The following is a 72,089-nucleotide window of genomic DNA, read 5'->3' on the forward strand; positions in this document are numbered from 1 at the left end:
TATTGCAATAATGGTGTTCATATTGTGTCTTTCTTCCCCTTTTTCCTCCCTCTTTCCATGTATAAATACAATATATTCCCAATATTTTTCTTTTTTGCCTATCAAAATTATGGGACCGAGGAGTATATATATTAATTATTAATTTGTTAAAGTAAATTTATATAATAAGTTACCTATCATACATTATATCATTTCGAATGATAGTTTTAATGTGAATAATGGGCAGTGATTGCATTTTGATTATCTAAACACTAACGACATTAACGGTGAATTTTTTGATTTTTAAGCAACTAAATAGCTTAATTAATAATATAGTATTTTTTATGCTTGAAATATTTCTTGAAATTTTCAAATTATGACCAATTGGATTACATAATTATCTAATTATGATTTATAAAAAATTATTAGATTATGAATGTGAGGTCAATTTTCCTCAGTATTCATACTATGATTTTTATACTTATCAGCAATTGGATTCAACTGAAATAACTTTTACAAGTGAGCAATAAACTGTAATTATACAAATCAAGCGAAGCGCCAAATACGGCACAAGAATTGAGCTCACACACGCACTAAAATGTCCCTCTTTTTTGCTTTACTCTCGCATCGCCTCACTTTTCTCTCTTTCCCACTTCCACTCACTCACTATCCTAAAGCGTCTTTGAAGTTTCTGTGATGATGACTCTCAAATCTCAATGGTTTAGCTTTATATATACTCTTCTACGTTTTATAAAACTCGCCCTTCTACGGCTTCTTGTATCATTGGAATTCTCCATTATGGGTTCTTCTTTATCTTTTTTTGCTTCAACCTCTTCCCAGCGAGACCCTTCTTTTATCATTAATGCCAATGCTGCTTCTTCTCCTTCCTCAACCTCTTCCCAGCAAACCCCTTCCGAGCTAAATAACTATGATGTTTTTATTAATTTCAGAGGCAAAGACATCCGCGACCGTTTTCTCCCATTTCTCTTTGAATCTTTGAAGGAAAAAGGAATCCATACCTTCAAGGATGAAAACCTTCAAAAAGGAACTGAAATAACACCAGCCCTCAAGAAAACAATTCAAGAATCATGTATTTCAATTGTCATATTCTCCAAAAACTATGCAGATTCTCCATGGTGCTTGGACGAGCTTGTTGTGATAAATGAATGCAGAGAAAAGTCGGGGCAAAGAGTTTTGCCGGTTTTTTACCGTGTGGATCCAACTGATGTTCAAGAGCTGAGAGGCCCTTTCGCAAGGGCACTTGCTAGGCTTTTAAAAGATCACAGCGATAGTTCACACAACCTGGGTGGATGGTGCCATGCTTTGAAGACAATCAGCAACGACTTAAGTGCTTTTGTTTCGAATGAGATAAAGTAAAGTTATCATTTTCCCCTGTTTACTTTTCCATGTCTTTTTATTTTCTATTCATCAATAATAGATCAATATTGCGCACACGATAGATGGCTTTTAGTCACGATATCCACTCCTTTGAACTCTCACTTATTTTTATTTTCTTGTTAAAATTCTGTTTCGTTTTCTCCTATTCCTTCAATCATGGGTTTTACCCTCCCAGTTTTTTCCAAACACTTAAATTGATTCTATTCTAGAATATATAAGTTTTGGCTTACTTTTTATTTTTCATATGTGATCAGCAATGACCAAATGCTAGTTCAAAGAATCGTCAATCGTGTTTCAGAGATATTAAGTCATATGCCATCAAATGCTAGTTACCATCATGACAAGTTAGTTGGAATTGATTCGCGTGTCGAGCAAGTAATATCGTTATTGGATGTTGATGTAAATGACAGAAATTGGATAATAGGAATTTGGGGAATGGCTGGTATTGGAAAGACAACTCTTGCTGGTATAGTGTTTTCCCAAATCAATGCTAAATTTGATGCCTACTGCTTTGTTTCAAATGTCAAGGAAGAGATGAGAAAGGAAAAGCCAATTGTCTTGCGAAATAAAATCGTTGGTTCACTATTGGGGGACGAAAATTTGAAAATAGGCACACCTCTTTTAGTTTTAGATGACTGGATTTTGAGGAGGCTGCAACGTAAGAAAGTTCTTATTGTTTTTGATGACGTTGATGATTCACACGATTTAGATCTTCTAGCTGGAAACTGTAGTTTGTACCGTAAGGGAAGTAGAATAATTATTACTAGTACAGATAGACAAGTACTTAAAAATGTTTGTCACGAAGAACATATTTATCAGGTTGAGGGATTAATTTATAAGGAAGCTCTTCAACTCTTTAGCTTGCACGCTTTCCATCAAAATGAACCGAAAGAAGAATATATGCAGCTATCCCGGCAGGTGATAAGTTATGCTGAAGGCAATCCGTTAGCACTACAAGTTTTAGGCTCTAGCCTTTATGGCAAGGAGAAAGAGTGCTGGGAGAGCCAGTTGCTCAAATTGAAAAGCATCCCGAACAAGAGAATTCAAGATGTTCTAAAAATAAGTTATGATGGGTTAGATAGAAATGAGCAGAGCATATTTCTGGATATTGCATGTATCTTTGCGGAAGGACGCATATTTGTAATTGAACAAATAATAGAAAGTCTTGGTTTCTTTGCGAGTTGTGGAATAAGGAGTCTCGCTGATAAATCTCTCATAACCATTTCAGGAGCCCGAGTAGAAATGCATAACTTACTAGAACAAATGGGAAAGGAGATTGTCAATGAGGAATGCAAACAGCCTGGAGGACGTAGTAGGTTGTGGAATCCTGAGGACATTTCTCATGTATTCAAAACAAATACAGTAAGGAGCAAAATTTGCTACATTTTTCTTTTTTTTTTTCTTTTTATATTTGAACAATTGAAATTTGAACTTATTGCTCCACATAATTAGTGATGATTCCAATAGCTTTTATTTTTAAATATTTTATACTCAATTACCTATTTTTATTTGTTGTTCATTTATCAGGGAACTGATAAGATTGAGTGCATTTTGATTAATGAGTATGCTAGAGGGATAAGTTCCAAAACTTTCATGAAGATGCCTAATCTTAGATTACTCATAATCTGGAACAGCTGAGATATTTACGTTGGAGTTTTTACCCTTTGAAATCATTGCCGTTGAAGTTTTGCCCAAATAACCTTGTACAACTTCACTTGCCTCTCAGCCGGCTCAGACAACTGTGGGATGGAGATAATAAGGTATATTTCCTAAACTTCAATATTTGTATTTGGTGTAAATGAACTTATAATAAGATGTAGTTTGATAATAACTTGTATTTAGTTGAGTTAAAATTTATAAAAATGGTTTGATGAGGATAGCGAAAATATATACAGTGAGATTACTAAGGAATATCATAAAAAGAAATAATATGTTTTAATCATTAAACTAATGCTTATTCTTAAATGCATTTCTAAGGAAATAGAATTTTAAATTTTCTTAATGAATCATTTACAACTGTTTTATGTCCAATACATTTTTTACAAATTGGTCTTAATATAGTTAAAGGTCAAATCATTGAATTAAATGAGACTTTTTAATTTCGTCTTAAATTCTAAATATTAGTGACAAGTAATAAAAATTTTGATCAACCAATATATGATTAGTCCAAACTAAAGAAATTCAAATGTTAAGAATATACTTTGACTTATTTAAAGAACATATGATGTGTTAATTTTTACCCTTCTAGCAACAACAAATAGAAACTATCTAGACATAAGTTTATTAATCTTCATACTTTAAATTGGCTTATTTTAATTTTGGTATTTGTACAGATAATTATATTAAAATACAATTTTTAGAATTTATTTTTTGTATTATTTGATTAAATAAACAAATAAGTAAATAACTAATTTTGAATTATAAAATAATTATTTTGTGAGTATTTGGTTTTATGTTTTAGTTATTGTAAATTTAAAATAAATAATAAGAATATTAAAAATAAAAATAAAAATAAAAATAAAAATTATGCTTTTACTAAGATATCAGACTTGGTTACAAGGTACAACAATCAAGAGATTTTCCACCAAGCTATATTCCACATTGATCATTTTCTCAAAAAATATATATATAAGATAAAATTTTTGAGACATGGGAGCCATGGCCCCTGCTAGCCAGTAGCCACCATTGGATGAATAGTGATTTTTTTTTTTTTTTTGATAAATAGCAAATATATGTAAAACATGAAATTTTAATAATTCATATTCTTGCCATTTTTATTACAGCCTTTTAAAAGTTTGAAAATTATGGACCTCATCGGCTCTCAGTCTTTATTGAGAATTTCAGATCCATTTCAAGCCCCAAACCTTGAGGAATTATGTTTGTCAGTTTGTAGAAGTTTCATCGAGATTCCTTCATCTCTTAAATATTCAACCAAGCTTGCTCTCAACTTGTCAAGAAAGTATTCACAGTTAGAGGGCTACACTTAGAGGGCTGTGAAAGTATTCACAGTTTGCCAAGCTTCCTTCAGTTAGAAAATCTTGAGATTCTTTATCTTCAAGGTTGCAGTAAACTTGAAGAATGTCCAGAGCTTCCTTGCAATTTAAGGAATTTAAATTTAAGTGAAACTGCAATAAAACAATTGCCTTCATCAATTGGACATTGCTCTCAACTTGTTGCATTATCGTTAAGCGGGTGTACAAAGCTTCAAAATCTTCCAGAATGCATTGGCCAGTTACAATCTCTTAAACGCATTTATGTTAGAGGTTTGAAATTCAGCACATTGCCAAATAACTTCGGATATTTAAAATCTCTGAAGGAACTTGACGCAATAGGAAGTGGCATAAAAACATTACCATCCTCTTTCAATCAATTGAGCCGATTGGAATGTTTGAATTTTAAGGGATGTAAAGGTTTGACGGTATGGCCTTCTTCGTTGTCCGGTTTGAATAGCCTACAGAAGCTTAATCTGAGTAACTGTGGTATATCAGAAATTCCAGAGAGTATTGGATCATTAGTTTCCTTGAAAGAGTTATATTTAGATGGAAACGATTTCGAAAGCATTCCTGCAAGCATCAAACAACTTTCTCATTTGGAGACTTTTAGGTTGAATGATTGTAAGAGGCTTAGATATTTGCCAGAGCTTCCAGGCACAAGGTTATTTTCTGCATCAAATTGCACCTCTTTAGAATTTGTATCATTTTCGTCCTTTCCCAAAGCAGAAACAGCATATGGCATTCAACTTAATTTTGGTAACTGCACCAAATTGGGTGATAATGTACGTCTTCAAATTGCGGAAGCCCTGTTCTCAGCACCGCAAGGCTGGGAGGTATGTTTCCTTTCTCGAATATTAAATTAATAAAGAAGTCCTTATTTTAAAAAAAAATGTTAATAAAGATTTTCGATGATAAACATCAAAGGAATATTTTCCTAACTTGTGAATTTCATAATTAATTTATGCATTGACAAGGGAAGAGAAATAAACATAATAAAATTAAACTATATATCATCTTACCATAAAAAAAAAATATCACGAAAAGATTTCAATAGCTATTATGGGCGTTTTTTAAAATTTGTGTTTAAATTATCCATTTACTCATTTATCAGCTATTTAAATTCAGCTCTATCGTTAATTGATTATGATATTCTTTAATAAAATATATTTTCATGTAGCAGCACCATAGATTATGTATCCCTGGGGTAGAAGTGCCGCCAAGTATGAAATATCGAACAAGTGGATCTCATCTTTCATGTCAGTTGGAAAAGCCTGATCGTCTTTTGAGTTTTTTTTATGCCGCTGTTATTGATTTCCAAGATTTTGATTTTTATGGATATGGCATTAGAGGTGTTGTGAAATTCCAAGATAAAGCTGGAAAGATTTATAAGTATGAGTATGGCTGTAACTTTGATTTTCTATATTTTGGGCTTCGTAAGTTCCATTCAAAACATGTGTTCCTTGGGTATAAATCTTTTGATCATGAACGGAATTTCACTCGAGTCTCATTCCAGCTTGATCATTTCACAGAAAATAATGGTTTTGTCAGTAGTTGGAGGGTGATCAATTGTGGCATTCATCCTATATATCGGGAAGAATATAGGAAAGCCGAAGTAAGGAATGATTGAAACCAAGAAGGATGGTATCGAGGAGAACCAGACAAGGATACAGTACAGGCGGCGAACGCTGAATTATGGGATAAGAATTCAAGATAAAAACTCTGATTAAGGTCAATTAGTATGACAAATGGAAATTGACAATAGGTAAAGGAATTTCTAGTTTCGTGCGTTTACTTTGGGATTTTGGTTGACTTCAGTTTTCAATTCACAGCATCACAGTATTGGTGAGAATCAGCTTATTATTGGGTGTTACTTGGCTATCAGCACTCATAATAGCTAATCTATTTCTAAATTTCTGCAGTTGTGCGTTGGCATTGTATGTTAAGGGCTTGTTGCAGTTGGTGGAAGATCTTTAAAAGATGTTTGCTTCATTTCAATCGATCTTTAAAACAAATTTTGTAAATTGGTTCAATTATATCAGCAACTCACATAAATATTTTCTTTGGATTTTTGATGCTATATCAGCCTATCCCAAAAAAAAAAAAAAAGGGCCCATCAAGTCTATTGTTTTTCTTTCTTTTTATTTATTTATTTATTGCAAAGTTTCAATACATAGAATAACATTATGAACTATATAATATAATACCCTCTTTAATTCATTAAATTATAAAAAAATTTATAATCATTAACTTTTTATGAAATTAAATTAATTTTTAAAAATATTCTTACATTTAAAAATATTTCTTTGATAATATATAATCTAGATGTATAATTAACCAAAAATAAGAATCTCAATTCTTTATAATTAAACTAATACAATTAGATGCAATTTAAAAATCTTTTTATCATAAATGTATTGTATCCTATGCTCGTCAAGATGGGTAATTAAGGTTGGACGGTAGCAATTAATTTGACTTTCCTATAATATTTTTTTTTTTTTTTTTGAAATTCTATTTTTTATGGTAATATTTTTATGCCACTTGCTTTTGCTTCACGCTCCATCCGCAATTTTAAATCTCCAAAATTATCTGGCAGTCCGTTGAATTTCAGACAATCTGTAACATCAATTCCTTCAAAAGATTTAACTGACAAACACTTTGTGGGGTTGAACTAGACATCAAGTATTGGGATTAAGGATCAACATAAATATTTATTTGATGCAGAAAAAGAAAAAAAGATTGGAATCTCTGGCAGATATCTAAGCCTCATACAATCATCCAAGCTGCGGATAACCAAGTTAGAAAGTTGTTTGATGCTTGCAGGAATGCTTTCGTGTTGTGGTGTGCCCACTTAAATGGGACCCACATGTGTGAAAGTAAGAAAAAAAAATAGGAGTAGCCAGTTCAACAGTGATGGTTTTGAATTGCTGCACATGGGCGGTGCAACTTGAAAGAGTTGTACACGGCATTCCTACGCGTTAACCTGCCTATAAATAGAGGCAGAGGAAGAACGCACAACACACACCAGAAAAAAAAAAGAAAAAAATGTAGAGAGAGCGAGTGTTATCGTTTTAGGATGGGTTTCCTAAAACGAGGGAGAGAAAAATAGTGAGGATTATTTTGGGGTGTTTTTTGGGAAACACTTTGTGTGCCACTATTTTTGTATTACTCTCTTTGTACCTACTATTGTTTTAATAGTGGAAGAATGATTCAGAGTTTGTCCCGTGGACGTAGCCCTAAAAGAGTTGAGGGTGAACCACGTAAATTTCTGTGTGTCCCAAGTTTATTATTCCGCTGCCGTAATTATTTTCTCTTAATTGGTTAAAAGGGCCCAACGAGTGGTATCAGAGCTGATGCCCAACAACTGGTATCAGAGCTGATTCCTAACAAAGTGGTATCAGAGCCGAAGGTTTCGGCAGGTCCAGCCGGTCAGATAGCGGTACCGGATCCGTGAATATATTTTGAAAATAAATATATCACGATGAAGAGAAAATTACGACGAGTCCATTGGTGTTGTCCGCTCGGAAAGACGTTGCAGAATCGAATTAGTGATGAATAGTAAAATAGTAACTTGCGGTTGATGGTGAATAGTTACTATTGGCGTTACTGTTTCTGAGCCTGTCACTGTTAAGCCCAGCACTATTCACGCATAGTACTATTTACGTGTACAGTTACTATTTATGCATCCAGTTACTATTCGAGTATACTGTTACTATTCATGGTCACTATTCACGTATACTACTGTTCACGTATACGGTTTATGTTGGTGATGATATTCTGCGCAAGTCAAAATGGACAAGCAAAATGATCAGTGTAAATGGCAGGAATTACCATATATGGAGAAATGAGATATTTCCTTATGGTAATCAAAATGCATGTGCCCGTGTTTAGTTCAACTAAACCGGAAGACAAGACTGATGAGGAATGGGCTTTTGAGCATGCGTCCAAATCTCAGTTGGCAGATTTGATGATGAAGGTTTCTGTAGCACCTTCAGATATGGTCAGTTGAAGCTCACAAAAGGTTCATTTGTGGTAGCTAAAGACCGAAAGCTGTACGTGATGCATGCGAAACTCTCCCAAGACACTTTGAGTGTAGCGGAGAATGACAGTACAGTTGAATTGTGGCATAAACGACTACGCCACATGAGTTAGAAAACTCTGGCAAGAAGGAACGTACTACCTGGATTGGATGAAGTTCACCTAGACAAGTGTTCTGATTGTATGGCGGGAAAGCAAAACAGAGTAGCTTTCAAGATCACCCCTCCTTCTAGAATGAAGAATGTATTAAATCTGATTCATTCAGATTTGTGTGGACCATTGACGATGTCATATGGTGGAAATCGATATTTTGTGACATTTATCGATGACCATTCTAGGAAGACCTGGGTATACACATTGAAGTCTTCTAAACCTGATTGAGCGATAGACAGGCAAGAAGCTGAAGTGTATCAGGACAGATAATGGTGGAGAATACACTAGGCCATTTGATGCTTTCTGCAAAGAGCATGGCATTCGACATCAAATGACACATCCCAAGACGCCGCAACTGAACAGTTTTGCTGAGAGGATGAACAGAACTTTGATGGAGAGAGTCAGATGTTTACTCTCACATGCAAAGTTGTCTAAAAGATTTTGGGGTGAAGCGTTACTCACAGTAGTTCACCGTTCACTCTGTTTCCCTCTACAGTATGATACTCCAGAGTGAGTATGGTTAGGAAAGGATGTTTCCTATGATCATTTGCGGGTATTTGGTTGCAACGCCTTCGTGATGTCACGACTAGACGGTGTGTATTCATTGGCTATGGCCAAGACCAATGTGGCTATAGGTTTTATGACCTAATCCAGAAGACGATTATAAGAAATCGTGATGCTGTATTTGTTGAAGATCAGACTATTGAAGATATTGAAGCAGAGTGCCAATAGATCTGATGAAGACTCAACATACATACAGAGAGTACCTCCAATAGAACGCAGACAAATTGGAGATGAAGAAACTGTTCCACAAGAACAAGTGCTAGAGTTAGAAAATCCAGAAGTTCCTAATGAAAATGAACCAGATGAAGATTATGGTGTTCATGTTCAACCACCAGCATCGGAAGGTTCTCAAACATTAAGAAGATCTAGTACAGTCTGACAACCATCTACTAGATATCCAGTCAATGAGTATGTACTGACGACTGACGGGGGAGAACCTGAAAGCTTTGAAGAAGCTATGGAAATGAACACAAGAAGAACTGGATTGAAGCCGTGCAAGATGAAATGAAGTCCTTGCATGAGGATGAAACATTTGAGCTGGTGATGTTGCCCAAAGGCAAGAAAGCTTTGAAGAATAAGTGGGTGTTCAGGATCAAGCAGGAAGAACACAGCTCCCAACCACGAGTCAAAGCTAGACTGGTTGTGAAAATGACATCCATTCGGACAATGCTCGGAACGGCCGCCAGTTTTGATCTGGAAATTGAGCAAATGGATGGAAAGACTACCTTCCTAAATGGAGATTTGGAAGAAGAAATATACATGGAGCTGCCAGAGGATTTCGTAGAAAAAGAGGATTGTGTTTGCAAACTGAAGAAAAGTCTGTATGGCTTGAAGCAGGCACTGAGACAGTGGTACAAGAAGTTTGAGTCTGTTATGGGGGAGCAAGGCTACAGAAAGACTACTTCAGATCACTGTGTTTATATTCTCTGCTGATGACTACATTATTTTTGCTCTATGTGGTTGATATGGTGACTGTTGGTCAGAATTCTAGCTTGAAGATACAGCTAAGTAAGTCTTTTGCCATGAAAGACTCGGGACCAGCAAAGCAAATTCTTGGCATGAAGATCGAAGAGCCAAGAAATTATGGTTGTCACAGGAGAAGTACGTTGAGAAAGTACTTCAAAGGTTTAGAATGGAGAATGCTAAAGCGGTTAGTTGTCCTCTTACTAATCACTTTAAATTAAGTTCTAAACAGTGCCCTTCTACGAATGGAGAGAAGGAAGAAATGAAAAAGATCTGTAGGTTGTGCCTTGTGTCGAAAGTCTTCCCGACAAAAGGAGTTCGGGCGGCGTGTCCCGCAAAGTTGTAGCGGCGGTACAAGATGGTGGGCAGATCTAATAGATTATAGCTGCAGGGGGAGCCATGTCGTGACAGTCAAAGCTCAATTCACCTTGGAAAGAATTCCTCCTTCCATTCTATCACTAGATCAGGGATGTGTTGGAGATGAAGCTGTTACAGCTTGAGAAGATCCATACAGGAGAAAATGGATCAGTCATGTTGACGAAGATTCTTTCAAAGGAAAAGTTTGAATACTGTCGGATAGCTGCAGGGATGATGGAGAATATGGCTAATGTTCCCACTTAAGTGTGCAGGGGGAGAATTGTTGTGGTGTGCCCACTTAAATGGGACCCACATGTGTGAAAGTAAGAAAAAAAAATAGGAGTAGCCAGTTCAACAGTGATGGTTTTGAATTGCTGCACATGGGCGGTGCAACTTGAAAGAGTTGTACACGGCATTCCTACGCGTTAACCTGCCTATAAATAGAGGCAGAGGAAGAACGCACAACACACACCAGAAAAAAAAAAGAAAAAAATGTAGAGAGAGCGAGTGTTATCGTTTTAGGATGGGTTTCCTAAAACGAGGGAGAGAAAAATAGTGAGGATTATTTTGGGGTGTTTTTTGGGAAACACTTTGTGTGCCACTATTTTTGTATTACTCTCTTTGTACCTACTATTGTTTTAATAGTGGAAGAATGATTCGGAGTTTGTCCCGTGGACGTAGCCCTAAAAGAGTTGAGGGTGAACCACGTAAATTTCTGTGTGTCCCAAGTTTATTATTCCGCTGCCGTAATTATTTTCTCTTAATTGGTTAAAAGGGCCCAACGAGTGGTATCAGAGCTGATGCCCAACAACTGGTATCAGAGTCGATATCCTAACATTTCGAAACCGTTTCCATCCAAATATAACTCTTTTAATGAAACTAATGATCCAATGCTCTCTGAAATTTCTGATATACCACAATCAACTAGAATAAGTTCCTGCAACAGATTCAAACCAGACAAGGAAGATGGTAATGTTTGTATGCCACTTCTTGTTGCAATGAGTTCCCCCAGAGATTTTAAATCTCCTAAGTTATTTGGCAATCTGCTGAGTTTCAAACAACCACTAACATCAATGCTGTGAAGAGATTGTAACTGGCCAATGCAGTGTGGAAGATTTTCAAGCTCTGTACAACCACTTAATGACAATGTAACAATAACAAGATGAGACCAATCTCCAATTGATGAAGGCAATTGTTTTATTGCAGTTTCACTTAAATCTAATTTCGTTAAATTGCAAGGAATCTCTGGCCATTCTTCAAGTTTTATGCAGCCTTTAAGATTAAGATACTCAATATTTTCGAACTGAAGGAAGCTTCGCAAACTGCAAATATTTTCACAGCGCTGTAAGTCTAGATGATCTAAATAACTATGAAGTTTTTATTAATTTCAGAGGCAAAGACATCCACGGTTTGCTCTCCTTTCTATTTGAATCTTTGAAGGAAAAAGGAATCGATACCTTCAAGGATGAAAACCTTCAAAAAGGAACTGAAATAACACCAGCCCTCAAGCAAACAATTCAAGAATAATGTATTTCAATCGTCATATTCTCCAAAAACTATTCAGATTCTCCATGGTGCTTGGACGAACTTGTTGTGATAAATGAATGCAGAGAAAATTTAGGACAAACGGTTTTACCAGTTTTTTACCGTGTAGATCCAACTGATGTTCAAGAGTTGAGAGGGCCTTTTGCAAAGGCACTTTTTAGGCTTTTACAAGATCACAGCGATAGATCACACAACCTGGGTGGATGGTGCCATGCTCTGAAGATAATCAGCAACGACTTAAGTGCTTTTGTTTCTAATGAGATCAAGTAAAGTTATTATTTTCCCTTGTTTGCTTTTACATTGTCTTTTTGGTTTCTCTTCATCAATAATAGATTAAATGAGAATAGAAGGTACATACATATGGCTTGCGGAGAAAGTGAAATTGTTATTGGACACTGATGTAAATGGTAGAAATTGGACAATAGGAATTTGGGTAATGACTGGTATTGGAATGACAACTCTTGCTGGTATAGTATTTACCGAAATCAAGGCTAAATTTGATGCCCACTACTTTGTTTCAAATGTGAAGGAACAAATACGAAAGGGAACAAAAATTGTTTTACGGGATAAAATGATTAGTTCACTACTGGGAGACAAAAATTTAAAAATAGGCGCACCTCTTTTAGTTTTAGATGACTGGATTATGAGAAGGCTGCAACGGAAGAAAGTTCTTATTGTTCTCGATGACGTTGATGATTCAAACGGTTTAGATCTTTTAGCTGGAAACTGTAGTTTGTACCGTAAGGGAAGTAGAATCATTATAACTGGTACAGATAGACAAGTACTTCAAAATGTTTGCCATGAAGAACATATTTATCAGATTAAGGGATCAAGTAATCAGGAAGCTCTTCAACTCTTTAGCTTGCACGCTTTCCATCAAAATGAACCTAAAGACGGATATGTTGAGCTATCCCAGCAGGTGATAAGTTATGCTCAAGGTAATCCATTAGCACTAAAAGTTTTAGGCTCTAATCTTTATTGGAAGGAGACAGAATATTGGGAGAGCCAGTTGCTCAAATTGAAAAGCATCCCGAACATGAGAATTCAAGATATTCTAAAAGTGAGTTATGAAAGGTTAGATAGAGATGAGCAACGCATATTTCTTGATATTGCATGTTTGTTTCGAGGAAGACAAATCACTGAAGTTGAAAACTTATTAGAAAGTTTTGGTTTCTTTGCGACAAGTGGAATAAGGAGTCTTGTTGATAAATCTCTCACAGACATTTTAGACTTTACAGTATCTATGCATAACTTACTGCAACAAATGGGAAAGGAGATTGTCAATGAGGAAAGCAAACAGCCTGGAGGACGTAGTAGATTGTGGAATCCTAGGGACATCTCTCATGTATTCAAAACAAATTCGGTAAGGAGCAAAATTTGCTACTTTTTTTTTTTTGTTACCTTTTTATATTTGAATTTTGGAAGGAGTGTAACTCTCCTGATAGCTATAGTTAAATATTTTATTTATTTGAGTTTAATTAATTTTGAAATCACCACTCCACAAAATTAGAGTTAGAGATGATTCCAATAGCATTTATTTTTAATATTTTGTGCTGAATTGTCCCTTCTTTTTGATACATATGTATAGATATTCATTTCTGATTTGTCCCTTATTTATCAGGGAACTGAAAAGATTGAGTGCATTTCGTTTGTCATGTCTAAGGTTGAATCTATAAGTTCCACAGCATTCATGAGGATGGCTAATCTTAGATTCCTCTCTATGTATGATCATTACAGCTCAGAGAGAAATATCCTTTCCCATGGCCTTGATTTTCTTCCGGAACAGCTAAGATATTTATCTTGGTATTTTTGCCCTTTGAAATCTTTGCCATTGAAGTTTTGCCCAAATAATCTTGTAGAACTTACACTTGCCTAGCAGCCAGCTCAAAAAACTGTGGGATGGAGATAGTAAGGTACTGCGTTTTTAAAAGTTTAGCTATATTTCCTAAAGTTGAATACTTTTCTATCTGGTGTAAATGAACTTCAAGTATAACATAATAAGATGGGATTTAATTGAGTGAGATTTTATAAAATTGATTTAATGAGAGTGAAAATTATTATTTCTTTTCCATAACAAATATAAATTAAACATTAAATTTTAATCATTCATATTCTTGCTCTTTTTATTACAGCCTCTAGGAAATTTGAAAGTTGTGGACCTCAGCGGCTCTAAGTCCTTGATTAGAATTTCAGATTCATTTGAAGCCCCAAACCTTGAGGAATTATATTTGGGAGGATGTGAAAGTTTAGTTGAGATTCCTTCATCTCTTAAATATTCAAGGAATCTTGCTTGGCTAGAGTTAAATGGCTGTGTAAGCATTTCCAGTTTGCCAACCTGCATTCAGTTAGAAAATCTTGAGTCTCTTAATCTTGAAGTTGCTTAAAACTTGAAGAATGTCCAGAAATCCCTTGCAATATAAGATATTTATATTTTTATGGAACTGCAATAAAGCCTTCATCAATGGGAAATTGTCTGGTGGAGATCATATTCACTCTGGTACCGTAGTTTTAATTGCTTTCAACTTGTTGAATTGCACTTGTCGGACTGTAAAGAGCTTGAAAATCTTCCCAGCATTGGCCAGTTAAAAAGTCTCAAGCATCTTATTCTCATCAGATGCTCAAAATTGTCTTGTCTTCCATAAAGCATCTGTCAGTTTAAAATCTCTTGAAGGAATTGATGTTGCAGATTGTTTGAAACTCGAGTAATTGCCAAATAACTTTGGAGATTCAAAATCTCTGCGTAGGCTTAAGGCAAAAAGAAGTGGCATAAAAACATTACCACCTTCTATCAATCAATTAGGCAAATTGCAATATTTATGTTGCAAGGGATGTGAAGGTTTGACGAAATTGCCTCCTTTGTCCGGTTTGAATTGCCTATGGCAACTTCATCTGAATAAGTGTGGTCTATCAGAAATTCCAGAGAGTATTGGATCATTACTTTCATTGGAAGAGTTACATTTAGATGGAAACAGTTTTGAAACCATACCTGCAAGCATCAAACAACTTTCTGAGTTGAAAGTACTTGATTTGAGTGATTGCAAGAAGCTAAGAAATTTGCCAGAGCTTCCATGCTTAATGTCTCTTGTTGCATCCAATTGCACCTCCTTAGAATTTATATCATATCCTTTCCTTTCCCTAAAAGATCAAGATGAAGAAGCATTTGTAAAGTATATTTATGTGAAGCATGGTGAATATCTTGATTTTCGTAATTGCATCAAATTGGGGAAAGATGAATGTATCAAAATTATGGAAACTGCTCTGTCTGGATGTCTAAACAAGAAGGTATGTTTCTTTTCTCTAATGTTACAATTAATGGAAAGGTAGACATAATAAAATCGATGAACTATTTATTTTCATAATATTTATCAAATTTATTTTCATGGAGCAGAAGTTTAGATTATATATCCCTTGGGTGGAAGTGCTGCCAAGGATGAGATATTGGACAAGTGAATGTCATCTTTCATTCAAGCTGGAGAGGGATGATATTTTGGGTTTCTGTTTTTGTGCTGTTATTGATCCCCAACTTCTTAATTCTCATAGAAGTTCGATAACATGTCTTGCGAAATTGGAAGATAAATCTGGGAAGATCTATGACTTTCATTTCACAGAGATTGAGCTAATGAGTAAGGAGTTAGATTCAAAACATGTGTTCCTTTTGTACAAAACTCTCAACTGTGAGTGTTTCACTCAGGCTTCATTCCAGTTTGCTATTGAAGACTATGATTACAACACAGCCAAATATGTTCAAGTTAGCAAGGGGATGATTAAGTGTGGTGTTCATCCTATATCTTGGAAACAATATAGGACGCGGTTGATTTCGAAACTAGAAATGATTAAAACCAAGAAGAATGGTATCGGGATTCGTGAATAACCAGAGAAGGATGATTGTGGAACACTGAATTTTGGAAGAAGAAATCAAGGCCAAAATTATAATTAGTAACCCAAAATGGATGTGGCTATGAAACTGAAAATGACATTAGATAAAGAAATTTCTAACTTTGTGTTTTCTTTTTGGCATTTTGCTTGATAGCTTTCATAATTGTAATTTATTACCATTTTTTTGCAGTTGTTCATTAGCAATGGATCCTAATGGCTCGTTGCAGTTGGTGGAAGATCTTTAATCATGCTGTGTTGGTGCCTAAATGCTGGTGATTATTTACTCTCATCCTTATGTCTTTGTTTTGCTGTTTTGAACTTTTTGTGCATAATTCATATTAGACCCTCAAGAGGTGTTTGCTTCCTTTTGAAGTAGACTCTGAAAATTAGTTAAATTATACCGGGAAAATCAAATTCAGTTATGACAGAAAAAAAAAAAAAAAAAAGAATGAAGAACGGAAAACTAAGAAAGAACACCAACATATAACCAATAGAATCAATGTTAGAACAGCTATCAATGTATTATTAAAGGTTATATTATATTGACTTCCATTTTTTTTCCACTTCTCTGATTGTGATGTCATTGAACTGTAGAATTATTGACCTAGGAATCAACTTATATTAGACAATTTACATCTTTTGTTATTGCAAATGATATGAACATGCATGCTTTGATCATATTCTATTTTAATTGTATTTTTTCCCAAATCTAATAATAATTATTTTTTTCTCCCAAATTCTATAAGCTCTCTTTTATTTTTTCACACGCGGCCACCAGTGGCTGCCCATTTTCTTTTTTTTTTTTTTTTTTTAAATAATACTTAGATTATATTTTTTGATACAGATTTAAATTATTGTTGTCAAAATATTGAAATTTATTGTTGTCCATATTTTAGGATTTTGTTCTCAGATTTAATTCTGAGTTATTTTGTCACCGTTATGATGATTTTGTCTAGGACATTTTGTTATTTTGCGTAAAGAAGTGCAAATTATTTTAAAATGAGAAATGATGCCCTTAAGCTTTCTTTTCTACACCTTTGTTCGTGGTCTTCCTCCTCCCACCACCACAAATTAGCCCAATTTTACTCGATCCACTGCCAGAAGATGGTCCTGCCTTCTTGGGAACTGTGAATGTTTGGAGGCTTGAAATTATTCCAAGAAAAAATATTTATCAAAAGATAAAGATCTAACAAATGACTTGGTTTGTGCAGATTGTTCCTTCTCATTTTCCTTCACAACGCCAATCAACAAGGACCCATTTACTCCTCCTCAGTCTCTACTATTTGGGAAAGCTATAACTAGACTTCGCCGCCGTCATATAGTCCGCCCAGTAGCACGCCACAACTCAGGCTTTATAAAACAACAAAACCACTCTCAAATAGACTTCAAACATCTCATTCTATGCTGCTGCTTAGGAGGAAAAAGTGAAAAAATAAATGTAACCCACATACCTTTTGAATAGAAAGAAGCCACAGTGTGGACCTTCAAAAGTATGAAACTACAAGAGTCCAAGCCCAAGTTCTGACGGTGACTTTCCAGGTCTGTGAATGCTTAGCCACTTCGTCAAAGGTTTTGTTTTTTTTTTTTTTTAAATTTTTTGTATTTTTGTTTTTCATTTTTCGGTTTTGGATTGTAATGGTGGATTGTGGTTTCAAATCTTGAAACTTAGTTGAACGGTGGATTGTAATAGTGGCTTGGATTTGATTTACTAGAAGTAGGAGTTTTATGGAGTCTTTTACTTTTGATAGTTTAGATTTTTCAAATGTATTGATTATTATTATTTTTTAATCTGAATAGTTGTAGAATCAGAAATGGAGATTTGGAGAGACAGAGGAGAAAAGGGGGGATAGTGGTTTTAATTTTTATCTTACGAAAAAAGGTGTTTTGGTCCTTCGCTGGTAAATTAACAAGGCAAAAATCACTGTAATCAGACAGAAGGACTATTTGATGAGACGGAACTAAATTTTGGGGATAAAATATTTAATATACAAAAATATAAGAATGAAATAATTAATTTTTTAAAATTTCATGGACAAAATAATTATTTTTTCATCGTTTATTGTCGATTTAAAAATTCTAAAACAGTCGAGGGTAAGAGTTGTAAAAAATTTAGTAAATCATATATATATTGATTTGCTATTATTTTCTCGTTCTTTATGTTATAATAACTGCATAATAATACTCGGTCATCCGCCATGTACATAGTTCAGAGGAACTGTTCCAATGTGGTCTTCATTTAAAAATGGAGAAAAGGTCACGATATTGTATAAATAAATAAATAATTTGAGTTTAATATTTTTAAAAATAAAAAATTAATCAAGGATAAAATCTAATTTACACCATAACCCATCCCTTTTCTTTATTATTATATTCCTGTCTATCATATTAATTTATGGGAATTAATATTTCCTTTCTTTCTAAATTTAATTTGTAACAAAAGCAATTATGAGAATATTATTTATTTATTACTAGAATATCAAATGTGATCAAAGATAGGCTCAAAACTTTTCCTTCTAAAAAAAGACTTCTATCGAAAAAATTTCTCTCTGCAACATTGTTTTCTTTGTTGTCATTAAACAAAATGTATGTTTCCAATCAAATTAGAGCAATAATTTTCCAAAGCTTCAATATTTGATATAGTGAAATTAGAATACTATCTTGATGGAGACAGAAAATTGTCCGACTTACATAGGAAGGAGTTCTGGGAATATTAGTGTTAACAATGAATCCTCTACTTTCAGTGACTGTAAGACTGACAAATCTAGCAAGTTTCCGACAGCAACCTCTAAAAGCTAACGATTATTTATAGTCTGCGCATCAAAATAACCCTACTAATTTGATTTTCCAGCTCATACTGGATGTTGAGGCCTATTCAATTGATGAGTGAAAGCAACCGACTATAGAAATTTGGCTCCTAGCCAAGAACAAATCAAATAACCACCCTAAAATCATCAAAGCCTTTGATTTCACCAATATTATCATTGGATCTTCAGCTTTCCTCCCTCTTTCCATGTATAAATACCAAATATTCCCAATAATTTTCTTTTTTGCCAATTAAATTTTTTTTTTCAAAGATAATATTATTGCATTAATCAAGGAAATAAATCCAATAAACAAGAGGGATAGAATTCCTTTTTTATTTTTTTGCCCATTAAAATTATGGGACCGAGAAGTATACATATTAATTATTAATTAAAAGTAAATTTATATAAGAAGTTACCTATTATACAATATATAATTTCAAATGACAGTTTTAATGTGGATAATGGGCAGTGAGTATATTTTGATTATCTAAACATTAACAGTGGATTCTTTATTTTTTAGCAACTAAATAAATAAATTAATAATATAGTATTTTTTATGCTTGAAATATTTCTTGAAATTTTCAAATTATGACCAAGAGTTACATAATTATCTAACTATGATTTTTTTTTAAAAAAAATTATTAAATTATGACTGAGGTCAATTTTTCTCGGTATTTAGACTATGACTTTTACACTTGATAAGGAATATAATGGTCTAAGTAGTTACATGAATTTCTCTTAGTTATATTATATTAGATTATATATAAGGATTTGTTTGGCAAATTTTTTTTTAACTGTTGATTGTTTTACTTATTTTAATAGCGGTTAGTTGTTTGACTAGTTTTATTTGATTTAACTTTTGAGTAGCTTTTAATAAAATATTAAAAGTTAAACACGTTACATGAGTTAACTTTTTATAGAATATTATCTTCATATCTAAAATCTAATTCAAATGTTTTATTTTATTATTCAACATTGTAAAAAATAGCATTTAGTGTTGTTATTTAAAAAACTGTTATCCAACAACCTAAAAGAGAATTCCAATTGGTTGTTATTAAAAAAAAGCATATACTAAAATTAAATTCTAAGCATAAAGAGTTTTTTTTTTTTTTTTTTTTTTTTTTGAGAATAAGACAATCTCATTAAAAAATCAAACAAAGAGCGATGGAGTCAGATAAAACTAATTAAAAAAATCAATCACAATTCAGCTTCAATTCATATCTCCCACGCTAAAAGCCGTAGAAAGGGATAACATTGACAATGATTCTGAAAAACAGGAGCTTTAGAGGGAGGGAGAAAGGAATTTGGGTAGGAATCTGGGGTAATTAAGAGAGATTTAAGAGAAAAAAGAGAGAAAAGGAAAGGAAAACATGGAAAACCAAGCAAAAATCGAGCCAAATCATTGAATCAGACCAAACCGGTTCAAATCGAACGGAATGATCTAGAAACCTACTTATTTCCTTTTCTTCCCCTCTTCTTCTTCTTTCTTCGTTTAGTGGGGAGTAGCAGCACTGGCCCTCCTCCCTCAGCCGTTTCCGGCCACCATCCGACGCAAGGGAGGTGGCGATCGGCTTCCCTGGAGTCTTCGGTTCGTTTCCCAGCCTTCCCTCGCGGGCCTCGCCCCGATCGGACCTCTAGTGGCGCGATTGAAGCTGTCTCCACCAACCGCACCTGCTCTTTGATTTTCCGGCGAAGTCTACGAGAGACTTTAAGGAGAGTCTCAGACGACTCCAGTCCTCCACGCGATCACTTTCCTTCAAACAAATTCGGCGATGGAGCATGTAGGAAGAAACCGCAAGAGCGACGGTGAAAGGGGTGACTGTCGGGCTGATTTCGGCCACCTAGAAAATCGATCTTGCAAAACGAATGCCAAAAATGGACTCCTGGTGAAGAATCGAGCTAGATGGCGTGGAGAGCGTTCGGTTCTGAGCGGCCACGACTTTTCGGCCACCGTGCACGGCAACTGGTGGCGGTGGTTCGGTGATCGACCGGCGACACTCCGGTGAGGCCCCGAGAGACAGAATTCTCTTCTCTCCGCGCTGATCATGGAATCGTCGCCCATTTCTCAATTAGTACGCTCTAAGACTAAATTCTCAATTGTTGTATATAAGGAATTAATTAATTAATTGATGAATTTAATTGAGTAATAAAGTAAATTAAATAGAGTTTGAACGAATAATCAATCAAATATAATTTTGCTAAGAATCAGTCGGTATAATGTAAATGCAAATTAGTTCTGCATATTGTTATATATATTTGATGAACATTAGTTACAACTAGAAGGTTCGGTATTAAGATGAGAATTCCTAGCTAATATTTATGTAAGCTAATTTAGTAATTTTAATAAATATTGGTAGGGGAGAGTTATAATTTAAGGCTTAGACAAGTAAATAGTTTTAAAGCAATTAATAATATCATTGAATCATGCTTGGAGGTTAATATAGGTTGTTAATTAGTTAATTTCGAACTATTAAGTGTATATATGTGAGTTTGATGGATGATACATGTAGTTTGAAGCGGATGGGTTGGTTGAATTGATTGCCCGATGGATGGGCTGTGTGAATTGATTGATTGAATAATTGATTAATAAGGTTATGGCGGACGGGATGAGTTGATTTGAATTGCCCAACGGATGGGCTTTGATATTATATAGTTGAATTGTGGTTTAGTCAAATTTTAGGGAAGGTGCTGCCGAAATTTTAATAGAACCTAGACTAGTTTTAATTAATGACATAATTAATAAGTTTATTTAGATTAATTCTATAACTTAATACATAATAAATAGAGTGCTCTAATTATTTATTTATTATCTTTATTATTCATTTAATTATTTATTTATTTATTTATTTTCATTGTTATTGTTTATTATTATCATTTATTTTATCGTTGTTGTTTATTATTAATAGTATTTATTTAATTATTTAATTGCATTGAGAATAGATATCTAATTGTGCATTGCATTACGATGTTCAACTGATCAATATGCCTGCATTTGATTGCAATGTTTGATTAATTGTGTTGTGATAATGCTATGCTTTGTTTGTGTGGAATTGGGATGAAGTGGGTCACCATGGGTTTGTGAGACCGTTACCGTTATATGGATCCTGATTATGATTATCGTTACTGTTATATACCGTTACCGTTATATGGATCCTAATTACGTTAGTCGGGTAAATGGGAGATCGGCGCCCCCGTGTGCACCTACCGTTACCGTTAACCACAGGATGGCCGCTTGTTGTTGCGCACCTGAAAATCTAGATTTGATCGCAGCCCGCAGGATGGCCTCCTGTTATGTGCGCTGATGATCTAGATTGGATGGAGACCACCGAGTTGCCTCCTGTTGGTATATATATATATATATATATATATATATATATATATATATATATAAGAGAGAATGGAAAAACAATGAGAGGGCTGGTCAAGTGAAGATTAGACCGGTCGGCCAGAATGGGGGATTGGCTCCCTGGTGCACACCTAAGTGAATGAGCCATGTGGGAGGACGGCTCATCGGGGGTTTCGGTGACACCACTGACTAATTTCCACGTGATGTGATTATGTGAAGATGTTAATAATTGTGAGTGCTGGTGATATGCCATTTGCGTGACTGGCTGCGTGAGCATATAACTAGTCGGATGACTAGATTGATATATTTATACATTTGTGTGAATGCGTGTGTTGTGCAATAAGTATTACTTCTTAGAAGGCTCACATATCTTGTTTAATTTTTCAGGAAGTAAGTTTCTCTTTAATTCGGTTAAGTTATGTTCCTTTGCTGCAGGGCTAGAAGAAAATTTTCTCAGTTTCATAATTATTTTACTATGTAATTATATGTATAAAAAGCTATGTATACCAAATAGTTAGTGACTCCGTAGTTGTAGAATTTGCATACAATTAGTCGTGTATTAACATAGACGATATAATTATGTGAGCCCATATTAAAAATGTGATGTATTGTTATTTTTCTTACCAACAAAGAAAAAAATTGGGAGGAGGAATATTACAAACAAGATAATTAACTATGTCAGCGTACCAGGGGGTTTGAACATTTGCTACTAAAAGAAGTTGCTCATGAGGAAAGCTTTCATTGATTTGTAGCTCGCTTGTATCTTCTTCCCCCAATTCAAGCCTGGAAAGATGGTCAGCAACGAGGTTCTCGGTCCCCTTTTTGTCGCGAATTTCTAGGTCAAATTCTTGCAGTAAAAGTACCCAACGAATGAGTCTCGGCTTTGCATCTTTCTTTTCCAACAAGTATTTGATGGCAGAGTGATCTGTGTATACTATTGTTTTAGCTCCAATTAGATATGCCCTGAATTTGTCAAAAGCAAAAACAATAGCCAATAATTCTTTTTCCGTAGTTGCATAGTTTAATTGCGCATCATTTAATGTGCGACTTGCATAATAAATAACATGCAACTTCTTGTCTTTTCTTTGTCCAAGAACAGCTCCTACAGCGTGATCACTAGCATCACACATAAGCTCAAAAGGTAAAGTCCAATCTGGTGTAGTGATGATCGGGGCGGAGATTAATTCCTTCTTTAATCTGTTAAAAGCATCTAAACATTCTTTGTCAAAATCAAATGGAACATCTTTAACTAACAAATTGCAAAGAGGTTTAGTGATTTTTGAGAAATCCTTTATGAATCTCCTGTAAAACCCTGCATGCCCAAGAAAACTTCTTATACCTTTTACTGTGTTAGGAGGAGGTAGTTTTTCAATTACCTCAATTTTTGCCTTGTCCACTTCAATCCCTTTTTGAGAGATTTTATGCCCTAAGACAATACCTTCACTCACCATGAAGTGACATTTTTCCCAATTTAACACAAGGTTAGTATCTTCACATCGTTGCATTACTAAAGATAAGTTATGAAGACATGCATCGAAGGAAGAACCAAACACAGAAAAGTCATCCATGAATACCTCAATAAATTTTTCCACCATATCAGAAAAGATGGACATCATGCACCTTTGAAACGTTGCAGGGGCATTGCATAGCCCAAAAGGCATTCTCCTGTAGGCAAAAGTGCCATAAGGACAAGTGAATGTAGTTTTCTCTTGGTCCTCAGGAGCTATAAGTATTTGGAAGTTTGCCTAGAGTTGCCTTGGGCGTGCTATGCTTGACATGCCCTGGTACCCTTGTAGCACGGCCGTGCCTTTTGACACACTCAGACCGTGCTCTCTTCTGTCTCTCCATTGGATTCCTTGGCTTCTAGCACGGTTGTGCCTTTTAGCACGGGCTGGGCGTGCTTCCAGTTAAGTGCCTTGTGTTATAAAGTTCTTTTCTGTGCCAAACTCCTGAAATTTTCTCTTAGATTAAGCGGATTAAAGATTAAGGAAACTTTTGAACATAATTATACTAAAAGTGATTTAAAGTAATAAAAACTTACTCAAAATCTAATAAAAACTATATTAAAAACACTATAAAATTAACACCTATCAAAATTCCCCAAACTTAAACCATTGCTTGTCCTCAAGCAACAAAACTAAAAAATAATTTGATGACACTAGCTTACCATGGTTGGAGATGATCTCAATAAACTTTTCAAGATATCATGATTAGTAAATAAGTAGATAAACTCAATTGTTCTCCATGCTATTCATACTTAAGCTTGATTTTTATTTTTGAATAAAGCACATTCATTGAGTAAAATATAAGTTTAGAGAGATTGTCAACACTAATATTTATTCAATTTATGATAAATAAGACATGAATCATCTAAAGCATTTTAAAAAATGAGACAATTGATAGAGCAAAAGTGGCATTCCCATATGCAAAATTAGTCATCCTTTCTCCACGATTTAAATGCATACGATTAAAAGATCAGAAGGTCTTTATTTTGGGTTGTAATGGGGCTTTCTTGGTGTAAACTTTGCTTAATCAAAGAAAGGGATAAAATGTAGACAAAGAGTACAAAAGAATGTATAACATTCAAGATTCTATTTTAATTAAACTTTTTCTAATTCTAGGGAGTGTCTTGTTTTGAAACTTTCTTACTAGCTAGAGGCATCTTGGACAAGGTCTTTTCTTAATATTTTGGCACTTTTCTTCCTTGTCTTTTTCTATTTTTCTTGAATTCTTTTGATTGCTTTTCATGTGCCTCTTTCTTGATTCTTTCTTCTTTTCTTTATTTGCTAGTATTAATTGATGAATTCTCCCTCTTTCGTTGCTACATTCTAATTAAAAATCGAATCTTTCAATCATACAATCCTTTGTACTTAGGGTAGGAAATTTGAATTTGGCTTTAATGGCTTGGTTTATTGAGGGTGAAGAAGAAAATTTTACGGTTTTAAGGCTTCAAGGTTGGTTTCAAGAGTCATATTTTTAATTTAGGTGGTCTAGGCTAAATATAGGTTTCAACAAAAATTGCCTAAATCATCTCTTTCAAAATGTAAACATTTAAATTTTTCGCCTCGAAGGGATTTCTATGTTTTGTTCTAGGAATGCCAAGGTTTAAATAACTTAGAGTAAAACACACCTATACATCATAACTCTCATAAAAATCAGTGTTTAAAAATCTAGAAACAAGTAGTTTAGATCAATGAACATGTTTAAATCAAACTTTCAAATTCAAAACTTAAAATATGCTAGAATTGAGAATCAATTATGTTTAACACTTATTACTAGACACGAGAACCTTCAAGCTTGCTTGTAATCATTCCAACCATGTTAAGCAAAAACAAAAATTTTGATTTTTAGCTAAAATTCCCTTCCCCCAATTCAATCAATCACATTGTCCCCAATGTGTATAAATTCCCCAAACTTATTGCATTGCTTAGAAAGAAAGCATCAAGAGAGAAGTAGAAAACTTACCAACATTGTATTGAACAATACAATAGAAAGGTTGTGGAATGTGTCTTAGCTAAAGGAGCAACTAAACATTAAGAACAAAAATTACTAAGAAGTTATAAAAATCCACATAACAAACAAACAAGCAAACAAGTTAAAATGAAAGTAACTAAGACAATGTATTAGAACAAAAGAAACATAAACAAAACAAAAGAAAAATGAGAAATCCGTCAATTCTCTGGTAGTTGGGGTGGCTGCAGAAGCTGGAGGATGGTCTGGAGTTAGCCTTGCATGGTGTCCATCCTAGAATCAAGACTGCCATTCATGATTTCAATGGACTAGAAACGGTCTGCGATCATTGTTTCCATTCCGTTAAGGCGCGTGTCAAAGAGGTCCATTCGGGACATCATCCTTGCAAGGACTTCATCATTTGACATGTTGAATGTGCCTTGGGACGATGGACCAGCACCGGATGTACCTGCACCAAAAGAAGAGGTAAAAGGTGGAGGGATATCCTCCTCCATGTCAGCACCGCCTGCGGCCTCTGCTCCTTCATTATCAGAGTCATCCTCTGGAGCACCTACTACCCGATATGCATCTCCTACTTTTTCAATCAACTTCATATGTATCATAACGTCTACATCTAATCTGGTGCCACGCCCCCCTCCTACACTATCATAAATTGGCCTAGCCGGGTTCCAAACCTGCAGATATCTAGCAATTCGGGTCACAAAACACCCCATCATTATAGCTCCTTTGTCGGCTCGAGCCACCTTTGCAAATCTCTGGCAGAGCCAATACCCAACATTCAACAAGACTCCATTTTCAAATGCCCATAGAAAATATAGCTCATTCAAACTTAACACCCTATCACTTTCACTCCTTCCAAATATAGTATTCGACAAAAATTTATGAATGTACCGCAAGGAAGGTTTTTTCAATTTGGACGCCTTCGAATATCTAGGATTATAATTTACTTCACCTGTAAAATCTCGCCAAGTATTGCGTGCACTAAAATCACTAGATATTTGAATTTGACTATTTTCTGTGGGGAATCCGAAAATTTGGCTAATCTCATTCACAGACAGTTCAAAATCCTGACTAAGAAGCCTAAAACGAATTTTGCTTGGTGGAGATGTAGGCAAAAACTGGATAAAAGAAGAATAAGAACTTAAAAATTCCAGAGTTAATGGAGCATAAACTAAGTCCTTCATTTCAAGAAACTGTCCCCACCCTATTCGCCTAAGAGGTTCTAACACAATATCTCTAAGACCCACTTGTGCTAAAGCAGTCTCATCAATAAATCTATTTGGTAAAATAGGTCGAAGAGATAATTTTGTGTACCTTTCTTGTTGAGCGGATGAAGCGAAATCGAATGGAAGTGCAGGAGGTGAAGGAGGTTGAGGATCCGTGGTGGATCGCGCAGTTGGGCGTTTTCGAGCGGCAACTGAGGATGCGGGTCTGCTACGTTTGTATCTAGGAGGCATGGTTGGAGATGATTATTTGAAAATTTGGTGTGAAGGGTGTTTGATTTGAGAGAGAAAGGAGAAGAAGAGAGAAAATTTGAGAGAGGAGAGGTAACGGTTAGAGCGTGCGAGATGGGAAGTGGGGCGGTTAGAGGCGTGCTCTTTAAATAGGGGCGCCAATAAATGCGTGTGTCTGATCGTGGCACGGCCGTGCTTATAAGCACGGCCTGGGCGTGCTTCCCTCTGACCTGCAAAACAAACAGAAGGGACGTACCTGGCACGGGCGTGCTGATGGGCACGCCTTGGGCGTGCTCTTCCCTGCCTCTCGAATTGAAAATTGCCTGTGGATAGCACGGGCGTGCTATCTGGCACGCTTTGGGCGTGCTTGTCCCTGCCTCTCCAGTGATCTCTTTCCCTCTTCAGTAGCACGGGCGTGCCACTTTGCACGGCTAGGGCGTGCTCTTCTCTGACCTTCAAGTGTATTTGTCCCTTTTCTGTGACACGGGCGTGCTGATGGGCACGCCTTGGGCGTGCTCTTCTCTGACCTTCAAGTGTCAACACTCTGGAAAACGCACGGGCATGCTTCGGGGCACGCCTGGGCGGTCTGGCTTCTCTCCTTATGGCACGGGCGTGCCACTTAGCACGGCTAGGGCGTGCTTGATTCTGGATTTCCACTTTTTCTACAAAAAAATTCTAACTAAAATAAAAGAACACTTATGGAGAAAATTTAGGGAATTTGACAAATGAAATAGAGAATAAAAAACAAATAAATGGATGAAAATTAAGCAAGAAAAGTAGATGGGTTGTCTCCCACAAGCACTTTTGTTTAACGTCGTTAAGTTCGACGCACTTAGCCTATTTTAGGTTAAGCAAGACCGATTGCACTCTTGATGGGTTCAAAGTTGTCATTATGATAGCTTCTCAGACGTTGAGCATTTACCTTGAAACTTCGATTTGTCTTACTATCCACTATTTCAATTGCACCATGAGGAGAGATTTCCTTGATTGTGAATGGTCCAGACCATCTAGAGCGCAACTTACCAGGGAATAACTGGAGCCGAGAGTTGTAGAGCAACACCTGCTGTCCTACCTTCAGATCCCTCATGATAATGCGCTTATCGTGCCATTGTTTAGTGCGATCTTTGTATATTTTAGCACTTTCATAAGCATGGAGGCGCATTTCATCCATCATGTTCAGTTGTAACAAACGTTTTTGTCCCACTTCTTTGGCCTTAAAATTGAGAAATTGAATGGCCCAAAACGCCTTATGTTCTAACTCTACAGGAAGATGACAAGCCTTACCGTACACCATGCGATATGGAGACATACCTATAGGTGTTTTGAATGCCGTTCTGTAGGCCCATAGAGCATCGTCTGGCTTTTTGGACCAATCCTTTCGTGATTGTCCAACAGTGGTTTCGAGGATCTTTTTGATTTCTCTGTTAGTGACCTCTACTTGTCCACTTGTTTGAGGATGATATGGAGTACCTACACGATGAGTGACACCATATTTTGCAAGAAGGGAATCTAAATATTTATTACAAAAATGCTTACCTCCGTCCGTGATTATTGTCCTAGGAGTACCATGCCTTGTAAAAATGTTTTTCTTGATGAAGCTCATTACACTTTTGGCATCGTTAGTTGGAAGAGCAACAGCCTCTGCCCATTTTGACACATAATCCACCGCCACTAGAATGTATTGATTTGAATATGATGGCGGAAAAGGTCCCATGAAGTCCAGACCCCATACGTCGAAGATTTCGACTTCAAGGATGCTATTTAGGGGCATCTCATGTCTCTTCGAAATGTTACCTAACCTTTGACAACGATCACAAAGACGAACATAGTTATAAGCATCTTTAAAGAGATTAGGCCAATACAAACCACTTTCTAGTATACGCGCAGCTGTCTTGCTTGCTCCAAAGTGACCTCCACATTCCATTGAATGGCAGAACTTAAGGACACTTTCTATTTCAGTTTCCGGTATACATCTTCTGAAAAGCTGATCACTGCAATACTTGAACAAAAATGGCTCCTCCCAATAGTAGAATTTGATATCATGAAAAAATTTTTTTCTTTGTTGGTAAGAAAAATTGGGAGGAGGAATATTGCAAACAAGATAATTAATTATGTCAGCGTACCAGGGGGTTTGAACATTTGCTACTAAAAGAAGTTTCTCATGAGGAAAGCTTTCATTGATTTGTAGCTCGCTTGTATCTTCTTCCCCCAATTCAAGCCTGGAAAGATGGTCAGCAACGAGGTTCTCGGTCCCCTTTTTGTCGCGAATTTCTAGGTCAAATTCTTGCAGTAAAAGTACCCAACGAATGAGTCTCGGCTTTGCATCTTTCTTTTCCAGCAAGTATTTGATGGCGGAGTGATCTGTGTATACTATTGTTTTAGCTCCAATTATATGCCCTGAATTTGTCAAAAGCAAAAATAATAGCCAATAATTCTTTTTCCGTAGTTGCATAGTTTAATTGCGCATCATTTAATGTGCGACTTGCATAATAAATAACATGCAACTTCTTGTCTTTTCTTTGTCCAAGAACAGCTCCTACAGCATGATCACTAGCATCACACATAAGCTCAAAAGGTAAAGTCCAATCTGGTGTAGTGATGATCGGGGCGGAGATTAATTCCTTCTTTAATCTGTTAAAAGCATCTAAACATTCTTTGTCAAAATCAAATGGAACATCTTTAACTAACAAATTGCAAAGAGGTTTAGTGATTTTTGAGAAATCCTTTATGAATCTCCTGTAAAACCCTGCATGCCCAAGAAAACTTCTTATACCTTTTACTGTGTTAGGAGGAGGTAGTTTTTCAATTACCTCAATTTTTGCCTTGTCCACTTCAATCCCTTTTTGAGAGATTTTATGCCCTAAGACAATACCTTCACTCACCATGAAGTGACATTTTTCCCAATTTAACACAAGGTTAGTATCTTCACATCGTTGCATTACTAAAGATAAGTTATGAAGACATGCATCGAAGGAAGAACCAAACACAGAAAAGTCATCCATGAATACCTCAATAAATTTTTCCACCATATCAGAAAAGATGGACATCATGCACCTTTGAAACGTTGCAGGGGCATTGCATAGCCCAAAAGGCATTCTCCTGTAGGCAAAAGTGCCATAAGGACAAGTGAATGTAGTTTTCTCTTGGTCCTCAGGAGCTATAGGTATTTGGAAGTATCCTGAGTAGCCATCTAAGAAACAATAGAAAGGATAACCTGCAAGTCTCTCAAGCATTTGATCAATAAAGGGAAGGGGAAAATGGTCTTTGCGTGTTGCTTTATTTAGTTTTCTATAATCTATGCACACACGCCAACCTGTGACTGTTCTTGTGGGGATGAGTTCATTGTTTTCATTTGAGATAACAGTTATACCTCCCTTCTTTGGAACAACTTGGACAGGACTTACCCAATTACTGTCTGAAATCGGATAAATGGTACCGGCATCTAAGAGTTTGATGATTTCAGCCTTGACTACCTCCTTCATGTTTGGGTTTAATCGCCTTTGGTGCTCGATTGAAGGCTTGTAGTCTTCTTCCATCAAGATCTTATGCATGCACACACTTGGACTTATCCCTTGTAGATCTGAGATGGACCACCCTAATGCCTTCTTGTGTCTTCGTAGAACCTGCAACAACCTTTCCTCTTGATCAAGCGTTAAGTGAGAAGAAATAATAATAGGAAAAGAATGGTCCTCACCTAAGAATGCATGTTTTAAATGAGGTGGAAGTTGTTTCAGTTCATGCTTAGGAAGTTCCTTTCCTTTTTCATTCAGGGTGCTCGGTTCATTAATGTTATTTTCGACATGCAAAGTGTTCTCCACACATTCATCAACAACATCAATTCTAAAACAGTCTCCATAATCCATAGGAAGTTTACAAGATTTAAGTACATCAAAGACAATCTCTTCCTGTCCAACTCTTAAAGTCAACTTACCCTCATAAACATCAATTAATGCTCTTGCAGTTGCAAGAAAGGGCCTTCCCAGAATTAGAGATCCTTCCCTGTCCTCATCAATGTCAAGAATAACAAAATCAACAGGAAAGATGAATGTACCTACCTTTACAAGCACGTCTTCTACAATCCCTCTAGGATATTTAATTGAACGATCTGCTAGTTGCAAAGACATCCTTGTTGGTTTGAGCTCTCCCATACCTAGCATCTTAAAAACTTCATAGGACATAAGATTAATGCTAGCACCTAAATCTGCCAAAGCTTTTTCAAAGTCAAGATTACCAATGTTACAAGGGATAGAAAAACTTCCTGGGTCTTTTAACTTTGGAGGCAATTTGTTTTGGATAATTGCACTGCACTCCTCGGTTAACATTACCGTTTCTTGATCATCAATTTTTCGTTTCTTGCTCAAGATATCCTTTAGGAATTTAGCATAGCTAGGCATTTGAGCAAGAGCTTCAGCAAAAGGAATATTGATTTGGAGCTTCTTAAACACATCCAGAAATTTGAGGAAGCTCTTGTCATCTTGTGCTTTCTTTAATCTTTGTGGAAAGGGAACAGGGGGAACATAGGGTTTTACCTCTTCCTATTCTTCTAAGTCAATGATAGGCACCTTTGTTTGTTCTTTTTCTGCTTTTTCTTTCCTTGGCGGTTCATCTATTTGTTTGCCGCTCCTCAAAGTAATAGCCTGCACTTGTTCTTTTGGATTTTTTTCCGTATTGCTAGGTAACGTACCTTGAGGTCGAGCTGCCATCATGTTTGCAAATTGCCCCAATTGGATTTCCAAATTTCTTATTGCGGCCTGCTGGATTTTATGGTTCTCTCTAGTTTCATTCATGAACTCCATGTGTGATTTGGAAAGAGCAGTGAGGAGGTCATCATGAGATTTCTTTTCAGGAGGGTGGAAACCTGGTGGTGCATTCAAGGCATTGTTAGGATTACCATAAGATAGATTAGGATGATTCCTTAACCTGTTATCATAGGAATTTGAATAAGGGTAATTCTTTCTTCCTTGATTCATCACATAGTTCACTTGTTCCAAAGTTTGTGGATTTAAAGAGTCCATGATACATTCTCCAATTCCATGCTGTCCATTGCACCTATCACAAACTTGCATGACAGAATTCACAGGATTAGTAGTTAACATGTCCAATTTCCTTACCATGTTATCTACCTTGGCATTAAGTGCTGTAATGGCGTCTATTTCATAGACTCCTGCGGTTCTTCTTCTTTCGGTATTGTTTTGGTAGTGGCTGTTGCTTGCCATCTCCTCTATCAACTCATATGCTTCATCAATTCCTTTCTTTTCAAAGGATCCACCTGCTGCTGCATCTAAGGTAATTTTTATGTTAGGAGATAATGCATTATAGAAAGTTTGTACCTGTAACCACTTGGGCAAACTGTGATGTGGGCACTTTCTTAACAAGTCCTTGAATCTTTCCCAAGCTTCATACAAGCTCTCTTGATCATGATGAGCAAATGCCATTATCTCATTTCGCAACTTGGTAGTTTTTGAGGACGGAAAGAATTTAGCTAAGAATTTTTGAGCTAATTCATCCCATGTGGTGAAACTTCCAGCTGGACATGATTGTAACCAGGACCTTGCTTTATCCCTAAGAGTGAATGGAAAAAGTCTTAATTTGATTGCATCTTCAGAAACACCGTTTTGCTTGAATGTGTCACAAATTTCCAAAAAATTGGTGATGTGAGCATTAGGATCTTCACTAGGCAAACCCCCATATTGGATCGAGGTAGAGAGCATTTGGATAATTGCTGGTTTAATCTCAAAGTTGTTAGCTTCTACCCTGGGTCTAGTAATACTTGAGGTTGTCCCATTCAGATTAGGTGTTGTATAATCTCTCAAGGTACGGACCGGATGTTGAAGTGGTGGTCCAACTATGTTCTCATTTATGTTTTCGTTTTCGTTTTCGTTGGCCATGTCTGCTTCTTGTTCGGGTTTTATTTCCCGTGTTTTTCTTGCAGCGTTGTGCTTACGACAAGTTCGTTCAATTTCCGGATCAAAGATTAGAGGTTCAGTCCTCCTCGATCTTCTTTGCATAAAACACCTGGAATAATTCTTAGAAGAGAATTAAATAAAAATAAAAAGAGTGTCTAAATTAACAATAGGGTAATTCGTATTGATATTGATACGCCAATCCCCGGCAACGGCGCCAAAAACTTGACAGCGTTTTTCGCAAGTGTACGAAATCGCAACAAGTAATATAGAGTAAGAGAGTATCATATCCACAGGGATTGTTTATCAAGTACCAAAATTATGTTAACCTATTATTATTTAGACAACGATAAGAGAGATTCGCTGTAAGGTAAATAAAATCTTAAATTAAAAATAGAAGAGATCAAACACAAAATTCAAGTGAAAAGAAATCAGAGGATTAAGCTACTAGGGAATTTGATTTCACTTAATTCTATCCAGCTTATTCTATTAGTTCATTAATCAGCTTTAATTGTTCAAGCAGGAAAAACAACCCTAAGGTTACTAACAAGCTCTCCCAATTTATTGTTAGCTATTCTAATCCAGTTTAATTACCTATCTTTAATAGTGAAACTAAACATGAATCAGATTATTAGGTTTTATGGTTGTTCTGCGAGTTCACAACTTAATAATTTATTAACTTATGAAAACCTCCCTTGAGTCAAACCATATAGCTTCCGCATCAAGTTATTATTCTCAAGTAAATTATTATCTTTTTCATATCAATAACCCTTCTCCCGAATGTAGTTATTGAAATAACTCAATCCAGGGGAAATTTTCTGCATGGAAGCATTAAGCACAATAATAATTTATAACGAGAACAAAGAAAAACAAATCTAATATTATAAACTGGAATCGAATTAAGTTACATCAAATCCCTAGTATGAGAGTTTAGCTGGACATAGTAATTAAATTAAACTCAATCATGCTTGGAACATTCATCATATTTAAAGACAAAAATAAAAGAAAGAAACAAGATGAAGAGTTTAGAATAAAAACTGTATCACAACTATGTTGATGGCTTCCTTGAATCTTGGCACAATTATTTGATGCTTGAAATCTTTGAGAGAGAGAGAGAATTATGTAAAGAAATTGCCTAAAAAACGAGATCCCTTGCTATGAGAAGTTTCTCTCTTTATATAGAATTCTTGAAGGCAAGTCTGACTCCTTTTAGGAAATAGAATCCTTATTTAGTGCAAAAATCCTTTATAGGAGATCATGACTGTTTAGAATTTTGATTTCTTCTTGATTAGGACTCCTTTTTCTCCTAGAATAGGTCCAGGTCTTGTTTAGTGTGTTTAGGAAACTCCCTAAAGTCGGCCCATGTGAGAAAAAGCTTGATTTGCGTATTAAATTCACGCTGGTTCCGCCTGCACAGCACGGGCGTGCTTCATGGCACAGGCTGGGTGTGCTTTAGTCTGGAAGTCTGGCCAGTGAAGCACGGGGCGTGCTAGGTAGCACGGGCTAGTGAAGCACTGAGGCACGGGCGTGCCACAAAGCACAGGCAGGGCGTGCTTTTCTCTGGAAGTCTGGCCAGTGAAACACGGGGCGTGCTAGGTAGCACGGGCTAGTGAAGCATTGAGGCACGGGCATGCCACAAAGCACAGGCACGGCGTGCTTTTCTCTAGAAGTCTGCCTAGAGTTGCCTTGGGCGTGCTATGCTTGACACGCCCTGGTACCCTTGTAGCACGGCCGTGCCTTTTGACACACTCAGACCGTGCTCTCTTCTGTCTCTCCGTTGGATTCCTTGGCTTCTAGCACGGTTGTGCCTTTTAGCACGGGTTGGGCGTGCTTCCAGTTAAGTGCCTTGTGTTATAAAGTTCTTTTCTGTGCCAAATTCCTGAAATTTTCTCTTAGATCAAGCGGATTAAAGATTAAGGAAACTTTTGAACATAATTATATTAAAAGTGATTTAAAGTAATAAAAACTTACTCAAAATCTAATAAAAACTATATTAAAAACACTATAAAATTAACACCTATCAATTTTCTTTTTTGCCTATTAAAATTATGCAACCGAGGAGTATATATATTAATTATTAATTTGTTAAAGTAAATTTATATAATAAGTTACCTATCATACATTATTTCATTTCGAATGATAGTTTTAATGTGAATAATGGGTAGTGATTACATTTTGATTATCTAAACATTAACGACATTAATAGGGGATTCATTGATTTTTGAGCAACTAAGTAGATTAATTAATAATATAATATTTTTTATGCTTGAAGTATTTCTTGAAAATTTCAAATTATAACAAAGAGTTATGTAATTATCTAATTATGATTTAAAAAAAATTATTAAATTACGATTGTGAGGTCAATTTTCCTCAGTATTTATACTATGATTTTTATACTCATCAGCAATTGGATTCAATTGAAATAGCTTTTTACAAGTGAGCAATAAACTGTAATTATACAAATCAAGCGAAGAGCCAAACACGGCACATTAGATCAGCTCACACACGCACTAAAATATCTCTATTTTTTGCTTTACTCTGGCATCGCCTCACTTTTCTCTCTTTCCCACTTCCACTCACTCACTTTCTTAAAGCTTCTTTGAAGTTTCTGTGATGATGACTCTCAAATCTCAGTGGTTTAGCTTTATATATACTCTTCTACGTTTTATAAAACTCGCCCTTCTACGGCTTCTTGTGTCATTTGAACTTTCCGTTATGGGTTCTTCTTTCCCTTCTTCTGCTTCAACCTCTTCCCAGCTAACCCCTTCTTTTATCATTAATGCCAATGCTGCTTCTTCTCCATCCTCAACCTCTTCCCATCAAATCCCTTCCGAGCTTAATAACTATGAAGTTTTTATTAATTTCAGAGGCATAGACGTCCGTGATGGTTTTCTATCCTTTCTCTTTGAATCTTTGAAGGAAAAAGGAATCGATACCTTCAAAAATGAAAACCTTCAAAAAGGAATTGAAATGACACCAGCCCTCAAGCAAACAATTCAAGAATCACGTATTTCCATTGTCATATTCTCCAAAAACTATGCAGATTCTCCATGGTGCTTGGACGAGCTTGTTGTGATAAATGAATGCAGAGAAAAGTCAGGGCAAATAGTTTTGCCGGTTTTTTACCGTGTAGATCCAACTGATGTTCAAGAGCTGAGAGGCCCTTTCGCAAGGGCACTTGCTAGGCTTTTAAAAGATCACAGCGATAGTTCACACAACCTGGGTGGATGGTGCCATGCTTTGAAGACAATCAGCAACGACTTAAGTGCTTTTGTTTCGAATGAGATCAAGTAAAGTTATCATTTTCCCCTGTTTACTTTTCCATGTCTTTTTATTTTCTATTCATCAATAATAGATCAATCTTGCGCACACGATAGATGGCTTTTAGTCACGATATCTACTCCTTTGAACTCTCACTTATTTTAATTTTCTTGTCAAAATTCTGTTTCGTTTTCTCCTATTCCTTCAATCATGGGTTTTACCCACCCAGTTTTTCCAAACACTTAAATTGATTCTATTCTAGAATATATTAGTTTTGGCTTACTTTTTATTTTTCATATGTGATCAGCAATGACCAAATGCTAGTTCAAAGAATCGTCAATCGTGTTTCAGAGATATTAAGTCATATGCCATCAAATGCTAGTTACCATCATGGCAAGTTAGTTGGAATTGATTCGCGTGTCGAGGAAGTAATATCGTTATTGGATATTGATGTAAATGACAGAAATTGGATAATAGGAATTTGGGGAATGGCTGGAATTGGAAAGACAACTATTGCCGGTATTGTGTTTTCCCAAATCAAGGCTAAATTTGATGCCTACTGCTTTGTTTTAAATGTCAAGGAACAGATAAGGAAGGAAACAGCAATTGTTTTACGGGATAAAATCATTCGTTCACTATTGGGAGAGGAAAATTTGAAAATGGGCTCACCTCTTTTAGTTTTAGATGACTGGATTTTGAGGAGGCTGCAACGTAAGAAAGTTCTTATTGTTTTTGATGACGTTGATGATTCACACGATTTAGATCTTCTAGCTGGAAACTGTAGTTTGTACCGTAAGGGAAGTAGAATAATTATTACTAGTACAGATGGACAAGTACTTCGAAACGTTTGCCATGAAGAACATATTTATCAGGTTGAGGGATTAATTGATAAGGAAGCTCGTCAACTCTTTAGCTTGCACGCTTTCCATCAAAATGAACCGAAAGAAGGATATGTGGAGCTATCCGAGCAGGTGATAAGTTATGCTCAAGGCAATCCATTAGCACTAAAAGTTTTAAGCTCTAGCCTTTATGGCAAGAAGAAAGAGTACTGGGAGAGCCAGTTGCTCAAATTGAAAAGCATACCGAACAAGAGAATTCAAGATGTTCTAAAACTAGGTTATGATGGGTTAGATAGAAATGAGCAGAGCATATTTCTGAATATCGCATGTAATGAGCAGAGCATATAAACAAATGTCATTTATATCATTTTTCTTTATTGCTCTTCTGTAATTTTCTTTGATATGATGTTCGTTTAAAGACTTCGCAATTATGGATTTTTATTACCAAGTTAATTGATATGATATTGATAGGAATATTTATAACCTTTTTGTCAAAAATATTTTCGAGACCTTTCACTCTACATATTTTTTATATTTTGTAGAAAGATCGATCAGATCATAACTGAATGGTGTTAAATTTTAATGTTTGATTAGTACTTTATCAGAAAAAATAAGTTTTTAGCATTTATGTCTTATCTTTACTTTTTTACATTCATGACTGTATTTTCTCGTCTCAAAAGTTGAAAAAAATTAGATTTCTATTGAAAATAAGAGATTTTAAAATTATATAACAATATTTCTTTGTTCCAAAATATAATTTATTTTTGTGTGATTATTTTGTTACAAACTATAAATTGTTTTGAGCATTTTAAGTAATAATAAATGATTTTTTTCAATGTTAACCTTATAGAATAACTACTTTCACAAGAGTAACTATTTGACTAAATTATCATTGATTTTGTTATATTAGGAACATTAATTATTTCCTTGATCCTTGTAAAAAAACTTAAATATCTTTTATTTTGGGACAGAGGAAATAATATTAATTGTCATAATTATGCTATTTTCTTAGAAAATTTTTATGATTATCTTACTATAGTTAATAATTTCTTGGAATTATATTTTTTTTGGAGAATATTTTTCCGTAAAAAATTGAATTTTGATGAATAAATTCATCTTACCTCATAATAATTGAAATATTCAATTTTATTTAATTTATTAGATTTCAAAAAAAAAATACTAAATCAAACTATTAGGATAAACTTGCAAATTTTACAGTACGAAGGATCTTACATGCATGATGAGTTCGGGGTTGGGACAAATTGGGCTGAGCTAAACTCTCATGCAGGCTCAAGTGCCTATATTGGATCAAAAAATAATCGTATCGTGCTATTGCTATCAATCTATTACTTAATAGTTATACTCACGATTGAGAGTTATAATTCTTCTTAAGTGAAAAGGTTTTTTTTTACTTCTATTAAAGTGCAAGTATTTTCACTTTTCTGAAAATTGAAGTCGCTTATCACTTCAAAAAATACATTGTTGATGGTATTTATTTAATAAATCTAATAGCGAACAATTAAACAAAAAAAAGATTACAAATGTCTTCTTACTAAAAAATAAAATAGCAATAAGGGTAACTAAATAATCTTTTCTTGTAAGGAGAACCAGTTTTGAGTCTTTTCAAACACAAAAGTATTTGCTAATTATTATGAAATTGTAAAGATATTTCTAAGGTGACTCGTGACTGAATGGAGCAAAATTTGTATCATATATAACTAAATAGCGGGCCAAAATAGTAAATATAACATTGCAAAGATAGGTCAATGGTTAAAAAGAAATGACCAAAGGAACAATTGAACATATACATAGAGGAAGGGACGTGAGAGAGGCACATGCATTTGTCCAATTTAGTCAAAGTTTATATCTTTTTGGTTCAAAAAATTCACTCTTTGATAAAGGTGAAAAAAAGAGTGTTTGGTAGACCCTTTTTTATGGCCTTCCCAACTTCTTTGTAATTTTTTGTTTTGTTTTCATTAAAATTATAAGCATTTTTAGGGTTTCTTAGAGGGAAAAAAATGTCATGGTTAAGAGAAGAATATAACAAAATAAGAATAAAAAAGGTGTAGCAATATAATAAAAGAGGAGAGAGAGATGAGAGGAAGAAGACGTAGCTCTAAGATGAGATTTTTTATAATTTTTCATTGTTTGGGGCATTCAAGAAAATAAGTAAAGAGAATTTATTTTCTTGGTTAAAGAAAAATCAAATCATTTTGAAGGAAAATGACTTCTCATTTTTAAGACTTTAAAATATTTTTCTGACATTAAAAAACTTATTATAACTTTATAATTTTTAATTTATTAACCATCGGTGGCTATTACTATCAATTACCATTCACCACCGGTGGATACCATCGTCCACTATCACGGTCATTGACATCTTTTATAATTTACTTTTTTCTGTATTCTTCTCATATTTAATAATAAAATTTTTAAAATATGAAATTTCTATTACTATTATTAATATTTTTATGCTCTTATGAGTTAAATTTTAATATTTTTAACTTATTTTTAATATTACAACTAAAAAACGAAAAAAAATCATTTGGAAAGTATTTTTCAAGGAAAAACATCATGTCTTCTGAAAATAAATGTAACCTAAGTCGTTATGTCTTTTCTTCCTCCTTCCATATATAAGTATAAAATATTTCCTTAATTTCTTTTTTGACTATTGCATTAATGGGGTTCATATTGTGTCTTTCTTCCCCCCTTTTCCTCCCACCTTCCATGCATAAGAATAAGATATTTCCTTCAATTTTCTTTTTTGACTATTGCAATAATGGTGTTCATATTGTATCTTTCTTCCCCCTTTTCCTCCCTCTTTTCATGTATAAATACAAAATATTCTCAATAATTTTCTTTTTTGCCTATTAAAATTATGGAACCGAGGAATATATATATTAATTATTAATTTGTTAAAGTAAATTTATATAATAAGTTAACTATCATACAATATATCATTTCAAATGATAGTTTTAATGTGGATAATGGACAGTGATTACATTTTGATTATCTAAACATTAATGACATTAATGGTGGATTCTTTGATTTTTGAGTAATTAAATAAATAAATTAATAATATAGTATTTTTTATACTTGAAATATTTCTTGAAATTTTCAAATTATGACCAAGAGTTATGTAATTATCTCATTATGATTTAAAAAAAAATTATTAAATTACGATTGTGAGGTCAATTTTCCTCGGTATTTATACTATGATTTTTATACTCATCAGCAATTGGATTCAATTGACATAGGTTTTACAAGTGAGCAATAAATTGTAATTATACAAATCAAGTGTATTCATTGTTAATTGAAATAGGTTTTATGGAATCTTTTACTTTTGATAGTTTAGATTTTTCAAGTGTATTCATTAATTTATTTTTTAAAATTTGAATTGTTGTAGAATCAGAAATGGAGATTTGGAGAGAAGAAGAGGGATAGTGGTTTTAATTTTTATCTTATGAAAGAGGTGTTTTAGCCTTTCACTAGTAATTTAACGGGTAAAAATCACTATAATTAAACAGAAAGATCATTTGATGAGACAAAACCAAATTTTAAAGACTACATATCCAATATATAAAAATACGAGAATGAAATAATTAATTTTCTAAAACTTCAGGGACAAAATAATTATTTTTTCATTGTTAATTAACGATTTAAAAATTCTAAAACAGTTGAGGGTAAGAGTTATAAAAATCTAGAGAATCATAGATTTTCTCGTTCTTTATGTTATAACAACTGCATAATAATACTCGGCCATCCGCCATGTACATATTTCAGAGGAACAATTTCAATATGGCCTTCACTTAAATGGAGAAAAGGTCACGATATTGTATAATAAATAAATAAATAAATTTGAGTTTAATATTTTTAAAAATAAAAAATTAATCAAGGATAAAATTGTGAATTATAAATTATTATTGATTTTTGTAACACTGTGAAACTTTTAAAAAAAATACATAATTTACACTTTAACCCATCCTTTTTCTTTATTATATTCCAGTCTATCATATTAGTTTATGGGAATAATATTTCCTTTCTCTCTAAATTTAATTTGTAACAAAAGCAATTATGAGAATATTATTTATTTATTATTAAAGTATCAAACGTGATCAAAGATAGGCTCAAAACTTTTCCTTCAAAAAAAAAAAAAAGACTTCTATCCAGTAGTCAAACCTCATAATTTAAGGCACTCACACAAACCCTCCCCCCCAAACACTAATGGGAGACACGTCAGTGGAGCCCAGCCTAAGACGCGTGGGAGAGGGACATGCATGTTGCATATGTGCAATTTAGTCAAAGTTTATATCTTTTTGTTTCTTTTCTTTTGGTTAAAAACATGTATGTCCCTGTTGAAGGTGAAAAAAAAGATTGTTTGGTAGATCCATTGTTTATCGTCTTCTCAGCTTCTTTGTAATTTCCTGTTTCGTTTTCATGAACATTAAAAGCACTTTTAGGGTTTCTTAAAGGGGAAAAAATGTCATGATTAACAATAAAAAGATGTAGCAATATAATAAAAGAGGGGAGAGAGAGAGTTGAGAGGAGAAGATAGAACTTTAAGCTGAGATGAGATTTGGGAACGTTGATCTATTAAGGCCTGTTTGGTTTAACTATTCGTAATAGGCTGTTAGCTGATAGCGGTTGTTGCTAATTGATGATTGATAGTGATTAACTGATTAATATTCGTATTTGGTAAAATATTGATAATAGTTGCTGTTAAAATATAAAATGACTATTAAAGGTATAATTGTTTATATATATATAAATATATTTAAAGCGAATATATTATTTTTATTTTAATGTATTATATTAATAAAATAATAGTTAAAAATTTTAAAATAATATTTTAAAGAAATTATTTTTCAATAACTACAAATAAAATGACCGTAAAAAATATAAATTTGAAACAAAAATTTTATAAGCAAATACTTTAATGAGCTAAATGAAGTCCATTAAACAAGAGGGATAGAATTCCTTTTTTTTTTTTTTTTTTGCCCATTAAAATTATGGGAGAAGTATACATATTAATTATTAATTTAAAGTAAATTTATATAATAAGTTACCTATTATACAATATATAATTTCAAATGATAGTTTTAATGTGGATAATGGACAGTGAATATATTTTGATTATCTATACATTAACAGTGGATTCTTTATTTTTGAGCAATTAAATAAATAAATTAATAATATAGTATTTTTGATGCTTGAAATATTTCTTGAAAATTTCAAATTATGACCAAGAGTTACATAATTATCTAATTATGATTTTTTTAAAAAAATTTATTAAATTATGACTGTGAGGTCAATTTTCCTCAATATTTAGACTATGACTTTTATACTTGATAAGGAATATAATGGTCTCAACAGTTACATGAATTTCTCTTAGTTATATTATATTAGATTATATATAAGTATTTGTTTGGCAAAATTTTTTTAACTGTTCGATTGTTTTTAATTGTTTTAATAGTATTAACTGTTTGATTAGATTCACGAGTTAATTTTTAAATAGTTTTTAATAAAATATTAAAAATTAAATACGTTACATGAGTTAACTTTTTATATAATATTATTTTAACATCTAAAATCTAATTCAGATGTTTTATTTTATTATTAACATTTAGTGTTGTTATTTAAAAAGCTATTGTTGCGGAAGAACCTAAAAGATAATTTAAATTGGTTGCTATTAAAAAAAAAAGCATAAACTAAAATTAAATTCTAAGCATAAAGAGGTTTTTTTTTTTTTTTTTGAGAATAAGCCAATCTCATTAAAAAATCAAACAAAGAGAGAAAAGGAATAACTTTGACAATTCAGCTTCAATTCATATCTCCCACGTTAAAAGCCGTAGAAAGGGAATAACTTTGACAATGATTCTGAAAAACAGGAGCTTTAGAGGGAGGGAGAAAGGAATTTTGGTAGGAATCTGAGGTAATTAAGAGAGATTTAAGAGAAAAAAGAGAGAAAAGGAAAGGAAAATATGGAATTGGAGAGAGTTGAAGGAAAGTAAAGAATCTGAGAAATTTGAATTAAAAAAGGGAAAGAAACAAACTGTGATTATTAAGAGAAGAAAGAATCTGGAGAACTGTAGCTTTTGTGGGTGTTCATACCTCACAGGCAGAGAAAGATAAAGAGAGAGACAAAGTGAATGTGTCTTTTTGTAGATAGAGAGAAGCAGAGAGAGAAAGCGCAAGGGAATGTATGCAATTTGGAAAGGAGAGATGGGTGGATAGTAAAAGTGTGGGATGGCTCAGTTTTATTATGGTGAGCTCGCTCTTTCTTTTATTTTTTTATTTTTTTATTTTTTTGGGATTTTTCCCCTTGATATAATTATGGCATCATCAGAAAAGAAAAAGATAGCGAAAGCATGTAAATTAAAGAAGTAATGTTTCTACTTATTTTGAGAAAATTCTTAAAATACTTTCCTTTTCTTGAACACTTATATATATATATATATATATATATATATATATATATATATATATATATATATATATATATATAATTGGATGTTTGAACCAAATTTGTAAATTAACTTTTTATTTATCTCTCAAAATTAGTGTTCTCCGTAATCAAGAAATGTTAAAAAAATGATTTTTCGCTCATACATCGTCTCTCAATCTACTACTTCCTCCATTCTAAAAATATAGTTTGCTTTTTATTTTCACATTTTAAGAAAATAGTAATTATTATGATTAAAGGATAATTTTATTCATATAATTGTCTTATTATGTTCATCTTAAATAATACGCGAGCAATTATTATATTGAAATAATAAGTAAGAATTAATCAGGGTTATTGAAAATAAAATAAAGTTTAATAATGGTGTAATAGATAATTTAAAGATTAACTATAATGCAAAAAAAAAAAAAAAAAGTAGACTAGACAAATCAAAAAAAAAAAAAAGATGTATTATCTTTTTGGGACGAAGGAGCATTAAAGCGGACATTTTTCAAATTTACTATATACTTAGGTTAAATTAACCCAAGCTCCAACATAGGATCAAGGAAAATTTTCATTTTTTATTTGAAATTCCAGTTCCAATTTCAATATAAAGATTGTAATAGCTACAAAATATCAAATTTGGATTACAATTGTCATAAAATTAATTTTGAATGAGATTGCTATAAAAGATAAAATTTACGGTATTTTTGCATATCTTTATTTTAGCATGCCATATAAATAAAACACTTTAATGAATTTTTTACACTAATGTTTAATAGTTATTTATTATTTTATTTAATTATGAGCAAACTAATTATATAAAATTAATAATTCAAAAATTACATTAATAAATTTTATAAAATTTAATAAAAATGTAATATAAATTCAAATCAGTTAGTAAATACAAATCGGCCGCTAAAGAGTCAAATGCCAAGTAACTATTTGGATGGGATGGGACACGAGACCAACCCATAATCACAGCCACCAAGACCTGAAGATCAGGTGGTCTACTACATTAAGGTGGTCCAGAATACATTAGATTCTTTCTCCTTTTAATTCTCATAAATTGGTAATACCCAGACCCATTGTTCTATTCACTGAGCACAAAAGAAATCTTAGCGCAGAGTGAGGTATGTGTGTGGGTGAAAGTCATACTAACAACCAAAATAAATAATGTCAAAAAAAAAAAAAAAACCAAAATAAATAAATAATGACATTAATGAGATTTATCACCAATAATAAATAAAATAATGAATATCTATTTCTTTTTCTGTACAATTTTTTTTTTCTAATATTATTGAATCTGTTATGATGACATTCACTAGAAATTCGTTAAGTTTATTTAAAAATATTAAAGTTTATTCATTAAGTTTTTTTTTAAACTATGAGTATCCAAACTATTATCGCCCTGTACGGCTTCTTGTATCATTGGAATTCTCCATTATGAGTTCTGCTTTCTCTTCTTCTGCTTCAAGCTCTTCCCAGCGAACCCCTTCTTTTATCATTAATTCTATTGCTGCTTCTTATCCTTCCTCAACCTCTTCCCAGCAAAACCCTTCCGAGCCTAATAACTGTGAAGTTTTTATTAATTTCAGAGGCAAAGACATACGCGACGGTTTTCTCTCCTTTCTCTTTGAATCTTTGAAGGAAAAAGGAATCGATACCTTCAAGGATGAAAACCTTAAAAAAGGAACTGAAATAACACCATCCCTCAAGCAAACAATTCAAGAATCATGTATTTCAATTGTCATATTCTCCAAAAACTATGCAGATTCTCCATGGTGCTTGGACGAGCTTGTTGTGATAAATGACTGCAGAGAAAAGTCAGGGCAAATAGTTTTGCCAGTTTTTTACCGTGTAGATCCAACTGATGTTCAAGAGCTGAGAGGCCCTTTCTCAAGGGCACTTGCTAGGCTTTTAAAAGATCACAGCGATAGTTCACACAACCTGGGTGGATGGTGCCATGCTTTGAAGACAATCAGCAACGACTTAAGTGCTTTTGTTTCGAATGAGATCAAGTAAAGTTATCATTTTCCCCTGTTTACTTTTCCATGTCTTTTTATTTTCTATTCATCAATAATAGATCAATCTGCGCACACGATAGATGGCTTTTAGTCACGATATCCACTGCTTTGAACTCTCACTTATTTTTATTTTCTTGTTAAAATTCTGTTTCATTTTCTCCTATTCCTTCAATCATGGGTTTTACCCACCCAGTTTTTCCAAACACTTAATTGATTCTATTCTAGAAAATATATAAGTTTGGGCTTACTTTTTGTTGTTCATATGTCATCAGGAATGACCAACTGCTAGTTCAAAGAATCGTCAATCGTGTTTCGGAGATATTAAGTCATATGCCATCAAATGCTAGTTACCATGACAAGTTAGTTGGAATTGATTCGCGTGTCGAGCAAGTAATATCGTTATTGGATATTGATGTAAATGACAGAAATTGGATAATAGGAATTTGGGGAATGGCTGGTATTGGAAAGACAACTCTTGCCCGTATAGTGTTTTCCCAAATCAAGGCTAAATTTGATGCCCACTGCTTTGTTTCGAATGTCAAGGAACAGTTAAGGAAGGAAACAGCAATTGTTTTACGGGATAAAATCATTCGTTCACTAGTGCGAGACGAATATTTAAAAATAGGCTCACCACTTTTAGTTTTAGATGATTGGATTATGAGAAGACTGCAAAAAAAGAAAGTTCTTATTGTTTTTGATGACGTTGATGATTCAAACGATTTAGATCTTTTACTTGGAAACAGTAGTTTGTACCGTAAGGGAAGTAGAATCATTATAACTAGTACAGATAGACAAGTACTTCGAAATGTTTGCCATGAAGAACATATTTATCACGTTAAGGGATTAATTGATAAGGAAGCTCTTCAACTCTTTAGCTTGCACGCTTTCCATCAAAATGAACCGAAAGAAGGATATGTGAAGCTATCCGAGCAGGTGATAAGTTATGCTCAAGGCAATCCATTAGCACTAAAAGTTTTAGGCTCTAGCCTTTATGGCAAGGAGAAAGAGTACTGGGAGAGCCAGTTGCTCAAATTGAAAAGCATCCCGAACAAGAGAATTCAAGATGTTCTAAAACTAAGTTATGATGGGTTAGATAGAAATGAGCAGAGCATATTTCTGGATATCGCATGTTTCTTTGGAAAAGGAGATACACATGAAAATGAGCTTGAAAAAATAATAGAAAGTTTTGGTTTCTTTGCGAGATGTGGAATAAGGAGTCTCATTGATAAATCTCTCATCGCCATTCGAAAATATGATCGTAAAGTAGAAATGCATAACTTACTACAACAAATGGGAAAGGAGATTGTCAATGAGGAATGCAAACAGCCTGGAGGACGTAGTAGGTTGTGGAATCCTGAGGACATTTCTCATGTATTCAAAACAAATACAGTAAGGAGCAAAATTTGCCACTTTTGAAATTACCACTGAACATAATTAGAGATGGTTCCAATTGCTTTTCTTTTTAAATATTTTATACTCATACCTTTATATATATATATATATATATATATATATATTGATTTTCCATTTGTTGTTCGTTTATCAGGGAACTGATAAGATTGAGTGCATTTCGCCTTCTTCGTCGAATGCTGAAGCTATTGAGATACGTTCCAAAAGTTTCATGAAGATGCCTAATCTTAGATTCCTCAGAATCACCGATTCCAATTGGATTTTGCCTGATGGCCTTGATTTTCTTCCGGAACAGCTAAGATATTTATCTTGGCTTTTTTACCCTTTGAAATCTTTGCCGTCGAAGTTTTGCCCAAATAATCTTGTAGAACTTCGCTTGCCTTGCAGCCAGCTCAAACAACTGTGGAAAGGAGATAGTAAGGTACTGCATTTTTAAAGTTTTGCTATACTTCCTAAAGTTTAATACTTTTCTATTTGGTGTAAATGAACTTCAAGTATAACATAATAAGATGGGATTTAATTGAGTTAAATTTTATAAAATTGATTTTATGAGAGTGAAAATTATTATTTCTTTTCCATAACAAATATAAATTAAACATTAAATTTTAATCATTCATATTCTTGCTCTTTTTATTACAGCCTTTTAAAAGTTTGAAAGTTATGGACCTCCGCAGCTCTCCGTCTTTATTGAGAATTTCGGACTCATTTCAAGCCCCAAAGCTTGCTCAGCTACAGTTAGATAACTGTAAAAGTATTCGCAATTTGCCAAGCTTCCTTCAGTTAGAAAATCTTGAGATTCTTAATGTTCAAGGCTGCAGTAAACTTGAAGAATGTCCAGAAATTCCTTGCAATTTAAGGGATTTAAATTTAAGTAGAACTGCAATAAAACAATTGCCTTCATCAATTGGACATTGCTCTCAACGTGTTGCATTATCGTTAAGTGGGTGTACAGAGCTTGAAAATCTTCCAAACTCCATTGGCCAGTTACAATCTCTTGAATGCATTGATCTTAGATATTTGAAATTCAGCACATTGCCAAATAACTTCAGATATTTAAAATCTCTGAAGGCACTTAAAGCAACAGGAAGTGAAAGAACATTACCATCCTCTTTCAATCAATTGAGCCAATTGGAACGTTTGAATTTTATGGGCTGTAAAGGTTTGACGGTATGGCCTTCGTTGTCCGGTTTGAATAGCCTACAGATGCTTCATCTGCGTGACTCTGGTATATCAGAAATTCCAGAGAGTATTGGATCATTAGTTTCATTGAAAAAGTTATATTTATATGGAAACGATTTCAAAAGCATTCCTGCAAGCATCAAACAACTTTCTAACTTGGAGACTCTTGTGTTGGATGATTGTAAGAGGCTTAGATATTTGCCAGCGCTTCCAGGCACAAGGTTATTTTCTGCATCAAATTGCTCCTCTTTAGAATTTGTATCATTTTCGTCCTCTTCCAGGTACACTGATCTTAATTTTGGTAACTGCATCAAATTGGGTGATAAATTACGTCTTCAGATTTTGGAAGCCCCGTTCTCAGCACACCCAGACCAGCACGTATGTTCCCTTTCTCTAATATTAAATTAATAAAGAAGTCCTTATTAAAAAAAAATTGTTAATTAAGATTTTCGATGATAAACATCAATGGAATATTTTCCTAACTTGTGAATTTCATAATTAATTTATGCTTTGATAAGGGAAGAGAGATAAACATAATAAAATTGAACTATATATCACGAAAGATTTCAATAGTTATTATAGGCGTTTTTTAAAATTTGTGTTTAAATTATCCATTTACTCATTCATCAGCTATTTAAATTCAGCTCTATCGTTATTTAATTATGATATTCTTTAACAAAATATATTTTCATGGAGCAACAGTGTCAATTATGTATCCCTGGGGGGAAAGTGCCGCAAATTATGAAATATCGAACAAGTGGGTCTCATCTTTCAGTTCAGTTGGAAAGACCTGATCGTGTGTTGGGTTTTTATTTTTCCGTTGTTATTGATTTCCAAGATTTTGATTTGGATGAATATGGCATTACGGGTTATGTGAACTTCCAAGATAAATCTGGAAAGATGTATAAATATAGCTGTAACTTTTATCTTCGATATTTTTGGCTTCCTAAGTTAGATTCAAAACATGTGTTCCTTAGGTATACATCTTTTGATCATGAACGGAATTTCACTCGAGTCTCATTCCATGTTGATCACTTCTCTCTAAATTTTTCCGGAAAAGGTGAAGACAGTGCGAAGGTGATCAATTGTGGCATTCATCCTATATATCGGGAAGAAAATAGGAAAGCCGAATAAGGAATGATTAAAACCAAGAAGGATGGCATCAGGGAGAACCAAATAAGGATACATACCGGCGGCGAACTCTGAATTATGGGATTTTGGTTGACTTCAGTTTTCAATTCACAGCATCACAGTAGTGGAGAGAATCAGCTTATTATTGGCTGTTACTTGGCTATTAGCACTCATAATAGCTAATCTATTTCTAAGTTTCTGCAGTTGTACATTGGCATTGTATCTCAAGGGCTTGTTGCAGTTGGTGGAAGACCTTTAATCATGTTTGCAGTTATCCTAAATGCTTGTAATTATTTGCTAGTTTGGAGTTTTGGTGGGAAGTATAGATTGATCTTTAAAAGATGTTTGCTTCATTTCAATTGATCTTTAAAACAAATTTTGTAAATTGGTTCAATTATATCAGCAACACACACAAATATTTATATTGATCCTTAATCCCAACACTTGAAGTCTAGTTCCACCCCGCAAAGTGTTTGTCAGTTAAATCTCTTGAAGGAATTGATGTTACAAATTGTCTGAAATTCAACGGACTGCCAGATAATTGTGGAGATTTAAAATTGCGGATGGAGCGTGAAGCAAAAGCAAGTGGCATAAAAATATTACCATCATCTATCAATCAATTGAGCAAATTGGAATTCTTATGTTGCGAGGGTCTGTAAGGGTTTGATGACATTGCCTCCTTTGTCTGCTTTGAATTGCCTAAGGAAATTTTATCTGAATAAGTGTGGTATATCAGAAATTCCAGAGAGCATTGGGTCATTAATTTCATTGGAAGAGTTATATTTAGATGAAAACGATTTTAAAAGTATACCTGCAAGCATCAAACTACTTTCTAAGTTGAATGATTGTAAGAGGCTAAGAAATTTGGCAACTTCCATTCTCAAGAACATTTTCTGCATCAAATTGCATCTCTTTACAGTTTGTATCATGTCCATTCCTTTTCCTGGAAGATGAAGATGAAGATGGACGGGCATGTGTAGAGCGTGATGATTTTTTCTTAGATTTTGATAATCTTGTAGACCCAAATATTTACGTGAGTTGCTGATAAAATTGAACCAATTTACAAAATTTGTTTTAAAGATCAATTGAAATGAAGCAAACATCTTTTAAAAATCTAGGTTATTGAATCATGTACATTATTACATACTTCCCTCCTAAATTCCAAACTAGCAAATAATTAAAGACATTAGGATGACAGCAAATAATTAAAATTTACAAGCATTTAGGATAACTACAAACATGATTAAAGATCTTCCACCAACTGCAACAAGCCCTAAAGATACAGCGCTAACCCATAACTGCCGAAACTTAGAAACCAAAGATTTGAATTAAAAACTGAAGTTTAGTTAATCAAAATCCCAAAGAGAAACACACGAAACTAGAAATTCCTTTAATCAAAGTCTTGGTCTTGATTTCTTATCCCAAAATTCAGCATTCGCCGACCGTTTCCTTGTCTGGGGCTCTCCATTACAATCCTTGTTGGTTTGAATCATTTCTTGTTTTGGTTTCCTATATTGTTCCCGAGAAACAGGATGAACACTACACTTAATCATCGGTTCCCTATTATAACTAGGTTCATAACTCTTACTAATAGCAAAGTGGAATGAGGCCCGAGTGAAATGCTCTTCACAGTCGAAAGATTTGTACCAAAGGAGCACATGTTTTGAATCTAACTTAGGCATCAACAGCATACCTGAAAAAATAAAAGCCATGGATCTTTCCAGATTTATCTTTGAATTCAGCAAAACATTTAATGGAACCTTGATCATGAGAATGAAGAAGTTGGGGATCAATAACAGCGCAAAAGCAGAAACCCAAAATATCATCATCCCTCTCCAGCTCGAATGAAAGATGAGATCCACTTGTCTGATATCTCATACTTTGCGGTACTTCCATCCCAGGGATACATATTCCGAACACCTGTCCCATGAAAATAAAATTGGGAAAAATACAGTCAAATTAACACTTAAGTTAGGACTCTCAAAGCTGTTTCAAAATAGAGTGGAACATTAGAGAAAGGAACCATACCTCTATGTTTGAATGTGGTGACAATACGGTTTCTATAATTTTAATACCTACATTTTCGCCCAATTTGATGCAATTAATAAAGTTAAGACATACAAACAGAAATCCATCTTCATCTTCATGGGAAAAGAATGGACACGATACGAATTCTAAAGAGGTGCAATTTGATGCAGAAAACGAAAATAAGATTGGAATCTCTGGCAAATGTCTAAGCCTCATACAATCATTCAAGCTAAGGATAACGAAGTTAGAAAGTTGTTTGATGTTTGCAGGAATGCTTTCGAAACCGTTTCCATCCAGATATAACTCTTTTAATGAAACTAATGATCCAGTGCTCTCTGGAATTTCTGATATACCACAATCAACTAGAATAAGTTCCTGCAACAGATTCAAACCAGACAATGAAGATGGTAATGTTTGTATGCCACTTTTTGTTGCAATGAGTTCCCCAAGAGATTTTAAATCTCCTAAGTTATTTGGCAATCTGGGAAGAGGTTGAGGAAGGAGAAGAAGCAGCAATGGAATTAATGATAAAAGAAGGGGTTCGCTGGGAAGAGGTTGAAGCACAAGAAGAGAAAGAAGAACCCATAACGGAGAATTCAAATGATACAAGAAGCCGTAGAAGGCGAGTTTTATAAAAAGCAGAAGAGTATATATAAAGCTAAACCATTGATTTGTATTAAGTACAGTTCATTGCTGATCAAGTCAAAATACCGAGGAAAATTGACCTGACAATTATAATTTAATAATTTTTTTAAATCACAATTAGATAATTATGTAACTCTTGGTCATAATTTGAAAATTTCAAGAAACATTTCAAGCATCAAAAATATTATATTATTAATTAATCTGTTTTGCTCAAAAATTAAAGAATTCACCGTTAATGTTTAGATAATCAAAATATAATTACTATCCATTATCCACATTAAAACTATCATTTAAAATGGCCATGCCCGACTATTTAGTTTCATATGATGCAAATTTTGCTCCATACAATAACAGATTGATATATATATTTACATCAATTAACACATTTGATCAAATCAAGTAAAAACGATGTATATTTACTGTATCAATATTAATTTAAGCAGAATCGAGAGTCCTGTCTTTTTTTAGAGTATAAACAACATTCATGGCAGTTATAGATTTTCAATAAGAAAAAAAATCGTAGAATCGCAACCAATACCAATAGAGAAGAAGACGATAAAAATATAAATGAAATATTAGAAGAATATAAACGAAATCAATTTTCTGGTGAGGACTCTCATGCCGATCCTGTATGTGATGATGACTCTCACATCAGTCTTGTCAATGGAGACAATGTTTATGAAAAAAAAATGAAATAAATAATTTGCTTATGTATTTTTAATTAAAAATGAAAAGTAAAATTATAAGCTCTTTTTGATTCTCAAGTAATGAACTAAAATATTAAATAGCACAATTAATTATTGTGAGTAAATTATTGTAATTCAACTTATATAGTTAGTTATTTTTTTTTTTTTGCTCTTTAAAATTCTCACATGTTCAAATTGGATGAGGTATTATAAGAATATTTAATTTTGATGAAATAAATTTTAGTGAATTGAAATCAATATTTTAATTTTTTTTTTGCTAATGTAACTACATTATTCAATTAATTTTTATCAAATATGACTTTATTATAACTCTATTAGTTTTATTTGATAGAAAAAATTATTTTCTTTCTCTCTAAATTTAATTTGTAACAAAAGCAATTATGAGAATATTATTTATAGTCTGCGCATCAAAATAACCCTGCTAATTTGATTTTCCAGCTCATACTGGATGTTGAGGCCTATTCAATTGATGAGTAAAAGCAACCGACTATAGAAATTTGGCTCCTAGCCATGAACAAATCAAAGAACCACCTCAAAATCATCAAACCCTTTGATTTCACCAATATTATCATTGTATCTTCAGCTTTCCTCCCTCTTTCCATGTATAAATACCAAATATTCCCAATAATTTTCTTTTTTGCCTATTAAAATTTTTTTTTTTGAAAGATAATATTATTGCATTAATCAAGGAAATAAATCCAATAAACAAGAGGGATAGAATTCCTTTTTTATTTTTTTTGCCCATTAAAATTATGGGACTGAGAAGTATACATATTAATTATTAATTTAAAGTAAATTTATATAATAAGTTACCTATTATACAATATATAATTTCAAATGACAGTTTTAATGTGGATAATGGACAATGATTATATTTTGATTATCTAAACATTAAGGGTGGATTCTTTAATTTTTAGCAACTAAATAAATAAATTAATAATATAATATTTTTGATGCTTGAAATATTTATCAAAATTTTCAAATTATGGCAATATAATAAAAGAGGAGATTGGGAGAGTTGAGAAGAAGAAGATGGAGCTTTAAGATGAGATGGAGATTTGAGAATGTTGATTTATTAAAGCCCTTTAGTGTAGCGGTTCATACCAGCTGCTAATTGATAGGGGTTGCTGGTAGTTAGTAACTCATGATTAATAGCGATTAGCTGATTACTATTCGTATTTGGTAAAATGTTAAGTTGCTGTTAAAATATAAAATGACTATTAATGGTATAATTATTTTTATATATTATGATGTATAATATATATATATATATATATATATATATATATATATAATTTAAGGCAAATATATTATTTTTAACGTAGATAAGGGACAGTGATTTCATTTTGATTATTTAAACATTAATAACATTAACTATGGATTCTTTGATTTTTGAGACATTAATAACATTAACTATGGATTCTTTGATTTTTGAGCAATTAAATAGATTAATTAATAATATAGTATTTTTTTATGTTTGAAATATTTTTTGAAAATTTCAAATTATAACAAAGAGTTACATAATTATCTAATTATGATTTAAAAAAAATTATTAGATTATGATTGTGAGGTGAATTTTCCTCAGTACTTATACTATGATTTTTATACTTATCAGCAATTGGATTCAGTTGACTCTCTTTTTTGCTTGACTCTCCATCGCCTCACTTTTCTCTCTTTCCTACTTCCACTCACTCACTTTCCTAAAGCTTCTTTGAAGTTTCTGTGATGATGATTCTCAAATCTCAATGGTTAAGCTTTATATATATATATATATATATATATATATACTCTTCTACATTTTATAAAACTCGCCTTCTGCGGCTTCTTGTATCATTGGAATTCTCCATTATGGGTTCTTCTTTCTCTTCTTCTGCTTCAACCTCTTCCCAGCGAACCCCTTCTTTTATCATTAATACCAATGCTGCTTCTTCACCTTCCTCAACCTCTTCCCAGCAAACCCATTCCGAGCTAAATAACTATGAAGTTTTTATTAATTTCAGAGGCAAAGACATCCGCGACGGTTTTCTCTCCTTTCTCTTTGAATCTTTGAAGGAAAAAGGAATCGATACCTTCAAGGACGAAAACCTTCAAAAAGGAACTGAAATAACACCAGCCCTCAAGCAAACAATTCAAGAATCATGTATTTCAATTGTCATATTCTCCAAAAACTATGCAGATTCTCCATGGTGCTTGGACGAGCTTGTTGTGATAAATGAATGCAGAGAAAAGTCGGGGCAAATAGTTTTGCCAGTTTTTTACCGTGTAGATCCAACTGATGTTCAAGAGCTGAGAGGCCCTTTCGCAAGGGCACTTGCTAGGCTTTTAAAAGATCACAGCGATAGCTCACATAACCTGGGTGGATGCTGCCATGCTCTGAAGACAATCAGCAACGACTTAAGTGCTTTTGTTTCGAATGAGATCAAGTAAAGTTATCATTTTCCCTTATTTACTTTTCCATGTCTTTTTATTTTCTATTCATCAATAATAGATCAATCTTGCGCACACGATAGATGGCTTCTAGTCACGATATCTACTCCTTTGAACTCTCACTTATTTTTATTTTCTTGTTAAAATTCTGTTTCATTTTCTTCTATTCCTTCAATCATGGGTTTTACCCACCCAGTTCTTCCAAACACTTAATTTATTCTATTCTAGAATATATAAGTTTTGGCTTACTTTTTATTTTTCATATGTGATCAGAAATGACCAAATGCTAGTTCAAAGAATCGTCAATCGTGTTTCAGAGATGTTAAGTCATATGCCATCAAATGCTAGTTACCATGACAAGTTAGTTGGAATTCATTCACGTGTCGAGGGAGTAATATCGTTATTGGATATTGATGTAAATGACAGAAATTGGACAATAGGAATTTCGGGAATGGCTGGTATTGGAAAGACAACTCTTGCCGGTATAGTGTTTTCCCAAATCAAGGCTAAATTTGATGCCCACTGCTTTGTTTCAAATGTCAAGGAACAAATAAGGAAGGAAACAGCAATTGTTTTACGGGATAAAATCATTCGTTCACTATTGGGAGACGAATATTTCAAAATAGGCTTACCACTTTTAGTATTAGATGATTGGATTATGAGAAGACTGCAAAAAAAGAAAGTTCTTATTGTTTTTGATGACATTGATGATTCAAACGATTTAGATCTTTTAGCTGGAAACAGTAGTTTGTACCGTAAGGGAAGTAGAATCATTATAACTAGTACAGATAGACAAGTGCTTAAAAATGTTTGTCGTGAAGAACATATTTATCAGGTTAAGGGATTAATTTATAAGGAAGCTCTTCAACTCTTTAGCTTGCATGCTTTCCATCAAAATGAACCGAAAGAAGGATATGTTTTGCTATCCAAGGAGGTGATACGTTATGCTCAAGGCAATCCATTAGCACTAAAAGTTTTAGGCTCTAGCCTTTATGGCAAGGAGAAAGAGTACTGGGAGAGCCAGTTGCTAAAATTGAAAAGCATCCCGAACAAGAGAATTCAAGATGTTCTAAAACTAGGTTATGATGGGTTAGATAGGAATGAGCAGAGCATATTTCTGGATATCGCATGTTTCTTTGGAAAAGGAGATACACATTAAAATGAGCTTGAAAAAATAATAGAAAGTTTTGGTTTCTTTGTAAGATGTGGAATAAGGAGTCTCATTGATAAATCTCTCATCGCCATTCGAAAATATGATCGTAAAGTAGAAATGCATAACTTACTACAACAAATGGGAAAGGAGATTGTGAATGAGGAATGCAAACAGCCTGGAGGACGTAGTGGGTTGTGGAATCCTAAGGACATTTCTCATGTATTCAAAACAAATACAGTAAGGAGCAAAATTTGCTACTTTTGAACTTACCACTCAACGTAATTAATGATGATTCCAATAGCTTTTCTTTTTAAATATTTTATACTCATACCTTTATATATATATATATATATATATATTCATTTTTAATTTGTCGTTCGTTTTACCAGGAAATTGATAAGATTGATTGCATTTCGCCTCCTTTTTTGACTGCTGGATCTATTGAAATAAGTTCCAAAAGTTTCATGAAGATACCTAATCTTAGATTCCTCAGAATCACTGATTCCAAATGGATTTTGCCTGATGGCCTTAACTTTCTTCGGGAACAGCTAAGATATTTGTCTTGGCTTTTTTACCCTTTGGAATCTTTGCCGTCGAAGTTTTGCCCAAATAATCTTGTAGAACTTCGCTTGCCTAGCAGCCAGCTCAAACAACTGTGGAAAGGAGATAGTAAGGTACTGCACTTTTTAAAGTTTAGCTATACTAAATTAAACATTAAATTTTAATCATTCATATTGAGAATTACAGCCTTTTAAAAGTTTGAAATTGATGGACCTCAATACCTCTGTGTCTTTATTGAGAATTTCGGACTCATTTCAAGCCCGAAAGCTTGAGGGATTATATTTGTCAAGATGTAGACGTTTCATTGAGATACCTTCATCTCTTAAATATTCAGCCAAGCTTGCTCGGCTACACTTAGAGTACTGTGAAAGTATTAGCAGTTTGCCAAGCTTCCTTCAGTTAGAAAATCTTTAGATTCTCAATCTTCATGGTTGCAGTAAACTTAAAGAATGTCCAGAGCATCCTTGCAATTTAAGGGATTTAAATTTAAGTAAAACTGCAATAAAACAATTGCCTTCATCAATTGGACATTGCTCTCAACTTGTTGTATTATCGTTAAGCTGGTGTACAAAGCTTCAAAATCTTCCAAACTGCATTGGCCAGTTACAATCTCTTGAACACATTGATGTTAGAGGTTTGAAATTCAGCACATTTCCAAATAACTTTGGATATTTAAAATCTCTGAAGACACTTAACGCAACAGGAAGTGGCATAAAAACATTACCATCCTCTTTCAATCAATTAAGCCGATTGGAATATTTATACTTTGCAGGATGTAATGGTTTGACGGTATGGCCTCCGTTGTCCGGTTTGAATAGCCTACAGACGCTTCATCTGGGTAACTGTGGTATATCAGAAATTCCAGAGAGTATTGGATCATTAGTTTCATTGAAAGATTTATATTTAGATGGAAACGATTTCGAAAGCATTCCTGCAAGCATCAAACAACTTTCTAACTTAGAGACTCTTATGTTGGATGATTGTAAGAGGCTTAGATATTTGCCAGAGCTTCCATGCACATGGTCAATTTCTGCATCAAATTGCACCTCTTTAGAATTCGTATCATTTTCGTCCTTTTCCAAAGCAGAAACAGAAGATGACTTTCGGTACACTGATCTTAATTTTGGTAACTGCATCAAATTGGGTGATAAATTACGTCTTCAGATTATGGAGGCCCCATTCTCAACACACCCAGACCAGCACGTATGTTTCATTTCTCTAATATTAAATTAATAAAGAAGTCCTTATTAAAAAAAAATGTTAATTAAGATTTTCGAAGATAAACATCAATGGAATATTTTCCTAACTTGTGAATTTCTTAATTAATTTATGCTTTGACAAGGGAAAAGAGATAAACATAATAAAATTGAACTATATATCATCTTACCATAAAAAAAATATCACGAAAAGATTTCAATAGTTGTTATGGACGTTTTTTCAAATTTGTGTTTAAATTATCCATTTACTCATTCATCAGCTATTTAAATTCAACTCTATCGTTATTTAACTATGATATTCCTTAACAAAGTATATTTTCATGGAGTAGCAGTGTCAATTATGTATCCCTGGGGTGGTGGAAGTGCCACAAATTATGAAATATCGAACAAGTGGGTCTCATCTTTCATTTCAGTTGGAAAGGCCTGATCGTGTTTTGGGTTTTTATTTTTCCGCTGTTATTGATTTCCAAGATTTTGATTTGGATGAATATGGCATTACAGGATATGCGAACTTCCAAGATAAATCTGAAAAGATGTATGAGTATGTCTGTGACTTTGATTTGCCATATTTTGGGCTTCCTAAATTAGATTCAAAACATGTGTTCCTTAGGTGCAAATCTTTTGATCATGAGCCGAATTTCACTCGAGTCTCATTCCATGTTTATCAATTCTCTGTAAAGTATCCCAGAAAAGGTGGTGCCAGTATTGGGAGGGCGATCACTTGTGGCATGCATCCTATACATCGGGAAGATATAGGAAAGCTGAAATAAGGAATGATTAAAACCAAGAAGGATGGTATCAGGGAGAACCAGATAAGGATACAGTACAAGTGGCGAACGCTGAATTATAGGAGAAGAAATTGAGGCAAAGAATCTGATTAAGGTCAATTTGTATGGCAAATGGAAATTGACAATAGGTAAAGGAATTTCTAGTTTCGTGTGTTTTACTTTGGGATTTTGGTAGACTTCAGTTTTCAATTCACAGCATCACAGTAGTGGAGAGAATCAGCTTATTATTGGCTGTTACTTGGATATTAACACTCATAATAGCTAATCTATTTCTAATTTTCTGCAGTTGTACGTTGGCATTGTATCTTAAGGGCTTGTTGCAGTTGGTGGAATATCTTTAATCATGTTTGCAGTTATCCTAAATGCTTGTCATTATTTGCTAGTTTGGAGTTTTGGAGGGAAGTATAGATTGATCTTTAAAAGAGGTTTGCTTCATTTCAACTGATCTTTAAAACAAATTTTGTAAATTGGTTCAATATTATCAGCAACTCACGTAAATATTTATATTGATCCTTAATCCCAATTCTTGAAGTCTAGTTCCACCCCACAAAGTATTTGTGGGTTAAAATCTCCTGAAGGCATTGATGTTACAGATTGTTTGAAATTCAACGGATTGCTAGATAATTTTGGAGATTTAAAATTGCGGATGGAGCGTGAAGCAAAAGCAAGTGGCATAAAAATATTACCATCGTCTATCAATCAATTGAGCAAATTGGAATTCTTATGTTGCGAGGGATGTAAAGGTTTGATGACATTGCCTCCTTTGTCTGGTTTGAATTGCCTAAGGAAATTTTATCTGAATAAGTGTGGTATATCAGAAATTCCAGAGAGCATTGGGTCATTAATTTCATTGGAAGAGTTATATTTAGATGAAAACGATTTCAAAAGCATACCGCCAAGCATGATTCTACTTTCTAAGTTGAATGATTGTAAGAGGCTAAGAAATTTGACATAACTTCCATTCTAAAGAATATTTTCTGCATCAAATTGCATCTCTTGACAATTTGTATCATGTCCATTCCTTTTCCTGGAAGATGAAGATGAAGATGGACAGGCATGTGTAGAGCGTGATGAGTTTTTCTTAGATTTTGATAATCTTGTAGACCCAAACTAATGCATGTAAGATCCTTCATACTGTAAAATTTGCAATTTTATCCTAATAGTTTGATTTAGTTTTTTTTTTTTTGAGATATAGTAAATTAAATAAAACTTAATATTTTAACTATTATAAGGTAAGATGAACTCTTTTTTCCCGAAATTCAATTTTTTTTATGGAAATATATTTTCTTAGAAAAATAGAATTTCAAAAAAAAAAAATTATAGGAAAGTCAAATTAATTGTTACCTTCCAACCTTAATCACCCGTCTTGACGAGAAAGCTTGTGTAAAGTCAGTTGCATCAGATACAATACATTTATGATGAAAAGATTTTTAAATGGCATCTAATTGTATTAGTTTAATTGTAAAGAATTGAGATTCTTATTTTTGGTTAATTATTTATTTAGATTCTATATTATCAAAGAAATATTTTTAAATGTAAGAATATTTTTAAAAATTAATTTAATTTCATAAAAAAGTTAATCAAGTATGATTTTATCAGTTTTATTATAAAATTTTTTATAATTTAATGAATTAAAGAGGGTATCATTCTAATTTATGAAACTTCCTAATACATAAATAAATAAAAAGAAAAGAAAAACAATAGACTTGATAGGCTGATATAGCATAAAAGGTCGAAAGAATATGAGTTTTAATTGACTACTGTTACCTCAATTTTAATTAATTGATTACCGGAAAAATAATAATACAATAAAACACAGAGGGGACAAAATAAATTATCATTGATAGAAAATGGTTCTAACATTATATTATGTGAGTTGCTGATATAATTGAACCAATTTACAAAATTTGTTTTAAAGAGCAATTGAAATGAAGCAAACATCTTTTAAAGATCAATCTATACTTCCCTCCAAAACTCCAAATTAGCAAATAATTGCAAGCATTTAGGATAACTGCAAACATGATTAAAGATCTTCCACCAACTGCAACAAGCCCTTGAGATACAAAGCCAACATACAACTGCAGAAACTTAGAAACCAAAGACTTGAATGAAAAACCGAAGTTTAGTTAATCAAAATCCCAAAGAGAAACGCACGAAACTAGAAATTCCTTTAATCAGAGTCTTGGTCTTGAATTCTTATCCCAAAATTCAGCATTCGCCGACCGTTTCCTTGTCTGGGACTCTCCATTACCATCCTTACTGGTTTGAATCATTTCTTATTTTGGTGTCCTATATTGTTCCCGAGATACGGGATGAACTCTACACTTAATCATCCCTTCCCTATTATAACTAGGTTCATAACTATTACTAATAGCAAAGTGGAATGAGGCCCGAGTGAAATGCTCTTCACAGTCGAAAGATTTGTACCAAAGGAGCACATGTTTTGAATCTAACTTAGGCATCAACAGCCTACGTGAAAAATAAAAGTCATGTATCTTTCCAGATTTATCTTCGAATTCCGCAAAACATTTAATGGAACCTTGATCATGAGAATGAAGAAGTTGGGGATCAATAAGAGCACAAAAGCAGAAACCCAAAATATCATCATCCCTCTCCAGTTCGAATGAAAGAATGGACATGTGCAATTTGACGCAGAAAAAGAAAATAAGATTGAAATCTCTGGAAAATATCTAAGCCTCATACAATCATTCAAGCTAAGGATAACCAAGTTAGAAAGTTGTTTGATGCTTCAAGGAATGCTTTCGAAAACCTTTCCATCCAAATATAACTCTTTTAATGAAACTAATGATCCAGTGCTCTCTGGAATTTCTGATATCCCACAATCAACTAGAATAAGTTCCTGTAACAGATTCAAACCAGACAATGAAGATGGTAATGTTTGTATGCCACTTCTTGTTGCAATGAGTTCCCCCAGAGATTTTAAATCTCCTAAGTTATTTGGCAATCTGGGAAGAGGTTGAGGAAGGAGAAGAAGCAGCAATGGAATTAATGATAAAAGAAGGGGTTCACTGGGAAGAGATTGAAGCAGAAGAAGAGAAAGAAGAACCCATAACGGAGAATTCCAATGATACGAGAATATATTTTGTTAGGAGCCGGCAATAAAATTACGAGAATAATTACGCAGCAGAAATGTGACACACAGAAATTTACATGGTTCACCTTGTTTAATGTTACGTCGTGGGACCAACTCTGAATAATTACAGTTTATTGCTGATCAAGTTAAAATACTGATAAAAATTGACCTAACAATCATAATTTAATAATTTTTTTAAATCACAATTAGATAATTATGTAACTCTGTCATAATTTGAAAATTTCAAGAAGTATTTCAAGCATAAAAAATACTATATTATTAATTAACCATTTTTGCTCAAAAATCAAAGAATTCACTGTTCATATTTAGATAATCAAAATATAATTACTATCCATTATCCATATTAAAACTATCATTTTAAATGGCCAAGCCCGACTATTTAGTTTCATATGATACAAATTTTGCTCCAAACAGTAACAGATTGATATATATATATATATATATATATATATATATACACACACACACACCTGTGCACACACACATCAATTAATACATTTGATCAAAACAAGTAAAACGGTGTATATTTACTGTATCAATATTAATTTAAGTATAATCGAGAGTCCTATTTTCCTTTAGAGCATAAACAACATTCATGGCAGTGATAGATTTCCGATAAGAAAAAAAATCGTAGAATCGCAGCCAATACCAATGGAGAAAAAGACGATAAAAACATAAATGAAATATTAGAAGAATATAAAGGAAATCAATTTTCCAATGACGACTCTCATGCCGATCCTGTATGTGACGATGTCTCTCACATAAGTCTTGTCAATGGAGACAGAGTTTACGAAAAAAAATGAAATACATAATTTGCTTATGTATTTTTGATTAAAAATGAAAAGTAAAACATTTTCCGGACATTAACAAACTTATTATAACCTTATAATTTTTTAATTTATTAATCATTGATAGCTATTATTCATCACTAGCGGATACCGTCGACCCCCACCATCGGTCACTGACAACTTTCATAATTTATTTTTTTTTCATTCTTCTCATATTTAACAATAAAATTTTTAAAATACGAAATTTCTATTATTATTATTAATATTTTTATGGTCTTATGAATTAAAATTTTAATATTTTTAACTGATTTTTAATATTGCAATCAAACAACAAAAAAAATTATTCGAAAAATATTTTTCAAAGGAAAACATTTTATCTTCCGAAAATAAACGTGTTGGGCATCAGCTCTGATACCACTTGTTGGGCATCAGCTTTGATACCAGTTGTTGGGCCTCAGGTACCACTTGCCTCACCTCTGATACCACTTGTTGGAACCTTTTAATAAAGTAAGAGGAAATTAACGCAACGGAATAATCAAAATTGTGACACACAGAAATTTACATGGTTCACCCTCAACTGTTTAGGGCTATGTCCACGAGACAAACTCTGAATAACTCTTCCACTATTAAAAATAGTAGGTACTCAAAGAGAGTAATACAAAAATAGTGGCACTCAAAGTGTTTCCCAAAAACACCCTATAATAATTTTCTCAATATTTTTTTCCCCTAGTTTTATGAAACCCTTCCCAAAACTAAATAACTCTCTCTCCCTAAATTTTATTTTTCTTTTTTTCTGATGTGTGTGTTTTGAAGCATTGCATCCTCTTCTATTTATAAGAGAAGAGTAACGCGTACACTGAAAATATAACGTGTCGACCGAATTTCCTTCTCTATTTTTCTTTCTTTTGTCAAAGCTTATGGATCCCATAGGACCCACATGTTTCCTTTTTTATTTTCAACAATGTGTGGGTCCCACAGAATGGGCACCCCACAACAAAACGTAACCTAAGTCGTTAACCTAAGTCATTGCGTCTTTCTTCCTCCTCCCATGTATAACTAGAAAATATTCCCTTCAATTTTCTTTTTTGACTACTGCAATGATGGTGTTCATATTGTGTCTTTCTTCCCCCTTTTCCTCCCTCCTTCCATGTATAAATACCAAAATATTCCCCATATTTTTTTTTGCCTGTTAAATTTATGGGACCGATAAGTATATATATTAATTATTAATTTGTTAAAGTAAATTAATATAATAAGTTACTTATCATACAATATATCATTTCAAATGATAGTTTTAATATGGATAATGGACATTGATTATATTTTGATTATCTAAATATTAACGACGTTAACGGTGGATTCTTTGATTTTTGAGTAACTAAATAGATTAATTAATAATATAGTATTTTTTATGCTTAAAATATTTCTTGAAATTTTCAAATTATGACCAAGAGTTACATAATTATGATTTAAAAAAATTATTAAATTATGATTGTGAGGTCAATTTTCCTCGGTATTTATACTATGATTTTTTATACTTATCAGCAATTGGATTCAATGGAAATAGCTTTTACAAGTGAGCAATAAACTCTAATTATACAAATCAAGCGAAGCGGCAAACACGGCACATTAGATCCGCTCACGCACGCACTAAAATGTCTCTCTTTGCTTTACTCTCGCATCGCCCCACTTTTCTCTCTTTCCCACTTCCACTCACTCACTTTCTTAAATCTTCTTTGAAGTTTCTGGGATGATGACTCTTAAATCTAAATGGTTTAGCTTTATATACACTCCTCTACGTTTTATAATGTTGGAAAAAATTACGCAAAATCCCCAATAAGTCAGATTTATGAGGGAGCAAAAGAAAATAATAACACATAATTTGATAACGGAGTTCGGCCAATCTTGCCTACGTCTCCGGACTACCATAGATCTTTTATAAGACAAAAATAAATAAAGTGTTTACATACACTCACAATCCTCTATAAAAGAATACCCGAAGAATTAAGTTTAACTTTTCTTCTTGGATAATCTCTATTTTTCTCTCTTACAATTGCTATTTCTCACAATTGCTATCACTCCCTATTTGTGTTGTATTTAAATGAACTTCGTCTGCCTCCTTTTATAATCAGTTCAGTGAATGAGTCGTGTATAACTCATTCATGTCTCCATACTTTGTCAAAAAAAAAATTGCCAACTTTTGCCAAATTTTCTTCTTTTTCAAATAACACGTTTTCCTTTTTTTTTTTTTTTTCTTTCTTTTGCACATATGGGTCCCATTTAAGTGGGCACACCACAACCAACTTTGACATATAAAACTCTCGTTCTACGGCTTCTTGTATCATTTGAATTTTCCGTTATGGGTTCTTCTTTCTCTTCTTCTGCTTCAACCTCTTCCCAGCGAACCGCTTCTTTTATCATTAATACCAATGCTGCTTCTTCTCCATCCTCAACCTTTTCCCAGCAAACCCCTTCCGAGCTAAATAACTATGAAGTTTTTATTAATTTCAGAGGCAAAGACATCCGCGACGGTTTCCTCTCCTTTCTCTTTGAATCTTTGAAGGAAAAGGGAATCGATACCTTCAAGGATGAAAAACTTAAAAAAGGAACTGAAATAACACCAGCCCTCAAGCAAACAATTCAAGAATCATGTATTTCAATTGTCATATTCTCCAAAAACTATGCAGATTCTCCATGGTGCTTGGACGAGCTTGTTGTGATAAATGAATGCAGAGAAAAGTCGGGGCAAATAGTTTTGCCAGTTTTTTACCGTGTAGATCCAACTGATGTTCAAGAGCTGAGAGGCCCTTTCGCAAGGGCACTTGCTAGGCTTTTAAAAGATCACAGCGATAGTTCACACAACCTGGGTGGATGGTGCCATGCTTTGAAGACAATCAGCAACGACTTAAGTGCTTTTGTTTCGAATGAGATCAAGTAAAGTTATCATTTTCCCCTGTTTACTTTTCCATGTCTTTTTATTTTCCATTCATCAATAATAGATCAATCTTGCGCACACAATAGATGGCTTTTATTCACGATATCTACTCCTTTGAACTCTCACTTATTTTTATTTTCTTGTTACAATTCTGTTTCATTTTCTCATATTCCTTCAATCATGGGTTTTACCCACCCAGTTTTTCCAAACACTTAATTGATTCTATTCTAGAATATATAAGTTTTGGCTTACTTTTTGTTTTTCATATGTGATCAGAAACGACCAAACGCTAGTTCAAAGAATCGTCAATCGTGTTTCGGAAATATTAAGTCATATGCCATCAAATGCTAGTTACCATGACAAGTTAATTGGAATTGATTCGCGTGTCGAGGAAGTAATATCGTTATTGGATATTGATGTAAATGACAGAAATTGGATAATAGGAATTTGGGGAATGGCTGGTATTGGAAAGACAACTCTTGCTGGTATAGTGTTTTCCCAAATCAAGGCTAAATTTGATGCCCACTGCTTTGTTTCAAATGTCAAGGAACTGATAAGGAAGGAAACAGCAATTGTTTTACAGGATAAAATCATTCGTTCACTATTGGGAGAGGAAAATTTGAAAATGGGCTCACCTCTTTTAGTTTTAGATGACTGGATTTTGAGGAGGCTGCAACGTAAGAAAGTTCTTATTGTTTTTGATGACGTTGATGATTCAAACGATTTGGATCTTTTAGCTAGAAACTGTAGTTTGTACCGTAAGGGAAGTAGAATAATTATTACTAGTCCAGATAGACAAGTACTTCGAAATGTTTGCCATGAAGAACATATTTATCTGGTTGAGGGATTAATTGATGAGGAAGCTCTTCAACTCTTTAGCTTGCACGCTTTCCATCAAAATGAACCGAAAGAAGGATATGCGGAGCTATCCGAGCAGCTGATAAGTTATGCTCAAGGCAATCCATTAGCACTAAAAGTTTTAGGTTCTAGCCTTTATGGCAAGGAGAAAGAGTACTGGGAGAGCCAGTTGCTCAAATTGAAAAGCATCCCGAACAAGAGAATTCAAGATGTTCTAAAAATAAGTTATGATGGGTTAGATAGAAATGAGCAGATCATATTTCTGGATATTGCATGTTTCTTTGGAAAAGGAGATACACATGAAAATAAGCTTGAAAAAATAATAGAAAGTTTTGGTTTCTTTGCGAGATGTGGAATAAGGAGTCTCATTGATAAATCTCTCATCGCCATTCGAAAATATGATCGTAAAGTAGAAATGCATAACTTACTCCAACAAATGGGAGAGGAGATTGTGAATGAGGAATGCAAACAGCCTGGAGGACGTAGTAGGTTGTGGAATCCTGAGGACATTTCTCATGTATTCAAAACAAATACAGTAAGGAGCAAAATTTGCTACATTTTTCTTTTGTTGTTTTTTTATATTTGAATAATTGAAATTTGAACTTACCGCTCCACATAATTAGTAATGATTCCAATAGCTTTTTTTTTTTTAATATTTTATACTCAATTACCTATTTTCATTTATTGTTCATTTATCAGGGAACTGATAAGATTGAGTGCATTTCGTTTAAAATGTCGAATGCTGGAGCTATTGAGATAAGTTCCAAAAGTTTCATGAAGATGCCTAATCTTAGATTCCTCAGAATGTCTGGTTCCAAATGGATTTTGCCTGATGGACTTGATTTTCTTCCAGAAGAGCTAAGATATTTACGTTGGTACGGTTACCCTTTGAAATCGTTGCCGTTGAAGTTTTGCCCAAATAACCTTGTACAACTTCGCTTGCCTGGCAGCCAACTCAAACATCTGTGGGATGGAGATAGTAAGGTATACTTCCTAAACTTTAATATTTCTATTTGGTGTAAATGAACTTATAACATAATAAGATGTAGTTTGATAATAACTTGTATTTAGTTGAGTTAAAATTTATAAAAATGGTTTGATGAGAGTGGCAAAAATATATCCAGTGAGATCATAAAAGAATATCATAAAAAGAAATAATATGCTTTAATCATTAAACTAATGCTTATTCTTAAATGCATTTCTGAGGAAATAGAATTTAAAATTTTCTTAATGAATCATTTACAATTGTTTTATGTCCAATACATTTTTTCCAAATTGGTCTTCATATAGTTACAGGTCAAATCTTTGAATTAAATGAGACTTTTTAATTTCGTCTTAAATTCTAAATATTAGCGATGAGTAATAAAAATTTTGGTCAATCAATATATGATGTGTTAATTTTTTACCCTTATAGCAACAACAAATAGAAACTATCTAAACATAAATTTATTAATCTCCATACTTTAAATTGGCTTATTTTAATTTTGGTATTTGTACAGACAATTATATTAAAATACAATTTTTAGAATTTATTTTTTGTATTATTTGATTAAATAAACAAATAAGTAAATAACTAATTTTGAATTATAAAATAATTATTTTGTGAGTATTTGGTTTTATGCTTAGGTTATTGTAAATTTAAAATAAATAATAAGAATACTAAAAATATAAATTATGCTTGTACCAAGATCTCAAACTTGGTTACAAGGTAAACAATCAAGAGATTTTCCACCAAGCTACATTCCACATCGATCATTTTCTTAAAGAATATATATATAAGATAAAATTTTTGAGACATGGGAGCCATGGCCCCTGCTAGCCAGTAGCCACCATTGGATAAGTAGTGAATTTTTTTTTTTTTTTTTTTTTTGATAAATAACAAATATATGTAAAACATGAAATTTTAATAATTCATATTCTTGCTCTTTTTATTACAGCCTTTTAAAAGTTTGAAAGTTATGAACCTCCGCAGCTCTCTGTCTTTATTGAGAATTTCGGACCCATTTCAAGCCCCAAACCTTGAGGAATTATGTTTGTCAAGTTGTAGAAGTTTCATTGAGATTCCTTCATCTCTTAAATATTCAAGCAAGTTTGCTCGGCTACACTTAGAGCACTGTGTAAGTATTCGCAGTTTGCCAAGCTTCCTTCAGTTAGAAAGTCTTGAGATTCTTAATCTTAAAGATTGCAGTAAACTTGAAGAATGTCCAGAGCTTCCTTGCAATTTAAGAGATTTAAATTTAAGTAAAACTGCAATAAAACAATTGCCTTCATCAATTGGACATTGCTCTCAACTTGTTGCATTATCGTTAAGGGAGTGTACAAAGCTTGAAAATCTTCCAGACTGCATTGGCCAGTTACAATCTCTTGAACGCATTGATGTTACAGGTTTGAAATTCAACAGATTGCCAAATAACTTCGGAGATTTAAAATCTCTGAAGGCACTTAACGCAACAGGAAGTGGCATAAAAACATTACCATCCACTTTCAATCAATTGAGCCGATTGAAATGTTTATATTTTGAGGGATGTAAAGGTTTGACGGTATGGCCTTCTTCGTTGTCCGGTTTGAATAGAATACAGAAGCTTTATCTCGGTAACTGTGGCATATCAGAAATTCCAGAGAGTATTGGATCATTAGTTTCATTGATAGAGTTATATTTAGATGGAAACGATTTCGAAAGCATTCCTGCAAGCATCAAACAACTTTCTAACTTGGTCACTCTTAGGTTGGATGATTGTAAGAGGCTTAGATATTTGCCAGCGCTTCCAGGCACAAGGTTTTTTTTTGCATCAAATTGCACCTCTTTAGAATTTGTATCATTTTCGTCCTTTCCCAAAGCAGAAACAGCATATGGCCGTCGGTGCATTCAACTTAATTTTGGTAACTGCATCAAATTGGGTGATAATGTACGTCTTCAAATTACGGAAGCCCTGTTCTCAGCACATCAAGGCCAGAACGTACGTTTCCTTTCTCTAATATTAAATTATTAAAGAAGTCCTAATTAAAAAAATGTTATTTAAGATTTTCGATGATAAACATCAATGGAATATATATTTTAATTATTTTAATTTGGGTTATTATAGGCGTTTTTTAAAATTTAATAAAGAATTCCTTACCATAAAAAAAATATTACGAAAAGATTTCAATAGTTATTATGGGCGTTTTTTAAAATTTGTGTTTAGATTATCCATTTAATCTTTCATCAGCTATTTAAATTCAGCTCTATCGTTAATTAATTATGATATTCTTTAACAAAATATATTTTCATGGAGCAGGATTTATACTTATGTATCCCTGGGGTGGAAGTGCCGCAAAGTATCAAATATCGAACAAGTGGGTCTTATTGTTCAGTTCAGTTGAAAAGGTTTGATCGTATGTTGGGTTTTTATTTTGCTGTTGTTATAGATTTCCAAGATTTTGATTTAGATAGATATAACATTAGAGGTTCTATGAACTTCCAAGATAAATCTGGAAAGATGTACAAGTATGACTGTGACTTTTATTTGCTATATTTAGGGCTTCCTAAGTTAGATTCAAAACATGTGTTCCTTGGGTATAAATCTTTTGATCATGACCAGAATTTCACTCAAGTCTCATTCCATCTTGAACATTTCGGAAAATCTGGTGGCACTAGTGGGAGGGTGATCAATTGTGGCATTCATCCTATATATCGGGAAGAATATAGGAAGCCGAAATAAGGAATGATTAAAACCAAGAAGGATGGTATCAGGGAGAACCAGACAAGGATACAGTACAGTCGGCGAACGTTGAATCATGGGAGAAGAATTCAAGACAAAGACTCAGATAACTTATGCATTTGTCATTTATATAATTGTTAACTTCCAACCTTAATCACCCGTCTTGACGAGCAAGCTTGCGCCAAGTCACGAGCAGCAGATACAATACATTTATAATGAAAAGATTTTTAAATGTCATCTAATTGTATTAGTTTAATTGTAAAGAATTGAGATTCTTATTTTTGGTTAATTATATATCTAGATTCTATATTATCAAAGAAATATTTTTAAATATAAGAATATTTTTAAATTTTAATTTAATTTCATAAAAAGTTAACGATTATAAAATTTTTTATAATTTAATGAATTAAAGAGGGTATTACATTATATAGTTCATAATGTTATTCTATGTATTGAAACTCGTATAAATAAATAAACAAAAAGAAAGAGTGATAGACTTGATGGGCTTTTTTTCTTTTTTTTTTTTTTTTTTTTTTTGATAGGCTGATATAGCATCAAAGATCCAAAGAAAATATTTATGTGAGTTGCTGATATAATTGAACCAATTTACAAAATTTGTTTTAAATATCAATTGAAATGAAGCAAACATCTTTTAGAGATCAATCCATACTTCCCTCCAAAACTCCAAACTAGCAAATAATTACAAGCATATATTTTGGATAACTACAAACATGATTCAAGATCTTCCGCCAACTGCAACAAGCCCTTAAGATACAATGCCAACGTACAACTCCAGAAACTTAGAAACCAAAGACTTGAATTAAAAACCGAAGTTTAGTTAATCAAAATCCCAAAGAGAAACACAAGAAACTAGAAATTCCTTTAATCAAAGTCTTGGTCTTGAATTCTTATCCCAAAATTCAGCATTCGCCGACCGTTTCCTTGTCTGGGGCTCTCCATTACCATCCTTATTGGTTTGAATCATTTCTTGTTTTGGTGTCCTATGTTGTTCCCGAGATACAGGATGAACACTACACTTAATCATCGGTTCCCTATTATAACTTGGTTCATAACTCTTACTAATAGCAAAGTGGAACGAGGCCCGAGTGAAATGCTCTTCACAGTCGAAAGATTTGTACCAAAGGAGCACATGTTTTGAATCTAACTTAGGCATCAACAGCATACCTGAAAAAATAAAAGTCATGGATCTTTCCAGATTTATCTTCGAATTCATCAAAACATTTAATGGAACCTTGATCATGAGAATGAAGAAGTTGGGGATCAATAACAGCGCAAAAGCAGAAACCCAAAATATCATCATCCCTCTCCAGCTCGAATGAAAGATGAGATCCACTTGTCTGATATCTCATACTTTGCGGCACTTCCATCCCAAGGATACATATTCTGAACACCTGCCCCATGAAAATAAAATTGGGAAAAATACAGTCAAATTAACACTTAAGTTAGGACTCTCAAAGCTGTTTCAAACTAGAGGGAACATTAGAGAAAGGAACCATACCTCTATGTTTGAATGTGGTGACAATACGATTTCTATAATTTCAATACCTACATTTTCTCCCAATTTGATGCAGTTAATAAAGTTAAGACATACATACAGAAATCCATCTTCATCTTCATGGGAAAAGAATGGACATGATACGAATTCTAAAGAGGTGCAATTTGATGCAGAAAACGAAAATAAGATTGGAATCTCTGGCAAATATCTAAGCCTCAGACAATCATCCAAGCTAAGGATAACTAAGTTAGAAAGTTGTTTGATACTTGCAGGAATGCTTTCGAAACCGTTTCCATCCAAATATAACTCTTTTAATGAAACTAATGATCCAATGCTCTCTGGAATTTCTGATATACCACAATCAACTAGAATAAGTTCCTGTAACAGATTCAGATAGTCAATATTTACCGAAATCAAGGCTAAATTTGATGCCCACTACTTTGTTTCAAATGTGAAGGAACTGATACGAAAGGAAACAACAATTGTTTTACGGGATAAAATGATTGGTTCACTACTGGGAGAC

General features: G+C 33.5%; 4 protein-coding genes, 1 non-coding gene and 3 pseudogenes across 10 annotated transcripts in view; all 8 read left to right on the forward strand.

The window, feature by feature from the left end:
- Nucleotides 1-638: 638 nt before the first annotated feature.
- On the forward strand, nt 639-6,427 carry LOC149495241 (TMV resistance protein N-like; annotated as a pseudogene). The gene is made up of 5 exons (XR_016321244.1): nt 639-1,352; nt 1,632-2,739; nt 2,905-3,137; nt 4,161-5,203; nt 5,551-6,427. The product of XR_016321244.1 is annotated as a TMV resistance protein N-like (transcript).
- Nucleotides 6,428-11,242: 4,815 nt separating this feature from the next.
- On the forward strand, nt 11,243-17,610 carry LOC149495242 (disease resistance-like protein DSC1; annotated as a pseudogene). The gene is made up of 8 exons (XR_016321245.1): nt 11,243-11,411; nt 11,728-12,253; nt 12,324-13,350; nt 13,609-13,900; nt 14,120-14,324; nt 14,632-15,269; nt 16,054-16,135; nt 17,075-17,610. The product of XR_016321245.1 is annotated as a disease resistance-like protein DSC1 (transcript).
- Nucleotides 17,611-32,285: 14,675 nt separating this feature from the next.
- LOC149495243 (small nucleolar RNA R71) lies at nt 32,286-32,391 on the forward strand. Its single transcript, XR_016321539.1, has one exon. It is a non-coding gene; the product is annotated as a small nucleolar RNA R71 (small nucleolar RNA).
- Nucleotides 32,392-35,413: 3,022 nt separating this feature from the next.
- LOC105633404 (disease resistance protein RPV1) lies at nt 35,414-37,424 on the forward strand. The gene is made up of 2 exons (XM_089722479.1): nt 35,414-36,131; nt 36,410-37,424. The coding sequence occupies exons 1-2, from the start codon at nt 35,455-35,457 to the stop codon at nt 37,287-37,289; spliced, it is 1,557 nt and encodes a 518-aa protein (XP_089578605.1). The 5' UTR covers nt 35,414-35,454; the 3' UTR covers nt 37,290-37,424.
- Nucleotides 37,425-44,752: 7,328 nt separating this feature from the next.
- On the forward strand, nt 44,753-49,551 carry LOC105633333 (TMV resistance protein N). Of its 3 annotated transcripts, none has more exons than XM_089722478.1 (6): nt 44,753-45,404; nt 45,683-46,799; nt 46,957-47,241; nt 47,460-48,220; nt 48,339-48,377; nt 48,702-48,962. In XM_089722478.1, the coding sequence occupies exons 1-6, from the start codon at nt 44,830-44,832 to the stop codon at nt 48,742-48,744; spliced, it is 2,820 nt and encodes a 939-aa protein (XP_089578604.1). In that variant the 5' UTR covers nt 44,753-44,829; the 3' UTR covers nt 48,745-48,962. The 3 variants fall into 3 exon arrangements, with proteins under 3 accessions (XP_089578604.1, XP_089578603.1, XP_089578602.1); XM_089722477.1 differs by lacking the exon at nt 48,702-48,962 and adding an exon at nt 48,977-49,551 and having other exon boundaries at nt 44,754-45,404; XM_089722476.1 differs by having other exon boundaries at nt 44,754-45,404; nt 47,460-48,377; nt 48,702-49,551.
- A 4,757-nt stretch (nt 49,552-54,308) lies between these two features.
- LOC149495244 (disease resistance protein RML1A-like) lies at nt 54,309-59,818 on the forward strand (annotated as a pseudogene). Its single transcript, XR_016321246.1, has 6 exons — nt 54,309-54,933; nt 55,211-56,345; nt 56,480-56,781; nt 56,986-57,010; nt 57,066-57,875; nt 58,201-59,818. The product of XR_016321246.1 is annotated as a disease resistance protein RML1A-like (transcript).
- A 5,100-nt stretch (nt 59,819-64,918) lies between these two features.
- Nucleotides 64,919-70,339, forward strand: LOC105633400 (disease resistance-like protein DSC1). The gene is made up of 5 exons (XM_089723465.1): nt 64,919-65,493; nt 65,771-66,887; nt 67,052-67,336; nt 68,290-69,309; nt 69,628-70,339. The coding sequence occupies exons 1-5, from the start codon at nt 64,919-64,921 to the stop codon at nt 70,048-70,050; spliced, it is 3,420 nt and encodes a 1,139-aa protein (XP_089579591.1). The 3' UTR covers nt 70,051-70,339.
- A 1,726-nt stretch (nt 70,340-72,065) lies between these two features.
- The window catches only part of LOC119370213 (disease resistance protein Roq1-like), a 2,998-nt gene continuing 2,974 nt past the window's right edge, over nt 72,066-72,089 (forward strand). The window contains exon 1 of the mRNA XM_089722666.1: nt 72,066-72,089. This exon is cut by the window's right edge and continues 660 nt beyond it. Within this exon, the coding sequence (XP_089578792.1) occupies nt 72,066-72,089 (24 nt within the window).

Source organism: Jatropha curcas, chromosome 6 (genome assembly GCF_041381405.1).
Source record: "Jatropha curcas cultivar XTBG-Jc1 chromosome 6, XTBG_Jcur_1.0, whole genome shotgun sequence".
Lineage (NCBI taxonomy): Eukaryota > Viridiplantae > Streptophyta > Magnoliopsida > Malpighiales > Euphorbiaceae > Jatropha > Jatropha curcas.

Bases quoted from the DNA above. Each gene is read 5' to 3' on its own strand.
- LOC105633404 (XM_089722479.1), top strand. From the start codon at position 35,455: ATGATGACTCTCAAATCTCAGTGGTTTAGCTTTATATATACTCTTCTA. The intron at 36,132-36,409 runs GTAAAGTTATCA...ATATGTGATCAG, and splicing joins TTTGTTTCGAATGAGATCAA to CAATGACCAAATGCTAGTTC.
- LOC105633333 (XM_089722476.1), top strand. From the start codon at position 44,830: ATGAGTTCTGCTTTCTCTTCTTCTGCTTCAAGCTCTTCCCAGCGAACC. The intron at 46,800-46,956 runs GTAAGGAGCAAA...TTCGTTTATCAG, and splicing joins ATGTATTCAAAACAAATACA to GGAACTGATAAGATTGAGTG. The intron at 48,378-48,701 runs GTATGTTCCCTT...ATGGAGCAACAG, and splicing joins CAGCACACCCAGACCAGCAC to TGTCAATTATGTATCCCTGG.
- LOC105633400 (XM_089723465.1), top strand. From the start codon at position 64,919: ATGGGTTCTTCTTTCTCTTCTTCTGCTTCAACCTCTTCCCAGCGAACC. The intron at 66,888-67,051 runs GTAAGGAGCAAA...TTCATTTATCAG, and splicing joins ATGTATTCAAAACAAATACA to GGAACTGATAAGATTGAGTG. The intron at 69,310-69,627 runs GTACGTTTCCTT...TTCATGGAGCAG, and splicing joins CAGCACATCAAGGCCAGAAC to GATTTATACTTATGTATCCC.